The sequence below is a fragment of the Arachis hypogaea genome, chromosome 11 (genome assembly GCF_003086295.3).
Source record: "Arachis hypogaea cultivar Tifrunner chromosome 11, arahy.Tifrunner.gnm2.J5K5, whole genome shotgun sequence".
Lineage (NCBI taxonomy): Eukaryota > Viridiplantae > Streptophyta > Magnoliopsida > Fabales > Fabaceae > Arachis > Arachis hypogaea.
The window spans coordinates 144843600-144906969 of NC_092046.1; the positions used below are offsets into that span (position 1 = coordinate 144843600).

Sequence of the window (63370 nt, forward strand, 5' to 3'; positions counted from 1 at the left end):
TAGCCTGTGTACTAAAGAGTTTAATCGTATCTTTTTTATGTGCCCTTAATGTTATGAAATTGGATGTAGATCCTCGATTGCGGTTTAATAGAAGAAGGCAGAGATAATAGGAGATGTATTCATCCTAATTTTGTATTATTGCTGAAAGTTTTCAATTGCTCTCTTGCCTTTTGTGTTGTTCTTCGCTCCCCCTCTGATTTGAACTTCTGTGTTTTCAATTTTAAAGATTTTATTATCAGCTTAGATGATATTGCTTGAGTTGTTCACCGTTCAATTTGTCCCATTGATCTTTAGAGGTGATGTAGTTATTGTGCTACTAATAATTGAAATTTTAATTATTATAATCGACAGAGTATGGAAATGACTATGAGATTAGCAAATATATAATTATTTGTTGCACATTAAAGATACAAATTTGTTGTCTTAACATAGATGTCGACATAGATAAAAGAACTTCTTAATCTAAGGTTTACTCACTGCATTATTATTCAACTTTGTTGGCCAATTATAAATAATTTTACTTCATTAAAACTGTCATTGCAGTGTTGTTTCGCGAGTACAGAAACCAAGTTCATGGTATATAATTATATCACTGGCTTTGTTGCATGTTTGGTTCTTCTTCTTAAACTATGTTTTGTTAGTATTATTGTTATTGTTTGTGTTGAAGCTTGATATGATTTGTTTTATGTTCCTGGTGGGTTAAGTAGGAGATTACAAAGAGACATATTATATTTGTCATGTAGTTAGATGCAAATTATAGCCTTTTTTACAAAGGATTTATGTATAATGTTAGTGTTTATCAGTATAAAAAGAAAAAGTCTTCACATGTTGGGAGAATGTAGAGAAATGGGGAAAGAATTTATCAGTTTAATTACTCATGTTGCAAATAAAGCAAATTTTTTTTTTAATTGAAATGATTGGGTGTGTTCTTAGTCCAATATAAATTATCTATCACCAACAACCATAGTTTCACCAATTTCGTTCATAGATTCTAATTTTTAGTATTCTTAAATCTTTGAACTAAATTTGAAATTAAGATATTTCAAGGAATTAAAATATGAGGGAACCAAAAGCATGAGAGAAATGAGTATTATTAATTTACATGTGATGACTGAAGATAAAGTATGATCATCTATCTATATATATCTTTTTTTTCTTTTTATTATCAATTACTATCTTTAAAGATCAAGAAAGTGCTTTATTTCGAATTTCACTATTTAAATGTCCTCATGCCAACTTAACATTCCTTATTATATATGGTTTATAATGATTTGAATTAGTCCATAATCTAACTATTTACCTTTTTTTTTGTGATGTGATGTAATTGTCTTTCCTTAAATACTTATATTGGGATTCGCTAAAAATGGTGATGAAAGAAATTAAAGAAATGGCTGCTAAACTTTAATTTTAGTGTGACTATTGAATTTTGATTTTTTAGATACGAAGTGCCATGTTTAGAGGCTTATATATGATGCCGCCTTTAGGTTCTGATTGCTTTTGCTTGACCCTGTTGACTTAGAAATGATACTTGAAGCCCATCAAATATAATAGTTAAATTCAACACTGCCCTTTAACTATACCATATATCTTTTCGTTCTATCTTTGTTTTAGTAGTTTGAAAAGGTTTCTTTTAAATCTTACTATTTTTTATGAGATTATCAACCAATGCTCTGAAGGTAAGTTAAAATGATGTGACAATGACCTTGGAATTTGATAATATGGCTGATTGATTCATGACTCATTTTATATAGGGACAAGATTTAGAACATATTTGTTTGAATTTCAAAAAGTGATATTGGATAGTTTTTAACTCAAGTTATTATGCATTTATGTTCACTTTCAAGCTGTACGATTTACAATGTGAATATCAGAAGTAAATCCTTCTCTTACTGAGGAGGCACTACAGGAACTCACGAACAAGATAACTAATCTAGGAATTAAACAAGAAGATTTGAAGTTGAAAGTAAAGTGCAGTATAAAATAGTAGAAAATGATGTTTTTCAAGCAAATTATTCGTTCTAGGAGACGGATTATGCAAACATGAATGTTATTGTTGGAAACAAGAGAACTTAAGTGATAAATTGGGGATTATGCAAAAGTCTAAACGTGGTCAAGTTAGTATTACACAAAATATTTTAACATTTAAAAATATTTTGCTTTTACTATATGTTTCTTTTTTTTTATAGTACTTGCTTGAGCTTGTGAGAAATGTAATATCACCATTTTTAGCATAAATTCAGTATTTTAGTTGATGAAAATTTCAAAAAATAATTAGTATTGCAAAAAGCTGTGAAAGGAGTTGCAATAACTTTAAGTTTATTGCATACTAAATTTAATTTAGAAATGGAGTTGAAGCAACTAAATAAAATATTTTAATATGATTAGTTTAGTATAACTTAAACATAATTTAATATTTTTAATGCATATGTATTTATTATTTTGTGTAGTCATGCCATAGTAGAAAATTGTTATAGAGAAACACAAAAGTTGTGTGCATGTGGGAACATAATAACTTTTAAATTTATCGCATACTAAATTTAATTTAGAAATGGAGTTGAAGCAACTAAATAAAATATTTTAATATGATTAATTTAGTATAGCTTAAACATAATTCAATATTTCTAAAGCATATGTATTTAGTATTTTGTGTAGTCATGCCATAGTAAAAAGTTGTGTGCATGTGGAAACATAATAACAACTTTATTAGCATATATATATATATAAACAAATTTGTAGGTCTATATGGGATGAAGAAACAAATTTTACAATAGAAAAAAAAAAGGTTTGGTTTAAAACATAAATTGATAAACATAATTTTTCTGCGTTTTATCTGATTCAAAGTGTAGTTAGAATTAAAAAAAAATAACTATTACATCAGTATGGTAATTATGCATCACTGGATATAATTCTATTTGAAGGTCTCTTGATGTTTTCAATGATTAGTTTTCAATTTTGCAGAATCGTCACGCATTCGAGAAGCCGGTAAAAATCTATAACTGAGGATTTGTATCATCTCAGCCCGTCAATATAATAATATATTCAGCCAGTGGCACTCTGCAGCTTTCAGGAGGTGGCAAAAGAAGTATGTAGAGGATAGATATACTCTATCAATCTTATGTTGGAAATCATAACATTATTATAGCTTAGGAGATAAGTGTATAGCCTTAAACAGTTGCTTACTGGTTATTGAATCTCATTCCCTTAGGTTCTCATCTCGTTGGTGATTCCTTTGTATTTTAGTATATAAGATTTTGGGTTTGGGTTTGGCTTTGTATATAAGTTATAGGGATTACTCAAATGTCTTCCATGTCTGTTTTTATTCTGGCTCTCTCTTATTTGCTTTCCTTGGAGAGACTAGAAGGATTTTGTATATGCTTTTGCAGGGTCTTCCATGTAATTTTATTTCATGACTGGTTTTAATTTTCAATAGAAGCATATTATTGATTTCACTTTAATAGTAATATTAGTTTGCTCCCACTTGTACTTGGGTTCTCATCTATACGTTGCTGTTTTAGTATTTTTAATGGTGGTAATTATTATTGAGAAAATTGTTATAAAAGACTTATAAGAATATTTAATTATTAAAAAGAACATTTGATAAAAATAAAATTCAAAAATCTTTAATATTAACAAGGAGTCAAGGACTGACGGCCTACAATTAAAAACCAACAAAACCAAATTCCAAGGAGTGGCTACAACAAATATAGGATCACACTGATGCTCTAAGAACATGAACATCAGAAGTAGACATGAAGAATATCTATCTGTAAGTCAATCAGTCAGTATGATACAAATGTTCAAGAGGACTAGTGTTTTCAATGGATTGATCCCTTTAGAAGGCAATGCTGCAGTCGTCTACTCAGAGCCTCCAACTTCTCAAACCTGTCACCCTTTCCCTTTTGTCAGCTGTCTCGCCTTTCTTCTTTTTCTTCTTAATCTTGTTCTTGTTCTTCTTGAGCTTCTTTTCATCTTCTTTTGGCTCTGAACACTTTTCTTTCATGCTTCTATACTGTATTCTTAAATTGTTAACATCAATTATATCATTACGTACTCAAACTTTACAAATAAGCATGAGAAGCAACGACAATAGTCAACAGACCACATTGATATAAACTAACATTCAAATTAGAATCTCACTTCACTTACACATCATTTTCAATATTACCCTTAGTTTAATCAATAAAACCAAGAATAAGAAGAGAAACATATAAACATTGTGAGTGCATGCACGTGTGCACATTTCTGTATGCAATATACGTATACCTGAGGGAGGTTATCGACCCTTAAATCTGCACAAGATTCTTCATCATTGCCTCTAAGAACATTTGCCCCAACTTTCTCTGTTTGAGCTTGTACATGAGAAACAATCTTCAATTTGATTATTTACCTTATCCTGAGACTCCATTATTACTCTGAAAGTGGAGGATAAAGGGGGAGATGGAGAACCACATCGCTGACGACCACTCGACGAGAGAAAAGAGAAAAGAGAAGAAAGAAGAGAGAAGAGGAGACAGGGAAGGAAAGCCAACGAATGACGCTGGGAGATGGATTGGACGGCAACGGCGACGGCTCATCTAGACGGTAACGGTGAAGGCTGAGACCAGCAGAGAGTAGAGTATGTGGTGGTGAGTTAACAGGAAAAGAGATTAGGAATTAGGGTGACTTCGGAGTTTGTTCACCGTGTGGTTGGGGATGGGGCGGAATTTAGAGTGTGATGAGTTTAGGATTTTTGATAAACCCATATTTTATGAGTTATTTTGTGCTTAGTTTGAGTGATTTATTCAATCCTTCACCCACTTATTCATATTAATTGCATGGTTTTATTTTCCTTTCCTTATTATGTGATGTATGTGAAAAACAAGTTTCCCAAGCTTTTAAATTAATTATTTTAATTACCTTTATTTCCATTCGATGCCATGATTAGTGTGTTGAGTAGTTTCAGATTTTCTAAGGCAGAATGACTTAAAGGATGGAAAAGGAAACGTACAAAAATGGAAGGAAAGTGCGAAACGGAGTTTTGAAGAAAACAGCAAGGTTTAGAACCAACAATAAATCAATGCTTCAACAATTATTATTACAAAAAACAAAATTTACACCTAGGGTTAGTGGAAGACAGGGAAGAGTGCAGAGTTGGCGGCGACAGGGACAATGGCTGGGGTGGAAGGGTCGAACAGAGCTGGCACCGGCGAGAAGACTGCGCGACGGCAACTGGCACTGGCGGTGGCTGCGATTTCGACGGCTGAAAGGAAAGCTATTTGCACGAACGGAAAGCTGGCTAAAAGGAACTTTCGACGATGAGTGACTTCCAAGGATCTTGCGACGGAGGCGGTGGTTGGACGGAGGTTGCGCTGGAAGCTCGCGGTGGAGACTGGACGTGGTGAAAGCGAGAGGTGAGAGTGGAGGACTGGAGGGGAGGCTCGAGAGTGGCTCTCTGCAGTGTGGGTGTGTGCGTGAAAAAGTGCTAGGGTTCACCTTTTGGCAAAATCAAAACGCGTGCGTTTTTTTGGCAAAATTAAAAAACCGGCCGGGTCACGGTTCGCCGATCGGTTCGATGGTCCAACTACGATTTTTGAATTTGACGGTTTTATTTTCTATTCAAACCGTATTTGCTAACGATTCTCGGTTCGACCGGCCAGTTCGAACCGGTTTTTAGAACATTGTTGTATACTATTAAACGAACAAACATATTACGGTTTGTTTTTGTTAAATGTTGGAAGGTGTTTGAACATAAGTAACATGTGTTGGCATGATGATTTCTTTTTAATTTTGTAACAAGAATTATTCTATTATGCTCACCGTCACAGAGTAAGTGTATGTCAGGTGAATGTTGAGCCTCCTAACATAAATCTTTTTGGTAAATTTTAAGATCTGCAAATCAATTGTTACTTGTCCAATGTCCATACCATTTAGAATTTCTACTTAGATCAATCCAACATATGAAGTAAATATAAACAAAAAAGAAAAAATAAATAAATTAAGAACAATGTTATCTTGACATATAGTAGTATTGTTGTTTATTTAATGAAATCTTAAATTATTTTTTACTTCAGCAATTTCGATTATATCTTTTGGGGAACTACTGGAGAAAAATACCAGTACAAGAATATTTTTAAGTTCATATAATTTTAATATTTTAAATTTTTTATTAATTCAATTGAATCGATCGATGAAATCCGATTTTTAGAATCTTAAAAAATACACACAAAATAACTTGATTTATAATTTAATTTCATTTAAAATTGATGTAAAAATTACATACAATACATCGCTCAATAACATACTAAAATGTACAAATAATTTAAAGTTTTAAAAGACACAAAAAAAATCTTTTATTAAAATTTCAATAACTCATAAAAGTTAACTGAATAAAAGGTCATAAATCCAAGTGATAGAAAATAATAAAAATTACTATAAAGATAATAATAATTATGATCGGATGAAAAAAAATAAAAGAAGAAAACAAAAAAGAAAAAAAAAGACAATATAAATTAATAATTTTAAAAATAAAAATAAAATTAAAGATAATTTAAAAAATTAAATATAAAATTAAAAAAATAAATATTTTTTATCTATTAAAATTATACATGAAGATAACTTATATTTTGTTTTAAATTAAATATTATAAAAAAATAAATAAACTTAATAATGCTTATAAATAATTAATTTGTAATTAACGTTTATAAATATTTATTTCTATTTTGTTACACATAATTTTTTTAATATATTATTTGATTCAAATTTATAAATTTTTATACGTTCTAAAGTTAAATAAATATTAAAATTTTTATATGTTTTTAAATATTTTTTATTTTTATTTTTTAAATTATTCCATCAAATTTATAATTTTAAAAATAAAAATATAAAAATTAAGTTAGTATATATATAGAGAGAATAAGTAGATATTCGAAACCCTAGTCGCTCGTCAACAGCCCCATTTTTCATCTTTTAACTTTCTAGTGCTTTACCCTAATCCTAGCTTTTTGCTGCCGCAGCACCACCGATCTCGTTCTATCGGAGAGAGTGATGGCGGAATTGGATGCTGCTGAGTCAAAAAGACGAAAAACTGAGCAGGTTGAAATGGCGAAGGAAGCGTGCCTTTGCCTTGTGACATATAAAAAGTTGATCGTGATCAAACTGAGCAATTTAAAGGAAGAAGTTGATGTCATAGATTGGACTTGTTTGCCTCCACCACGGTTCGAGTTGTGTTTGGATCTTCCAGAGCCTGATATGTGTCCCTTCGAGTTCGACTCCAAGATCTATATGGCGCCGTCCAGCCTGCCGCCTGAAATTCACAGAAGCAAATCCATTTCCATGGCGAATCTGGTCCCCTGGCCAATCTTCGAAATCAAATTTGAGGAGGGAAGATTTGCGCGTACGGGATCACTGGATGATGCACCCTTTCCTTTTGACGAATCATACATCGCAAACACGCCAGGCTCAGGCGATGTTTACTTCTATATAAATCTGAAACCACGGGTCAAAGATTCATCTGGATTTTATGTTCTTTGTTCTGGTTCTAGAGTTTGGAAACCGTTAATGGCTCCTCCGGCCATTAGCTTCGAGCCACTTGTCGACAATACCATCTTCGTCCTCGACAACAACCTCTTTTTTTTATCGTCCACTGAGAGTGACTCTTGTTTGGCCCGCTTCGACCCCATAAAAGAGACTTGGATGGATAAGTCTGCCGCTGATAACAATCTTTCGAACTTCCTACAGGGTAGGCTCATTAGCGGTGATGACCACTGTCGTGTTACTTATTCCCCACACATTTCTGTGTCCCTTCCGGGTCTTGGCAGCAGCAACTACACCGTTTGCCTTACACATGAGTATGTGATGGAATCTCCTCATACACATTTGGACAAGGTCCTTGCCATTCTCGTTAACCACCAGAATGGCCTAGTCGCATTATACCAATACCTTGATGTGGGTTTTGAGGGTATTCAACCTCCAATGGAAGAATCGGAAGAACCGGGCAGATTCAATTTTGTTGACCTTGGCAACGGGAAGCTGTGTGCAATACGCTCTGCAGAGCTGTTGCATTTCGAACCGGATTCATCCAAGCAATGCATCTCAGTTTTCACACTGTCCATGTTGAAGGACGTTGCAGCATTGCAACTTGACAGTGGGGCTCCTTCCATGGAGCAAGATTTCTTACAAGTGACTGTCCATAGGAAGAGTGTCTTCACCATGGAGAACTGTGGGCTTACTAATTATATGCGCCATGCGTTTGTTTGGCCACCTACTAAGGGAGGAAGATTTCAGCACAGGACAACTCCGTTTTAGTAACATTTCTTGTGGCTTATTATCATCCTTAGTCGTTTTCAATAGGATTATGAATGAACAATGAATTAAATATTAATGTCTATATGAATATGATATTGCTTGAGTTGTGTCTATATTCTCTTTAGCTCATACAAAAATTTTTGAGATATTTGCATTATTGCTGATCATATTAAATGATCAACTCACTGCTTTTTACAACTAATAGCCCGCACATATTATGTCAAAAGAAACATTTTGAAGTTTCACATAAAGTTAGAATGGTTCTTGTTTGAAAAATTTAGTTTAAATTTTTTATTTGAGTCATATTTATAATATTATCGATTGATTACTTTATTGATTGAGTCCTGCTAGGGAGCCAATGGACTATTTGTACATGTGTATAATGGACTATTGAGTTAAAAATGAACATCACCCATATGATTTCCATCCGAATACTAGGGATAATAAACATCTCAGTCACTTATCCCAAAAGTTTAACCTGATTTTGGGATTCACCAAAGATCAAACTCTTGACCTTTCGGATCTCAAGCTCTAATATCATGTCATGATACCATTCATCCCAAAAGTTTCAGCTGATAGAAAAAGGTAACACTAATGATCTCTAATACTCTCTAAACCTCTATTGTACACATTGTACGCTTAGGTCATTGGCTCCCTATACTTTCTCTTATTGATTAGATTAAGAAAATAAGAAAATAATAAGAATGATGATGAAGGGAAAATAATCTTCAGTCTGGGTTACAAAAATTCAAATCAAGTTTCTAAATGATTAAAGAATGATGTTATTTTTATAATGTCATTCTGTATGAATTTAGGGAGAAAAGTAACATTATCAGAATAGGTCATGTTCCTAAACAAAATAAGCCAATGTGTGGTGGTCAGTTTTAACTGAAGTGCTATAAAGGGGTTCTATGAGTCTATTCTTTCAAGAGATGATTATTTCTACAAAATATAATGATACATGCATATGGAGTAAAGAAATTTACAACTCTCATTCATATATGATAATGTCATACTCTGTACAGAGCCCCAAACTAAAACAAAACATAGGGGAGCAAAAAGTTAAGAACAAGAAGTGGAAACCTAAAATCTAATGGGTGACTTTATCAACATTTTCTTCCAATACATATTTCACATATTCAAACCATTATCTCCAGTACAAGTAACATAGTTTAGTGTAGCCAGTTCTACTCAATCTATTATTTGTTGTACAATGGATTTCAGCTTCAAAACGGCATTTGTGTCATCACAGGTGAATTCCCCATGTAAGCACATCTGGTTAATACTACAGGGAAACTTCTGCATGTAGTCAACATTTAAGTTCCTATTCACTTGCCACTGGCCATGTATCTGTGAAAATGGAAATCCATTTTGCATATCTCACAAGTCATGACCGAGAGGGCCGTTTCCGGTCAGGATGATGTTCCGACTTCCGACCTATCCACGTTATCACATCTTCTGACAAACTGGTCAAGAGTTCTCTGCTTTGAAGGCCTATGCCCAATAGTAGTATGCTTTGCAGGGATACTCAATGGCTGATTATTTGACACAGCTAAGGTGTTCTCATGGGCATCTCATCTGATTTTTCAATAACTAAAATTCAGAATGGTTCCTCAAAAACATCAAAAAGTAACTTTCAAATACTGCTTGAGTATAGATCTTGACAAAATATAAATATAAACCAGAATTAAAACCTTGAAACTAAGCATTATGTACATTTTGCATTACATATGATAGTTCAAGAAGATGTAGAAATGTACCTGCCCCAAATTATCCAGTTTGAATTGCACCATCCCTAAGGCGTAAAAATTTAATCATCAATACATAATAAATGTTAAGTCAATGCTATACCAAGCAGCGAAGGACTGCTTGCCAACTAGTATATATTTACTGATGAGACCTGTAAACAAGAACTAACTAGTCAAAAAAACGGAAGAGCACATGTTGTCTTTACTACTCAAAAATTTAGATATGAGAGTTCTTTTCATTTAAGATATCTGTTTTCTTAATGTTGTCATGCAACTAGTAACAACTCTCTCCTTTCTACTTAATGAGTGTAAGAATACCTGACCAATTCTATGAGCACGATCTTTGGCCTGAATTAGGTCACCTGGAGTCCAGGATTGTTCTGTAAAGATAACTGAGCTTGCAGCAGTTAAAGTTAATTCAACTCCTCCCGCTTTATAATGGATAGCTGCATGATAACGTGTCACATGAAATCATTATCTCAAGCACAAATACTAACCAAGACAACAGAAAAAATGCTTATAACGGAAACACATGGAAGAAATACACAACCAAAAATACCACCATAGTGCAGCTGCCTTGATATAATCCTTTTCCTGGAAATCTGTAACCAATTGTTGCCTTGATGCAGCGGGTGTACCTCCATCAATCCGGATGCAACCCACTTTTTTCTTCTGGAAATTTTCAACAGTTTTGGTAAGTGCTATAATTTCCAATATAAAAAAAATGAGTAAAATTGAACTGGTCTTCGCATCTATCATTGGCTGATGGTGCGCAAATATAAGAAACTTGCAACCTGCCGGAAGTGATCACAACATATTACACGTGATAATCACCGATAGCCCAAATGAAATAGAAAGATGGAAGCAAGAGGGAAAAAAAATTGAAGCAATCAAACTTTCAAATTAAGCATACACAATGATTTGGGGGGCTGGAAGATGGATGAAATATAAGAATTAACACATAATCTAGTTTACAATTTGTGTTTATTTCGGTCACCACTCAGACAAGCCAACGTGGACACCAATAATAGTTGTGGCATACGTATTAAAATGTCATATGCTGACATTTTCACTACACTGGTCAGCCAATTTAATTCATTCAACTTATGGTCCTATACTAAGGGGCACCAATTGCAATAAAAGCAATTAGAAAAGACCAATTTAATCATGCATCATGCAAGCACACCAATCAAAGGAGATGGGTGAGAAACTAGAGAAGTTGAGAACCTAACTTGACTTTCTTATAGTACATACAGCTGCAGTCACCAAATTCTTTATTGACATTTTATTGCTTTGAAGCAGTGGAGGGGAGCAATACCTCAATGACAGTTCTGAGATATTCAAGAGCAGCAGGAATCTTGGCATCAGCAGAATTAGTATATATCTGGAATCGAATATATCATGATTCAGTTTTGATCATATACCAGTCAAAATGATTTAAACTACTCCAATATTGGCCAAGGCCTGAGAAAATGTTGCAGTAAAAACTATAGACCTATCATAGTTCTAGGTAATAAGAAAAACTTCCAAACAACTTGTACAAGTCAAGATAATGTTCAGGGCTTCTTCCATGCAAACCTTGTTAATCAAATTCTTTTGAGTAAATTTAACAGATTCAGACTCATCTTTTGATTTAGCAGACTTGAGTTTGGCTTTTACCACCTCCAACTGCAGTATAAAAAAAAAGCAACTAATAGTAATTAGATTTTACCACCTCAAACGCAAACCAAAGATGGAGAGCACATATTACCATCTCCAAGTCAAATAACCTAATTTTAGAAAGAAAACTTACCACAATCTTATTCTTACCAATAAAAATTGGTGAGCAAATTTTTGAACCATTTTCAAAGTGGAAGTTTTAGTAAAATACTTATAATCTAAACAACAATCACATAGTTCAAATAAATGAAATCCACAGTCCACTTTTTTGAATATCAATAACCCTATAAAATGTAAATAGAAAATAATTTTTTATGCCCAAAATAAGCATATTGTCAAGACATACAAGAATTCTGTTCCATAACTAGCTCAAACATAAATAATCAGAACTGCATGATGCTATACTAGTCTCGAGATATAGATGCAAAACAAAAATATGGATGGAATAATGCCAAAGTGACAAAGGCACAACGACCATCAACATGGAAAAATATGTATTGCGAAACAATTATTTACTTTGCTATAACAGCTACTATATGGATGGAATCCCAAACACTTGACCAGCTTCCCCCCAAAGAAATTATATAAGCCAAGCTCGACTCTTATTAAGATAGAAAATAACAACATCAGTTTCCCAATTATAGAGAAAATGAAAATAGAAGAATTACTACCTGAACTTTATAATTAGATATTTCTCCTAGAACCTTCTCTGCTTCTGACAAGGAAGAAAGCGGGAACATCCATAACCTGCAGACTCAAATTTTCAAATAACTAAGCCCTCAAAACAGCCAATCCCGAAAAGCAGAAATTATTACCTGCCATGAAACATAGCCTATAAAGCATGAGTATGCAGGAACTTGTTCAAGGTCAAAGACATAGCCCCTAATTATGGAAAATTCAAAATTTTCAATAGAAATATAAAGTTCAATACTCTTGATGAAGTTAGCATGTGAAACCTGGTCATATTGGAATTTCGCTGCAACATGCCCACTGGAATGAAGAAAAAGTTTGACAGAAAACTTCGGCAGTTCTTTAGAAGGCTCATCTGGTTACATATAAAGCCAAAATCCAAAGGAAATGCCAATAGATCAACAAATGATATTTCAAAACCCGAAGAAATTACATCTAAGTTTATAACTATTATTTTTTCTTATGGTAGATAATTAGAATTAGAGACAAGTAACACAGCCCTCAACAATGACACTGAAACAAATGTTAAGGTTTTGAAGGAAAGAAGCATACTTTTTCCCTTGAGGCAAAGCGTCCACCTGGATTGGAATACAAACACACTATGAGAAGTTCTCCTTCCAGAAACTGAACCACAGGGTCTTTTGATTCTTCTGCATTATTTTGTTTTCTAACATTAAAATGAGGGATACACACTCATGAACAACACTTCAACAAAATTACCCACACACCAAAAGACAAATTTAACCCAACAAGAGCAGAAAGAAAAGCAAAGCTAGATAATACAAAATGGGAAACAACATGAAATGAAGAAAAGATGAAAACTTTAACTTTTGAGGACGGGAATCGGAAATGGGGTTTGGTGGGAAGGGTTGGGAATGGTTGGACGGCGAGGGGGGAGGGGTCGCGGCCGTAGAGGAGCTAGAGGTGGTGGTGAGGTAGAGGCCGACGTGGAGGCAGAGGCGGAGAGGATGAGGGTAGCGGTGAGGACGAAGGTGGTGATGACGGAGACGATGGAGGTGACGACGGGGTCAGGGAAGTGGTGGTGGTGGAGGAGGGTACAACGGTGGTGACGGGAGGTCAGGGAGGTGGTGGAGGTGGTTACGAGGGCCACTAAGGTAGAGGTGATGGTGGTCAGGGTGGGAGTACCGGAGGTGGTGATCGTGGTCATCCTGGAGGAGGATAGAGGTGAGGCAGGTGGCCAGAGCCATGTATATGGTTGCGGTGGTGTGTGTGGAAGAGCCATCTGTACATGTATATCCTTACGGTAGAATTCACCAACTTTTAATTATTATGTTTTTGTTTGAAAAGCTTATTAGCGTAAGGGTTTTTTTTTTTTTCAAATAAGCCCTATAAATTAACAAAAGGATGACACTGTTGTGTTGTAATGTAAATGGTAGAGTGAAAGAAAGACACACATAATCATCGTTTCTGATCCCATGGGCTAATTTTTTTTTGTTATGGAAGTAAAAGTGGTGATATACTTTAACATGGTAATTTTTGATGTTTTTTAAAATTGTAGAAGTACACAAATTTCTCAGACTAAAATTTTTTAATTTTTTTTAACACAAATCTCTGGGATCGATTTGTGTACCTCTCAGAAATCCCTGGGATGGATTTGTGTACCTCTCACAAATCATTCGGTCCAATTTCTGTATCTCTAATAAATCGGTCGGTCCGATTTCTGCTTCTCTAGTTAAACGATCCCACGTTCAAGTATAACACCCCCAACAATCCACATTTAAAAAAAACACCAATACCACTCCAATATTAAAAATAAAAAATTCCCCCTCAGGGCCTCACCCTTCAATCTCTATACTCAAATTAACGCACCCTTTTATAACTCCATCATCCACGTTACATTCCTCACTTCTCAGATCACCATTCACTCGGACAAGGAACAAACAAAAACAAACACTAGAGTTTCTCTCTTTTTCTTTTATTTGTTTGATTTTATTTCCGATCTTGTCCCTTCACTGGAGCTGTTGAAACGCGGTCGTTTCGGGGCCATCGCTGCTGAGTTTGAGATTGGAAATGGTGGGAGGAGGGAGCAGGAGGGAGGAGGCGCCGGTCATAAACAGCTCCAACGTGTTCGCAGCGCTCGGAAGCCTCAAGAAGAAGAAGAAGAAGCCTGAGATTCTGAGAAGGAACAGGCTTCATCCAAGGGGAGAGCCTCCTCGTCCTCTTCCACCGCCGCTTCCTCCGCCGCACAACAGCAGGAGAAAAAGGAGGTTTTCTGGGCCCCGGCGCCACTCACGTCGAAGTCATGGGCTGACGTTGACGACGAGGATGATGACGAGTTGACGACTACTACGCCATCACCGCTCCACCTCAATCCATTTGGGGCGCTCCTGTTGCTGCTGCAGCTGAATCCGAGGCCCATGCTGAGGTGAACATAAAACTTTGAGCATTATTTCTTTTTTTAATTGGATTATTCTATTTATGTGTGTTGGATCACTACTGCTGAAATATATGCAATGGCTTGAATCGTTTATTTTTTAACTATGGATGGTGATGATCGTTGGCTTGATGCAGAGTGTGTGTAATTTTTTTCTTTTATTATTGTGTTTTTTATTTTTGAATCCGTTAGTCCTGTGGCATGGATAGCGACTAGACTTGGAAAAGGTGGATTAGTTGAGCTGTTCATGTTCTCACATTTATTTGCCACGAGGTGAACCGAACTGGAATGGATGTTATTCAGTAGGTGTTTTGATTGTGTTGTCTGTGTTCAATGCTGTTTTGAAGGTTGGATTGGATGGGTTGATAATGGTGTCCTTGAGGAGAAAGAGTTGTGTTGAATGTTATTGCATGCATGATTGGAAAGAAAGCTGAGTGTTTCTTTTTATATCTTAAAGATATAATGTTGGATATTCTGTTTGATAATGAGGATCCTGGATTCTGGTCTTGTTCTGGATATCTAGCTCTGGGAAGGTATTTATGATCCTTGTTGAATTGTCATTTATGTGATTTGTGTTAATGGTCTAACGATCTGTAATCTGTATGCTTGGATTTGATGACGTTGTAGCTTGTCGGTTTAATGATTTGGAATCTGATTAGATTAATATGCATTTGATGACTATTTGTCGGTTTGCCGATTTGTTATTCTCATTTCCGGATTTGCAATTTGGTTCTGCAAGCTCAAGTTTCCACGTGTTCAATCTTGCATAGTTAAAATGATTGTGTCTTCACCCATAACTATAATGTTTAACGTAGATGATATCATGTAGCATGGACTTGCCCTTCACGTCCCATTTGGAGTAGTGAAAGCTGAAAGCTGCATAACTGGGCACTTAATTGTTAATTTGTTTTGGCCTTAATGGCAAATTAATAACATAGAAGATGGTTATTATTGTTTCATTGAGACATTGAGCTTCACATTGGACTAACTGCAAGACGTGTGAATGATTTAATAGCAGGAAAGCTATAGTGAGATAGAAGGCCTTGATGATGCTGAGGATGAACATGAAAATGATTTAGAAGCGCCAATAGAACCTGAAACTGTTGTTAAGAAGCCTCGTGAGCCTTCGTTGTCTACCAAGGAAACTGAAGAGCAACTTTCAAAGAAGGAATTGAAGAAAAAGGAGCTTGAAGCTGTTTTAGCAGAGCTAGGATTGCAAAAAGAACCCGGAAGCCAGGCTGACTCCCATGGTAATATGATGTTTTTGATATTGTGAAAGAAAAAAAGAAAAAAGATATTATAATTATCTTAGTTCTTTCAAGGAGGTATCTATCTTTTCGGAATTTGTTATTGATTTAACCATGCTGGCTACAAGAATGCTATTTAAATATCTAAAGTATTAAGTTGAGGCTTGAACTTGCTCATGCAAACGTTCGCCAATACATTTGCAAGCCCTGCTAAGATGACTGATTATATAGAAATTTCTTACTTGGAATCTTTTACCTATCCTGGAAAATTCAGGTGCTGAGAAGAAGGTCGAGGATCGCAATGGTGAGTTAGAAAAGGAGAATGCCACCGGTGAAAGCAAAAATGCAAAGAAGAAGAAGGACAAATCTTCAAAGGAGCAGAAAGAATCGCAAGACCTGCCTGATTCTGTGGCTGATGGAAAGACAACTACGGAAACTGCTGGAACGGGGAGGGCAGAGGATGCACCTGTAACTGACGTGAAAGAGCGGCATAAGAAAGTTGCATCTGTGAAGAAGAAAAAATCAAGGAGATGGATGCTGCTGCTAGGAGTGCAAGGCTTGCCGTGGCAAAGAGAAAAGATAAGGCGACTCACTACAATCAGCAGCCTGTGCGGTAAACAGGCTGACAAGTGGCAAAGTACTTGTATCTTCTCTTTGTTTATCCTTTTGTTTTGCCCTTTATATTTTCAGTCTTTCCATTATCATATATGGGCATATGCTCTTTGTTCATTTGCAAATGCAAAATAAACATCGATAGCGGCTTTAGATAAATTGACTATGAGCAAATTTATAATTTTACGTGAGGGAAAATAGGAGTATATGAATCTTTCACTCTGCTACTCTATGTGTACTTATCAAAGTTTTGAAACAAGAAGGTATAATCCATTTTTCTGTCCCATTTGTTTCATTGTATGCGCATCTCCGAGAAAATTCTTGATGAGTTCATCTGATGTATCAGATGCCGTTAGAATACATCAGCGCATTTTTTGAATTTGGGTTGCCTATAATTCCCTTCAGTCTCTCGGAATTTAAGAGAATTAGTAGCATGGTGCAATGTGAGCGTATCATTCTTGTCAAATCAAAGTTCTTTTAAGATCTGATGACGTTGATATGGAGAATGGAGTTGAAATGAATGGGCAAGATGTAATGCTTATAATAAGTAGAGTAACAAATGCTACAACCTATTAATTGGTTGAAGACAGTATAAACGAGAAACAGGAAAATTATAGGAGAAAAGTTTAATTAATTATTTAAAGAAAAAAATATAAAATATAAAAATTTCTCTTAAATTTTGGTCAAAATTTTAAAATTACTCTTAAATATTTTTTTGTTTCAATTTTATCCTTAAAACTTTTAATTTGCATCAAGTATATCTCTAGTAATTTTTTGGAAAGTTTAGAAGTAATCATTAACAATGCATAACAACTATGTCCGATTCTTTTTGTGATTCAACATGTTTGATTTGCTTATGTTAAAGGTTGTTCTTTGCTTATGTTAAAAGTTGTTCTTGTGAAATTATTGTTAAATAAGTTTAAAAGTTTTTGAAAAATTAATCACCACTCACCTCGAGTATATATGATGCAAATTGAAAACTTTAAGAATAAAATTAAAACTAAATAAAATTTAGAGATATTTTCTAATTTTTTAAAAAATTTTAAAGACAAAAAATATACTTTATTCTTGTTTAAAATACATCGTGTATTTTAAAATAGAAAGCACTAAGTTATTCATTTATAAATTAGCATGAATAAAAGTATCAAAATATAAACTTTTATTTTCTTAGTCAATTAATTTTGAGTTCAAATATTGAATTAAAAAAATAAAAACTATGATGTGAAGTGAATAAAACAGATAGTACCAAAATACAATGATACAGTGTGTAGAAAATAAATTGAATACTAAAGATTCTATTGATAGCACCAAAATTATTTAAAATTGACATAAGAAGTTCAGTAATACGACACAAAAAAATATTGAATCTTTCTAAAAAATATCACAAATTCAATGAATTGAATAATTATCTCACATATAAAACAAAACATAAAAGCTACAAAATAACACCGAAATGTCTTCACTCTAGCCTCAAAATTTTTAATTAAATGATGTGGTAAAACTAAACTTATTTCATAAAGACTTGAGTTCATATTCACAAATTTTAATAGAAAAGAGAATAAGTGAAAAAATATGTAGATAATGTAGCGAAATTAAGTAGAACAAGTGCAAAAATTTGAAAGAGAATGAACAGTGGCATTTATGTATAAAAAGACGACGACATAAAACAACACATAAATTTTTAAAGAATAACAACGAAATGTCTTCACTTTAACACCAAAATTTTCAACTAAATGATGTGATGGCACTAAGAATTTATTTCATGAAGAAATGAGTTGCATATTTACACATTTTAATAGAAAAAATAAGTGGAAAAAATAAGTAGATAACATAGCGACATTAAGCTGAACAAGTACAAAAAATCGAAAGAGAATGAACAGTGTTATTTACGTATAAGAAAAAGTCAACGATGACAATGATAATGATGACGATGATGGAGGAGGAGGAGGAGAAATCAAATGAAAAAAGAAGAAGGCGGAAGAGGAAGTGGTAACCACAACCACAATAACAAAAGAGAAAAATTAGAAAAATGGAGGACGAGGACGAGAAGAAGAAGCAGCAGCAAGAGTGTGTAAGTGAGATGATGAAGAAGAACCATGATAAAAAAAAAAGTGCAAGCAGGGCAAGTGGCGCGTGATGTGAAAACTATTATAACAACTTAGTTGAACTTGGACATGTAACTTATCTGGAGTTGGTTGTAGAGCATTATTATTCAGTATATATACTCTTAATAATTTAATTTTGATGCACTGTCACTATAAAACAGTTTTACATGTGCATCTAATTACGTAATGCCACATCATGAAAAACTACTATTTTCATTGATAGTAAGAATGGCCATCCAAAAAGACAAATGTGATTGTACAACTGTATAAAATATTTTATGTAGTTAGTGCATCAAAATTAAACTCTTACTCTTATATTTCTATGTCAAAAGTAAAAATATGGTATAATATTGAGCATTATACTGAGCTAAATTAAATTATTGTATGTGTTAAATTGAACAAAATTACCTTATTTAACTCAATATTTATAATATCTAAATAAAAAAATATATATAATTTTATGTATATAATCTTTATAATTATATATTTATTACATCTAATATTATATATTTATATAAACAATAATTAATAAATATAAACAAAAGCCAAAATAGTCAAATTATGACTTCTTTTAATCCCTAATTTTAGTACTAAATGTTTTGGTATATAATTAAGAATGCATAGGATGAACTAGTACAAAGGAAGAAAAATGTAAGATAAGTGAATGATCTGGTAAAGACATAGAATTAACAAAATTTATTTTACATCTTACTCAATTTTTGAATAAGACTTTTTAATTAAGAGCTCTTGCTTATATGTATTTTGTATAAAAAAAGTACAAACTTTTTAAATTACGAATAAATATTTTTTAAAGACAAATAATATAATGAACATAAATAAGTTACACACATTTTAAAGAATGCATAGTCAACAAAGATATTTTTTATTAGCATTAACTTAAAATTGTAAAATAGCATGGAGCATTACTTTCTCTCTTTCTTTCTTTTTTCCTTTTTAATTTAGTTTGAAGGAATTAGTAATTGTATTAGTTCCGATGTTTAATATAAAATTTTGATTTGAAATCTGTAAATGATGGCACTCATCAACATAAACAACTGTCCTAGTAATAGGATACTATAAACATTAAAAAACTTATACTTATGGCTAATTTTTTTTTGTTATGGATTGAAGAATTGTATAATCTATTGTTATAGATTGATTGCGTATTTTTTATGGACATGGACCTTTTTTTTTTTTATTTGAAAGTGCAAATTAGAGAGTCCATTTTTGGGGTTGGGAAAAAACGGAGGTCCCAATATTAAATTTAAAGAATTCAAATTTTGAGTTATGACAAACGGGAGTCTCTAATTTGTGTCGGGTGAATTTTTTTTTCATTTTGTACAAATTGATTGATTAGTTTTGTATTAAAAAAAATTTTGAAGATCCAAATTAGTAGGTAGGTTTTGTGAATTAAAAAAAAATAAATTAGAAAAACTTAAATTTGAATCTCCAATTTCTTCTCTAACTCTTCTTCTACACTCGGGATTACACACGGAGCTCCAATAATGATGGAAAACACCACCATTATGTGAAAATGAAAAAGCGCATACTTATAATAAATAAATAAATAAGTTGAAAACAAATTGTAAGGATAAAGAATGACAAATTATTTTTATTATTTGAATTATTAGATGTACAACGAAATCAAATTATGCACATTATTCTGGTGCGATAAGACGTTGGAGGAGCTCCTCGCTGTTAATCTTTTGATTCTATCAAACACAATTATAACTCAACCCAACCAATTCTACAAAAAAACTCAATCATCCGGTCACCTGGCCGGTTGAGCCACCCTCCTAACCAATTTAACCTATCCACTTTTTCTCAAAACCATTGACCTAATTGGTTTAACCTATCCACTTTTTCTCAAAACCATTGACCTAATTGGTTTAACCTATCCGTTTACATTGACCTAGCCACCCTCCGTTTGCTCATAGTTGCTGGCGACAGAAGCAGTAGGTTCCGGGGCTGGTCGTCTTTGTCGTCTCCTTGATTCGAGTCTCACCACCAGCTTCCTTCACGCAACCAAAGGTTGGTCCCCGATTTGGTGAGTTCCAACAAATTCCCCTATTCTTTCTTTCCCAGTTTTGTTGCTGTAATACATGACTACATTTTGATTTTGTTGTTGAAAATATCACTGAATTAGTATTTTTGCTGCTGAAAATAATCACTGGTATGAGTTTGTTACTAACGTTGCGCTTGCTTCAACTGGGATTATTAGTATCAATGGAGAACCATCAATAGTATACTAACAAGGCTGAAGTCAAAAGAGTAGAAGAGGGTAGCGTTATTATTTCATGCAATATTGGGCAGTACCGGAAGAAAAGTTAAAATTTTAGAAGTATCAAATAATCACAAAGAAGAAGTTTAGAGACAGATACGTTGTTTTGATAATTCTTGAGACTCTCATCCCAACATTTTTTATGAGGGCTTGTTTATTTTCGCGAGGGGGAGACATGAGTTTTTATTTACCAGCATTATGACAAGGACTTAGCTGATGTCTGGGTCGAGGATTGGAACACATTCAAGCTTTATCTAAAGCAATTTTTACAAGCTCTCGCAATATTATATGAAGGGAAGAATCTGTATCATGGAAACATAAAACATTATAATTTGGTAATAAGTGGGGATAGAGCACTTGTTAGTGGAGTTGAGGGAAATCATCTTCCTGATAGTTTCCAAGATCAATTTTTTATTGATGAGATGGTGGATCTACGTGGAGTTTTATTACCTTCACAGAATCTCGGTCAATCTCCAATAAAAATCGATCTGTTTTTAGATTTTATACCATCGTAAGTTAATTTATTCTTTTAGTTAGTATATGATTTTTATTTGAATTTTGTTTATATCTTATAACTAACATTTATTATTATTATTATTATTATTATTATTTCAGGTGTGAATCATAGAATATGATTTTTTGTCATCCGATTATCTTGAATTTTCAACATAAATTATATTATTTTTTTATTGCCAACCAATATTTAAATGAGCATTTAAGAGATTTTGTCGCTCAATACCGTCATCAAAAATTGAAACGCTGCTTCAAACCTGGGGGATAGATCAGTTAAATTGGCTCGATGGAGTGAACCTCGTGAACGATCCGGTGATGATGCAAAGTTTGAACAGTGAAAACTATGGAAATTATGGTACTGTTACTCTTGTGTTTCTTCGATTTGTAAGGAACTGTATAGCTCACCTTAACATGGGATAAATTAAGTTTTTTATATTTATACTTTAAATTTAATTTAATTATAATATTTTGATATTTTCACCAAAATAAATATTATCTAAATATTGTTATATTTTTTTAAATTATATACTAAGTATTATTTTTTTTTTTTTATATAATTTTTTTTTCAAACAGGCAAATGTTGAGGTGTGTCAACAAGCTGAAATTTTGGCGAGAAATATTGAAGAATCCTATCCTGGTTTTCTATTTGCATTACATGGTGCATTTGTGCAAAACAAAATTTATATATTTGATATGCCCTAATGGCTTATCTAAAGCTTTCCAAGCAGCCTTCAGCTATTATCTCGAACTTGGTATGATGATGTTCTTTAAGCATAAACAACTGTTCTCCTAGATATTGGCATCTTAATTCATGTTACCATTTGATATTGAAATAATGCGATGGTTTATGTATTGTCTTGTCTAACAAATTAACATCAGCAGTAATAACAGAGTAATTTTTGTTGCAGACAAAAACTGCAAAATCCACTGTCTTTCGAATAATGGAAAATTAAAGGTTTAAGACTTTATTATATTGCGAGTCTCCAACAATCTATAAGAAGAAGAAAAAGAAGAGAAAAAGCAGAAGCAGCAACAAAACAATTACCGCCACTGTCTCTTTCCTTCTTAATTTATTCCGCCACTGTCTCTTTCCTTCTTAATTTATTATTAAGGTCACTAATCGCTTATTACTGTTCACCGCCACATTTGATATTGACTTTCGTGGTTCAATTTTAAAGATGGATTAATTAACCAACCTTTTTTTTTTCCTTTTTTGATAAGTGCTTTTCTACAATCCTCAAGAGTTAGCGCTTTCTCCATTTCTCTTTCGGTTTAACATATAAATTCTTTAAACTTTTATAGAGCAATTAAGCAGATATGGTTTTCAAAATGGAAGAGTTTAAAACGACTAAATTCCCATTTTGGTCCCTGAGATTCACGTAATTACTCATTTTAGTCCTCAAAATTTAAAATTACCTATATTGGTCCTCTAGATTCAAGTTTGGGCATCAATGTGGTCCCTCGACTCTTTCTGACGATGACTAAACAAACAGAATGCTGAGATGACACCCTCCTTGCCACACTGGATGATGAGTAAACGACTTCGTTTACCCTTGGCATCTAAACAAGTCAGAAATGTCGTCGCTTTGTATATAAAGGGAGAAGAAACGATGGAGACCTAAAATAAAATATTCTTTTTCTTCTCTACCTCCACTATTTTTCATTTTTGACTTATTTGGGCGCCAAGAGTAAACAACGCGTTTACTTATCATCCAGCGTAGCAGTGAGAGTGTTATCTTAGCACTCCTTTTGCCTAATCATCGTCAGAAAGAGTTGAGGGACCATATTAGTGTCCGAACTTGAATCCGGAGGACTAGTATAGGTAATTTTGATTTTCAGGGACCAAATTGAGTAATCGCGTGAATCTCAGGGACCAAAATGAGGATTTAGTCAGTTTAAAACACTAAATTTTAAAATACATAAAATAATTTTTAATATTTATTTTTATTAGACAATATAATTTTTTTTATTAATTATTAACGATAACTATTAAAGTAAAAACTGTTAACCGCAGGTATGGTCATTAAATGTCCACATATGTTATATGGACAAATAGATTCCTAAGATAAAATATAAAAATATAAAACAGTTATCGAATAATTTAAAAAATCTCAACACAGTTCTTACAAAATTTTAAAATAATTTTTTCGAATTATTTATATATAATTATTTCTAGTATTTATACCTCGTCCAAAAATATGAGTTAGGCCCAAAAACATACAAAAAGTCCAAAATATATCCACCATATAACCGACCTCTTAAGAGGTCGGACAAGAACATTACAGGGTGATAACTTTCTCCTGAGAGAGTTATAACCTCCCCTAATACACTGACACTCTCAGGTATAATTAAGTTTCAATATATTTAAACTTGTTAAGACCCTTGCTGACTTAAGTATCGGAGTGTTTTGCAGGTATCACTCCCATCTTCTCACAAACAACTTGGACGACGGCCATAGAACGTGATCCAAGTCAGAATCTGCTCCATTAAAGATTTGGACCTCACATACAAGCCTAAAGACAACATAGTTTCAGGAAACTCTCGAAACATCTAGATTAATAAATTTTAATTTGTAAAATTTTTTATTTATTTATCTCATATTTAATTATATATATATATACAAAAAAGTTTTATATATGTTCAAAATAAATTATAAAATAATTTTGAAAAAAGCACTATTTTTCAAAAAAAAATATATAATTTAAAATAAATGAATTCATATTTATTTTTGACTATGTAGGATATTAATTTAATTTGTAAGTACCATATTTTATAATTATTTTTTTAATGATAAAAAAAGAATGAACTAGTATTGTTTGAAGAGATAAAAGAACTCCCATTTAACATGAAATTTTTCACATAAATAATTAAAAAATATTTATATAAATGTTTATGAAGGTAATATTTTAAAACTTGCGTGCAATACAAATCAAGTCATCTATGAAGTTATTTGTAAGTTTTTGTTAATAATAAGGTCACTGTGAATGATTTATAAAATTTCAATGTGAAGTTCCTAATACTTTGCAACACTTGAAAAAGAAATGTCTTGATAAATCTAAAAAAATTATATTCATATTTCTTATAAAGTTTTGAGATTCAATAGTTGTAATGTTGTACAAAATAGGTTTGCAGTTAAAGTTATTTGTGCTACTATAGTTAGCAATTATGCAAAAAAAAAAAGGATATTTTTTCACTTAGGAATATTTTGTTAAGTTTATTTGGTGTCAATATCTTAAAAGATTAAGTATATAAATATAGCTGTCATAATGCAACTACCTCTCAAATTTAATTGTTATTATTATAGTTTCTACATCGTCTCGATGTAGGTATCATAGGTTAATGATCAAATAATGTTATTTCTTATGATATTTCAATGTTAGTAAATAAATTTATTTTTTATTATATTTTGTATTATTTATTGTATTTTTAAAAAGATATTTTATTATTCTAATTAATAACAATATTATAAGACGTTGACTTTTGAAAAAACATTAAAAACATTCAAAGAGATTATGTTGGAATTTTTAAAAATTTCAATGACTATTTTAAGATTTTTTAAATTTTTTGGAGATTATTTTATACTTCATTCTAGGGATTAATTTGTTAGACTTGCACATATAGACACTTAACGACCACATGTGTAAGTTAACATTCCACTTCAACCGTTACTGTTGGTAACTAACGAAAGAGGATTCCGCAATTGTTGAAAATTATTTTGTGTATTTAAATGTGGCAACAAAAAAAAACATTTAGAAAGCGTTGTCCGTTTTAATAAAGTGTACTTTTTAAGTGTGGCCTTATGTATAAGAAAATCTCCTTACTTTATAAACATAGTCGAAAGTCTACATTATATGCTACGCTTTTGACTTTTAGAAGCAACTTCAACAATATAGCACCACAATAAATTTAAAAAAGAATGGCCATAGAGAATTTGATGGTCACATCAGAATAAGTGACCGCTATAAAAAGCATGGCTTAAAACCCAAAACAGTAGCCAATGAATATGGATTTTACTACTTTAGACCATGTTTTTTAATAGCCACAAACATTAATAGATATCTCAAAGGTTGATTGTCTTGCTATAAGTGGAAGTACAGGGTGAAGTCTTAGTGTTTCTTTAACTATGACTTGTAAATAAGGAAGATTAGGGAGATTTGACTCTTGTATTAATCTATTATTTGCAATTACTAAATCGATTTCGTTTCTTGTTTTTTCCATCATATGTCAGTTGTTGATTAATTCTGCTAGAATCCATTCGATGTTTGTAGCTGATATGTTAGTTTCTGCCACGAATATGTCATGTATGTGTAACATACGATGATATGATATTAAAATGTTTGTAATTGTGTACTCGAAGCATTAAGAGCTCCTAGCTAGGTGGATCATTTATATTCTACATTATATATCAAATGATTGGTGTAATACAAGATAAGAAATTGTTGGGAATAAGTAGTATGACCACAGTCCAATCAATCACGTTTCAAATAATTTGTTATTGTTATTATATTAAAATGTTAATATAATAAAGTCCTTGATTAAATTTATAGATTTATCATTGTGATAGTGATCATAATATTGAGAGATAAATCTTTTATAATTTAATCTAAATTGTTCTTGGTCAAAGGATTATTAAAAAAGACATTAATAATCCGGAAAGATCAATATATATATAATGGTCTTCATTGGATGAAGATTAATAGATCTCATTTATTAAATTATATATATAGATGGTGCATATAGAGATATGACCATTGAACTGACTCACTTTGAGAATTCCTAATGGTTATAATTACCGTATATTTGTCAATAGGATATTCTCAAGATGAACATAGTAATAGAGTTTCCTTTGACCTGCGACTGTCATAGTAATTAACAATGTATTTATTATACTTTGATTCCGGACACCTAATACCCTAGGGTGCTAGTTGAATGGATATTGGGTATGATTTAAATACTTATAGAATTAATGATTAGTCAATAAGGAATCCGTCAACTCTCGGTAAAGAGTTTGAGCTCTATGATTATAATGACTGAGATGAATAAAACCTTGGCCAAGGAGATTGAATGAATGAAGAAATGAGTTTCTTAGGTCATTCACAGTTCATTATAATAATGGTAACAAGTTAAGAGTTTGACAATTAAACCATACTCTAAAGGTTAACCAAGAGCTGGAAAGATGAAAGGAATTATACTTTGTTCTTCTGAGGTTCTTAGTAAAAATAGATTACTTCAAACTATCGGGTCGTTGAGGAGCGTTGCTAGACGCCAACCTTGATTAGTAAATTTAGTATGACTAATTTACTACTCGCTTAGTATTGAACCTATGGGGTCACACACTAACGAGTGTTCTAATCTTTGTTGTAGAATTATTTAATTATTATTTTGATTTGATCAAATAAATAATTATATTAATTCAAATGGAATATTATTATATTCTTTGCTAGCACTAAGAATATAATAATAGTATGATAATTGAGAATATTATACGAGATTTGAGAATAATTAGTTATTCTATTTCTAAACTTGAATTCTAAATTTGGATGAGATTCTAACTGATTCTATTTCAAATTGAGTTATGATATGATTCATAAATTTGAAAGATTCAAGTTTAAAATAAAAAGGTATGTTTTAAATTTGAATTGAGATTCAAATTTAAAATCAGTAACAAATTTCATACTATATATATGTATGCCAAGAGTAGAGGAAGGCGACGGAGATGAGAATAAAACACTTACCTCTACACACATAAATGTATGTGAGCCTAATTCTTGGAGAAGAAATTTATGGTGTGCAAAGAGTTGCAAGAGGTTTCTCAATTTGGATCAGATATCCATTGGTCAAGGAGTTGACAGCAAAGGTTGGTCTCGGTGTGGATACGCATAGCGCCTTCGTACCATCGAAGGAGAAAGTGATTTTTACTAAAGTGTTTAAAGTGTATTTAGATCTGATCTATATATATTATTGGAATAAAGTTTAAGTACAAAATAAATTTAAAGGATTACTTTATTTTCTTCCGCTGCGTGTGTTATGAACACATATAGTAATCCTACAGAAATAAATATTTTGAGGAGTTATACGTCCCAATACTTATCAAGACCAATAAGTCAATGAGATATTACTCAATGTGTTCCTTTCCATTCTAATTTTAACATAACATAGTATATATTACATGTTTAATAACAATAACATATCTATGAATCAAACTACTAGGATTGAACATTAGGGTAGTGTTGGGAATAAGTAGTATAACCACAATTCAATTAATTATGTGTTAAATAATTTGGTATTGTTATTATATTAAAATGTTAATATAATAAGGTCCTTGATTAAATTTAGTGTTTTATCATTGTGATAGTGATTATAATATTGAGAAATAAATCTTTTATTATTTAATCTAAATTATTCTTGGTCACAGAATTATTAAAAGGATATTAATAATCTGAAAAGATATATATATATATATATATATATATATATATATATATATATATATATATATATATATATATATATATATATATATATATAAAATAGTCTTCATGGGATGAAGATTAATAGATCTCATTTATTAAATTATATATATATATGGTGCATATAGAGATATGACCATTGAACTGACTCACTTTGAGAATTCCTAATAGTTATAATGCATATTTGTCAATAGGATATTCTCAAAATGAACATGATAATAGAGTTTTCTTTGACCTGCTGATTATCATAGTAATTAACAATATATTTATTATAGTTTGATTCCGGACACCTAATAGTTGAATGGATATTGGATATGATTTAAATACTTGTAGAATCAATGATTAGTCAATAAGGAATCCGTCAACTCTCGGTAAAGAGTTTGAGCTCTATGATTATAATGACTGAGATGAATAAAACCTTGGTCAAGGGGATTGAATGAATGAAGAAATGAGTTTTTTAGGTCATTCATTCACAGTTCATTATAATAACAGTAACAAGTTAGAGTTTGACAATTAAACCATACTCTAAGAGTTAACCAAGAGCTAGAAAGATGGACGGAATTATACTTTGTTCTTCTCGAGTTCTTAGTAAAAATATATTATTTCATACTATCGGGTCGTTAAAGAGTGTTGTTAGACGCCAACCTTGATTAGTAAATTTAGTATGACTAATTTACTACCCGCTTAGTATTGAATCTATGGGGTCACACACTAACGAATGTTCTAATCTTTGCTGTAGAATTATTTAATTATTATTTTGATTTGAAAAAAAAATAATTATATTAATTCAAATGAAATATTATTATATTATTTGTTAGCACTAAGAATATAATAATATAGTATAATAACTGAGAATATTAAATAAATGAGATTTGAGAATAATTAGTTATTCTATTTCTAAATTTGAATTATATATTGAATGAGATTCTAACTGATTCTGCTTCAAATTAAATTATGATACGATTCATAAATTTAAAAGATTCAAGTTTAAAATAATAAAGATATGATTCAAATTTGAATTAAGATTCAAATTTAAAATCAGTAACAAATCTGATACTATATATATGTATACCAAGAGTAGAGGAAATAGATGAGAATAAAACTTTTTCATTTACCTCTACACACAAACGTATGTGAGTTTAATTCTTGGAGAAGAATTTTATGGCGTGCATAAAGAGTTGCAAGAGGTTTCTAAATTTAGATTAGATGTCCATTGGTCAACGAGTTGACAGCAACGGTTGGTCTCGGTGTAGATACGCATAGCGTCTTCATACAATCGAAGAATAAAATTTTTACTAAAGTGTCCAAATGTATATATATATATATATATATATATATATATATATATATATATATATATATATCTCTCTCTCTATATATATATATATATTATTTGAATAAAATTTAAGCACAAAATAAAATTTTAGGATTATTTTCTTTTTTTCCGCTGCGTTATAAACACATAGTAATCCTTCAGATAGTGTATCCCATCGTACTTTAATAAAAGATATATCAAATTCAAATTTTTAAAATAGAAAATTTTCTTAGAGAAACTTTTCTTTTTCTTCTTGGGATCTCTTTCAACAAATTGGACTATCTTAATTAATTCACTTTAAATAAAATTGATCTTGGTGATTTTTTTTAGTTTAGACAAAGACAAACACGCAACAACGTAACATTTCAGAGCGACCTATGCTACAACAATGAAGGGAATATACATATATGTGTCCAATCTGACTTAAATTATCAGTCAATTGTTCATAGTTGATGAACTTCTAATAATATGACTCAAAACGTTAGTGATTCTATCATATAAATGTGTGTGTGTGTGTGATGAGACAGATTCTTACCAAGATGAAAGCCTTGATATTCTCTTTAATTAATCGTATCTCGTCAATTTTCTTATTATCTTCAAATATGTCCAACAAAATATCAAATAGATTCTTCACTCTCCCACCTGCATCTCCTTCTTCCTTCATTTTCTTCCTGGCCAATTCATGCTCCCTAATGACTCTCTCCATCATTGAATCAAATCTCTCCCTAATCTCCTTGACCATCTTATTTTTCCCATGCAAGTCCCAATTCTTAAATAACCAAATAAAATCTGAAACATTATTTTTTTAGCATTCTCCATAATATCTTTCACCATCTTTCTTATCTCTTCACTGTCAACTAAAGAGAAAGATTAGGAAGAAGCAGTAAGAGTGTGTAAGTGAGACGAAGAAGGATCATGATGAAAAAAGTGCGCTCACGGCAAGTGGCGCGTAATGTGAAAAAGATTATAACAACTTAGTTGAATTTGGGTATGTAATTCATTTGGAGTTGGTTGTAGAGCATTATTATTTAATATATACTCTTATAAATTTAATTTTGATGCATTGTCACTATAAAATAGTTTACACATGTATCTAATTACGTAATATTACATCATGAAAAATAGCTATTATTTTCATTGATTGCATGAATGGTCATCCAAAAAGACTGAATGCGATTGCACAAATGTATAAAATATTTTACATTATCAATGCATCAAATTAAACTCATATTATATATCAAAAGTAAAAATATGGTATAACATTGAGCATTATACCAAGCTAAATTAAATTATTGTATGTGTTAAGTTGAGCAAAATTATCTTATTTAACTTAATATTTATAATATCTAAATAAAAAATATATATAATTTTATGTATATAATATTTATAATTATATATTTATTAATCTAATATTATATATTTATTTAAACGATAATTAATAAATATCAACAAAAGCTAAAAAAGACAAGTTATGACTACTTTTAATTCTCAATTTTAGCACTAAATATTTTTGTATATAATTAAAAATACATAGGATGAACTAGTACAAAGGAAAAAATGTAAGATAAGTGAATGATCTAGTAAAAGCATAAAATGAACAAATTTTATTTTACATCTTACTAAATTTTTGAATAAAAATTTTTAATTAAGAGCTCTTGCTTATATGCATTTTGTGTAAAAAAAGTACGAACTTTTTAAATTACGAATAAATACTTTTTAAAGACAAATAATATAACGGACATAAACAAGTTATACACATTTTAAAGAATGCATAGTTAACAAAGATATTTTTATTAGAAATAACTTAGAATTGTAAAATATCATGGAGCATTACTCTCCTTCTTTTTTTTTTTTTTTTAATTTAGTTTGAAGGGATTGGTAATTGTGTTAGTTCCAATGTTTAATATGAAATTTTGGTTTCGAATTTGTAATTCCAAAATAAATACCCATAGTCGACCCTGAGATTTACGTAAATACTCAATGTAATCCTCAAGATTCTGACTTTCTTATTGTAGCCCTCCAGATAGAGCTCCGAACACTCAAAGTGGTCCTTGGGCATATTTCTGGTGATGAATTATCACCGCAGCACTGACGTGGCCTCTGTTTGCCACGCTGGAGGGGTCCAAAACGTCGTCGTTTTGGTTTGGCGCCGTTGATAGCCAAAGACGACGCGGTTTAGATGTTATTCGTTGGGTTGAAAAAGTTGAGAGAAGAAGTAATCCGACCGAAAGTTGTTTTCGTTCTTCCCCTCCTTCAGCAGAAGCACGAGGTTCCGACTTTGTGATCGGACTCAAGGTAACCTTCCTTTTTTTTTACTTTGCATTTTCAATACAGTGTTGATTGATGATATGCAAGTTGTTAGTGTGGTTGAGGTTTCGGGAGTTTTGGTATCATTGTAGTGTCTACGGTTTGAAGGTTGGCTGGGGTTTGGGGGGTTGCTCCATTTAACCCGAATGAAACAAGGATGAAACAGGAATATGATAAAGGATGTATGCAGGATTGGAAAAAAATGTGTTCTTGTGGTGCTGATGTTTTTTTTATATAATGCATTAGTAGGCTTTCAAATTCTGTCTGTATTAAGTGAAATTTTTAAATTTCTTGCAGGTGGAAGAGAGGTTGGACATCATGTTTCATCATGGGGGTGACTTCAAAAAGAATGCAGAAGGGATTATGGTATATTATCCGGACAACAAAGCCTGTTTAGGTGATCTAGACACTGATACTCTAGATGTCTTCTTCATACGGAACTACCATAAGGAGCTTGGGTACAATGACATAAAGCATTACTGGTGGCATGTTCCTAGAAAAGGCTTGGATAATAGGTTGAGAAATGTAAACGGTGACAAAGAGATAAGAGAGATAGTAAATTGTGCTAGGACAAATGAGGGAGTGATTGATGTATATTTCGAGCATGGAGTGTTAGTGCCGGAGGTGTTAGAGGGAGATAACACAGTTGTGTACTTGGATGACGATGGTGGAGAGGGGTGTAATGCTCCTATAGATGCTGATGTGAGTCCCCCACTCAATGAAACTCATGCACTCATAGTTGCGCCCACCCCGAAGGTTGTACCCAATAGTTCTTGCAAATCCAGTCCCAACAAAAACAAGACATCTCCATGGCAAACACAACCATCTCACTCCCAAACCAAAGTTCACATCACATTTAAGGTCACACAGCCACCACCAGTGTCAAGGACTCCAACCCAACCCAAGATGCCTACAAAAAACACTAATCCTCCCTTTGATGTGTCTTCTGACTCCTCTGACAGTGAAGAGGATAGCCTGTTTAAGCCAGGTCCGGACTAGGGTAGTTCCTCTGATTATGAGGCTGCAATGAATGATCCTAAAACTGGGAGTAGGATTAGGATAAATAAGGTACAAGCAGAGGTGGGATCCAGAAATATGAATCCACTATGTAAAGGGAAGGAGAAGATATTGCATGAAGACAATGGTTTGGTGCAGGAGGTGAGCGACGATGAAGTTGATCTTGGGTCCATGGGTTGTGTTGATGAAAGTGCAGAGGATGGACTAGACTCAGGTGTTGACTTAGATGACACCAATTCTTGGCACTTAGAGAAGATGAAGACACCTCCAAACTCAGAAGATGAGCTGGAGGAAGGAAATTATTCTGAGAAGGCATGTTTGCTCTTTAGGGAGGGTGCAAGGTTTGGAGAGCTGCATCTTGAGGTTGGCATGAAGTTCGAAACGAAATGGGAATTCAGAGAAGCTATGAGGGAATACGCAATCCAAGAGGGTAGAAGTATAAATCTAGTGAAAAATGATAACATAAGGTGCAAGGCGGTGTGTAAGGTCATGGAGTGTCCATGGGTGGCTTATGCATCAAGAGACCATGAGGACACGTGTTGGCAAATTAAAACCTTCAACGATGACCACACTTGTTCAAGAGAGGACAAGAATAGGGCTGCCAACAGAAACTGGGTATGCAGCAAGCTTGTAAAGAAGGTGATAGAGTATCCAAATTTTAGACACTGCGAGGCTACAACTTACTTCAAGACACGGTTTGATTTGACACTGAATAAGAATTCAATCTTGAGGGCATTAATAGTTGCTAGAAGTGTGGTGTATGGTGATGAGAAAGAGCAATATAGGATGGTTCGGGATTATGGTATTACGCTGTTGAAGACCAATCCCAGTTCCACTGTGCAAATATGTACCACCCCACAACCAGACGGTGAAGTGACCTTTGATAGGATGTATATGTGCTTAAGCAGCTGTAAAAATAGGTTCAAGGCTGGCTGCCATCCTTTGATAGGGCTGGATGGTGCATTCTTGAAGACAAGGTTTGGTGGCCAGATTTTGTCAGCCATGGGGTTAAATGCAAATCACCATATCTATGTAATAGCTTGGGCTATGGAGATGGTTTCTTGAGCTACTTCATCAGGACTTGGGTTACTATAAAGATCACGACTGGTGCTTCATATCAAATATGCAAAAGGTATGGAGCACTTGTACTTGTTGTCCTTCTTTGATTCTATTGGATAATAATGGTTATATGCTTATATGGAGAACTTGTAATTATGCTGTTATACAAAGATTGCTGCTAGATGTGACAAATAGAAATTGGTTATCTGATTAATTAGGGTGTCCAATAAACTTATTATATACTTATGAAGTTTAGGGGACCATTATAGGGATATTTATTAAATGTCAAGGACTTTTATGGGTCACGACTATAAAGCTAGGGACGTATATGTGCACATTACTTTTGTAGTTATATATGTATAATGTTTCATGAAACTAGCAGGGACTGATATCAGCAGTGAAAGAGGTGATGCCTGACGTGCATCACCGTTTCTGCGTCTAGCATTTATGAAAAAATTTCAACAAGAATTGGAAGGACTTACAGCTACGTGGGCTTTTGTGGGAATGTGTAAGGGCAACAACTTACCAAGTGTTCAAGGATGGAATGGACAAGATCAAAAGATTATATGCGGATGCTTGGGCATATTTAGAGAAGTGGCCGATGGATGCTTGGACCATAAGCTTATTCAGCCATAAGCCGAAGTTGGATAGCATATGTAACAACAAATGCGAGGTGTTCAATGCTAAGATCAAGGATGCAAGAGCCAAACCCATCATAACATTGCTGGAGGAGGTAAGAATGTTTGTTATGCACACCATAGCGAAGAACAAGGTAAAACTGAAGCATCACACCGGGAAGCTCACACCGGTTATAAAGAGCAGGCTGGAAAAAGTTAGGAAAGAGTCTAAGAATTGAAAGCCTATTTGGACCGGGGATAACGGATATAAAAAATTTGAGGTGCACGGACATCCAGCTAACCATGTTGTGGACATAGGAAAAAGATTGTGTACCTGCCAATTTTGGATGCTTACGGGTAAGTTGCTTGTGTATAACACTTGTCTTTATGAATAACAATTACTTCCGTGTGTGCACGCTTGTGCTTCCCTCTCTCGTGTGAATAAGCAGCCAGAGGACTTCTGTCATAGATGGTTAACCATGGCATTATACAGGAAAACTTATAATCACCACATTAATCCAATTCCCGGACAACCACTATGGGAGCAAGCAGAGGATTGGAACAAGCCACACGCCCCTAAAATCAAGACAAAACATGGAAAACTAAAGACAAAGAGGAGGATGGATGCGAATGAGAAGAGTTGTTTTGGAACTAAGAAGCCTAAAGTTGATCCAAAACTGTTGAGTAACACTGAAGACGGTGTACATCTAAAAAGGCAATTGGGGACCTTTACCTGCAGTTTCTGTGGTGAAAAGGGACATACAAAGAGAGGCTACAAAAAGAAGAGGAATGCTGATGTTGCCGCTATTGCCGAGGCGGCTGAGAAGAAGAAGAAAGATGAAGGACATCTGCGCCTGAGCAGCAAGTTGAGCAGCCCCAAGACGATGGTGACCAAGCTGATGTGGAAAGCAATCCCGTAGAGATCGAGATATCTCAACCTATTGCTTCTGACAAAGAGGATTCTCAAAAGATAACTGAAAACTTATATATTCATGCCTTTATTATTTAATTGGATCAATTATCCTTAATGCCAACTTTTTCTCTTATAGGATCCTGGTACGAAAAGGCCTTCGAAGCTGTCACCAAGAAGAAGATCTTCTCTGCTGGCAACCTCACCAACAGTGAACCCCTTGTAGGGTGCATCTTCAGCACAGCAACAAAGTATGCCAACTTGATGAAGTTCATCCCAACGCCAGGATTTAAGCGACCAAGAAATAAGAACTGAAGACTTCAGATAAATCTATTTAGGGGTTTCTATTTTGTGTAATTAGTCTTTTCCAACGGACAATGACTAGATGGTGAATTGTGATCCTTTAGGGTTTTTTTGAGATGTCTTGCTTTTGAGGAAACTATTGATAGCAGCTTCATGTTCCTTGGCTGCCTTTTATCTTTGTCTTTTGTTGTTTTTTTTTTATAAATAATGGAATTTATCTTAATACACTATGCTTTGTGGTTTACCAATCACTTTTGTTGCCTTATTTAGCCTTTACTGATTATGGTTCATTTCATGCACAAACATAAATAATAATATTTTCATAGTTAACAACATTTTCATTCCATCAACAAGCAGATTTTTACATTTGTTGCTAACAGGGAACCCTAAACCACCAATTCATTCATCATTTACAATACAGGATAACTATCAACACTATCAATACAGACACAACTATCACTAACAATTGGGTAATCACTTTTTGCATATGGACATAATTCATCAAATTCCTCCTCATGTGTGGGAGCATTTCCAAGACCAGATTTGTTGGAAATGGATTTAGTTTTTGATGAAGATGCCACAAATTTTATAGAGGAATCATTGAAAACTGCACTTTCCTTGGTTACATAACCTAAACTAGATTTTTCAAACAATGGTGTTTGACTTGCAAGTAATTTGTCCAATTTACTAGAACTTTGAGCAAATTTTGCTAAGTCACCATTCAACCTCTTAATCATTTCATTTAGTCTTGCATTTTCAGCAATAAGTTCATGAGAAGGATCCACAATGTGTTTTCCTTTTAGTTTTTCAAGTTCAGATTTTAGAAATCTGTTTTCTTCAATAATATCCAAAGCACATTCAGTTTCCTTCACCTTTTCTGTCAAAAAATCATTTTTAGCTTTCAATATTTCTTTTTCAGATTTACACTTAGTGTATTTATCCAACAGTTTTGAAGAATTTAGTGTAAGATCATCAATAATAGCATGTAAATCATCTATAGACAAGTCATAATAATTTACCTCATCAAGATGATCATTACCATTTATGAAGCAGATTTTGTCTTCACCTTCAGAATCTTCTTTCTCATTGGAGTCATTCTCAAGCTCCTCCCAAGATGCCATGAGCACTCTTTTCTTTTTTTTCTTCCCTTTGTCCTCCTTCTTGAGTTTTGGATAGTTGAACTTAAAATGTCTAGCCTCCTTGCAATGATGACAAGTCACCTTGCTCAAGTCCTTCTTGTAATCCTTTGAGCTTGAACCCCTATCTTTGCCTTTGTTCTTCATTATCCTTCTAAGTCTCCTAACAAAAAACATAAGTTTATCATCTGAAATATCATCACTAGACTCACTCTCTTTTACTTCTATTTTTTACTTGAGGGCTATTCCCTTTTTCTTTGAGTCCGGATTTGTGTGTGTGGCTTCATAGGCAAGGGGTTTTCCTCTCAGCTCATGATAGGTTATAGGGCTTACGTTATTGCTCTCGACTAGGACAGTGGCAGTAGTTTCCCATTCCTTTGTGAGGCTTCTAAGGAGTTTTCTCACTAGGGTTTGTTCTGAATAGGTTGTTCCCATAGCATCAAGGTTGTTAATTATGATTGAGAATTTCTCAAACACTTCATCAATGCTTTCTCCATCCTTCATATTAAACATCTCGTACTCTTTTCGCAGCATATCAATCCTCGTTTCTTTAACTTGCTTAGTGCCTTCGTGTGTAACCTGGAGTTTCTCCCAGATTTCTTTGGCTGTCTTGCATCTAGACACCTTTTGGTACTCTTCAAAGCTGATAGCACAGTGAAGAAGGTTGATGGCTTTAGCATTCAGTTCCATTTTCTTCTTGTCATCATCATTCCATTCAGCTTCTTCTTTTGGAGTCACCATTCCATCAACACTTATTTTTGTTGGAACTTTAGGACCGTTTACAACAATCCTCCATATGTTGTAGTCAATGAATTGAATGAAAATCCTCATCCTCTCTTTCCAGTAGGCATAGTTCTTCCCGTTGAAGAAGGGTGGCCTGTTGTTTGACTGGCCTTCAGTTAGAGTATAGGCAACTGTGGTTGTGATACCAATTGAAGGTTGTAGAAGGCTCAGAGAAGAGGGGGTTGAATTTATGACCTTCTTTTACTTTAATTAAATAACCTTTTAAAACAAACTTTCAATCTGAATCTGTTTGAACTCGGCAGTGGAAAATTTATGAGACAATTTTATTTTGTCTCATGAATATCAGAAAAGAGAACAGAGCAGGGAAGAGAGAAGCTGACACCATCATGTATTCTGGTTCGGTTGCCTTGTGCAATACAACCTACATCTAGTCTCCACCACAACAGTGGTGGAATTTCCACTATAGTTAAAGTATTACATACACTAATTCCATAAGATTGACACAATCCTTTCACACTCAAGTTCTAACCTAACTTGACTTGGTTATGATAATACCTAACTATACACTCTTAGTGCTCACCCAACTAAGAAAGGGGTACCTCACAGGTACAAGATACAAGACACAAAATCAACCTAAAAAAATCTGAAATCACTCTAGGCTTTTCATATTGTGTATCTCTCTGCCTTTTTCTTTCACTCTTAGGCTCTTTCAATGACTCTCTCATTCAGTCTTTTATCTCAAGAAATTACAGAAAGATAAACATTAAAAAGAGAATTACAATCTGTTAAACATGAAGAAGATTGATGCTTCAACAGCCTCTTTGCTATGTGATGAACCTGATTTGCTTGCCTCTGATTTAGTTCCTCATTCTGGCGGAATGCCCCTTTGACTAGGAAGCACTGTCCAAGTTGATGAACTTCTTCAGAAAACACTCCTCAGAACAAAATCTCAAAACACTGGTTATCTCTCCTTAGCTTCTGAATGATAAAAAATCTTCTTTTGTATCTCATTGCATGTTACTGAGTTGCTCTTTCCTATGTCAATCCTAGAGCAGTGTGCTTCACCAACTCACCATATCACCTTTTCCAGTTAATCCTCAAATTAGGAACTTTAGTTCTGACCTTCTCTTGTTGATCGAAAGCCACAGGACATCAAAACAAAATATTTTCAATGGTAAACCCAGATCTTGGCAATTGAAACACAACTTGGTCCCCAAGACACACTTATGACCGTAGATGCACAACATTGTAGACCAGAGATCATCTTTTCCATGTAACCCAAAAATGGATTGGCAGAATGTTGAAGATGAAGAGAAGAAGATATGATGCATGTATAAGGAAATGAAATCACCTTTCAGCTTCTGACTTCTTGATACAGTTTGATGTGGGTGATTAGATTTTAACCTTTTTGCTTAACCTTCTCTTTCTTGCTTTTTTTGTGAAGAACTTAGGGACTAAGCTTTCTCTTTCTCTCTCTGAGTTCTGACTGAAGAGGAAAAAGTGAATGTTGCTTTACTAAAAGCAAAATGGAGGGATCAGCCTTGAGTGTTATCAAATTGGGCTTGGTTTGGCTCTTTCCTGGTTCAGCCCATTTGAATTCCTTGCTCAATCAATTTGGGCTTTAAGTGAGTTATAGCCCGTTTGTGTTTCTGGTTTGATCTCCATCTTATTGGGCTGCTTCTTTCTTTCTTTTTGGCTTGCAACACTTAACCAAGTTCAATTAAAACTAATTGGGTGTTTAGCCCACTAACAATAATGTTTGTCATCATCAAATTAATTTAATTAATTTCTTAATTCAACAATTGATTTATGGGAGTGACCGAAAGATATTTAGCTTTACAGCTTCAATTTCTCTCTTTCAAGTTCATATAATTTTAGTATTTTAAGTTTTCAATTAATCCAATCGAAAACGGTCAATCAAGTCCGATTTTTAGAACCTTTAAAAATACACACAAAATAACTTGATTTATAATTTAATCCCATTAAAAACTTATGTAAAAATCACATATAATACATCGCTCAACAACATACTAAAAGGTACAAATACTTTAAAGTCTTAAAAGACACAAAAAAAAAAAATACTTCTTTTAACAAAATTTCAATAACTCATAACAGTTGATAGAATGAAAGGTTATATATCAAAGTGATAGATAATATTAAAAATTGCTAATAATATTAATTAATTACGATCGAGTGAAACAAAAAGTGGAAGTAATAAAAAAAATACCATTAAAGATAATTTAAGAAATTGAATATAAAATTAAAAATAATTATTTTTTATCTATTAGAATTATATATGAAAATAACAGTGTTTTGAATATAAATTTTTATCTCCATTTTAAATTAAATACTATTAAAAAATAATAAATAAATTTAATAATGCTTATAAATAGTTAATTTGTAATTAACGTTTAGAAATATTTATCTTTATTTTGTTATACATAATTTTTAAATATATTATTTAATTCAAATTTATAAATTTTATACGTTCTAAAGTTAAATAAATATTAAAATTTTTATATTTGTTTTTAAATATTTTTTATTTTTAATTTTTAAATTATTTTATCAAATTTATAATTTTAAAAATAAAAATATATAAATTAAGCTAGTATATATACAGAAAGAAGAGTAAAGCATAGTTGTAAAAATTGAACCGGACCGGTCGATTCGACCGAAAAACCGATGAACCAGACTCTATACCGGTCTGGTCAAGTATTTGAACCGCACAAGAAATTGAACCGGTCAAACTCGGTGTGAACCGGTGCGAATCGGTCAAAATCGGTGAGGTGGTCTGATCGAACCGTTTGGAAGAAAATATTTCCAAAATGCTTGAGGTAGGGTTCGAACCCCTGCCCTCAAGGAAACCAAAAAGCTCCACAACCACCAAAACACTATGTTTTCTAATAAAATATAAGTAAATTATAATACATATAGATATCTTTTATCAAATTGTTTACTTTTATTTAATTTATTTTAATTTTAATTATAAACTCACTCATTTTTAAATTAATTATATTTTTATTTAACAATAATGATAAACTCACTTATTTTTTATAATTATATAATATCTATTAATATTATTTTTTAATAAATACTTGTAGTATATAATAGTATAAAAGATATAAATTAATTAATAAATTATTAAAATTTAAAAATAATAGTTATTTTAATATAAAAATAAAATAAAAATATTTATGATAGAGTAAAAATAATAAAATATTTATTGTTCATGTTCCATAATATTTTAAAATAACTTGATATTTCAGAAACCCTTACTCAATTGAAACCCTTACTCATTACCCTAACTACGCCGTGAGGCTGTTGTCCTGGTTGGCCTCTGCGACGATCTCCGATCCTCTGGCATTTACTGACGACCTTCTCTGTGACATCTCCTCCGGCATCGATCTCCATCGACGACATCTCCTACAGCGGCGATTTCATCCGGTGTCGTCTCCTGCAGCTTCCTCTCCTTGTCGTCCTCTGTGTCTTCTCTGCCAAAATCGTCAACGCCTTCCTCTTCGACGATCCAGGTTAGCTTCCTTTCCTTCCTTTCCTTCCTTTCCTCTCCTTTCCTTCCTTTTTGATGAGTCTCCCCTTTCCTTCCTTACCATTAAGATCCGCAGCTAGGGATTGCATTCCGCAGGAGAGGAATTCCTTTGTCAACTTCCAAGCCAAAACCGGTGTAGAGGTTCGTTCCTCCTCTTACTGTATCGCAATACATAATTTGGACGTTTTGTCTGATTTTAACTTTTAGGGTTCGGAAGAAACTTTTGAAAGTGACGAGCAATAATTTGATCGAGAAAATAGTTAAATGAAAATAATGCTCCTAAATTGTAGATGGTTATTGAATATCAAATGCTTTGAAGTGGTAAACATTGTGTTTCACTGGTTGATGAATTAGCAAATCACCATTTCTTTTTTGTGCTTGTCATTGTGGGGGAAGAAAAGTATTTTCGAATGGTTATTGGGTTGATGAGTTTATCACATTGGCAAGAATAAGATTGTTTTTGATATTGCAGAATGCAGAACTGTGTCTGGTGTTGCTGGACCGTTGGATACTCTTGATAAAGTTAAGGTAATGACTAGTTTTGATGCTATGCTTATTGCATATTCTAGAATTTTGAACTTTTCTCAATGAAACAAGTGTATTAAAGATTAAAATTATAATTTTAAATTATTTTGTTAAAATTAATTTAAATTATAATAATTTGATTAATAAAAATATAATATGTTATGTATTATTTGTTTTTCTTAATCTAGTGTTAAATATATTAACTCTAAAATAGTTATTAATTGGTTTTAGTAATCTACTTTCTTCAATAAATCAAACATATATACTCAATGTGACCATAAATAACTTAATAATACTTAGACCCACCAACAAATTTTTATATGTTGTTTTACTGTCAAGTAAGGACATATCAAAATTAGCTCAAAACAAATAATAAATTATTAGAAAATTCTAATGCACAAAATTCTCTAATAAACAATAAATAATTTAAATTTACTAAAAAATAACTCAACACTTTTCTTTGATGCCTGCAAAACATATACCTGAAATAATATTATATCAATGTTAGTATACAGTTTTACAATCATCGAGCGTATTTACTATACATGACTCCTTCTTAAAAGTTATTCTACACACGTGTGCAGTCGGAAGATAAATGACTGGACTTTATTTTATTTTTGTAAATTATTATAATTATGCATTATTCATTAAAGAGGAGTGCTAGGGGCCAGCAACTTTTGGTATTTGTAGCCATCAAATAGCCATCAATGATGGTTTTAATGGTGTGAGATTTCATCCAATGGCTCACTTTTTCTTGTTGGTTACAGGCTGGCAAGAATTTGAAAAAGTTGCTGGCCCCTAGACTTTTTCTTCATTAAATGCTAATTGTAATATTGTAATATAATTATTAATAAAGATATTTTTCTAAAATAAATTTAGAAGAGAGAATAGTACTTTTATTTTGGAAGAAAAATGAATTCATGAGGAATAGACACCTCACTTTTGTTAGTTGATAATGTATTAAATATTGATTTTATATAATTATAATAAAAATATTTCTCTAAATTAGTATAATCATGCATTATTCGTTAAATGTTAATTGTAATATAATTATAATAAATATATTTTTCTAAAATAAATTTAGAAAAAAAATAGTGATTTCATTTTAGAGAAAAAATGAATTCATGAACACCTCACTTTTATTAGTTGGAGAAAAAATTCAATTTTAGTATATTTTGTCATTATTATACATTTTTCTCTAATCATATATCCACTGTTTTCTTTTCTTTATTTCAGCATTTTGAACTTGGGTTTAACTTCTCGTAGTTCTCACTTCTCAGTCATTCTATTAGATGTAGTTGATAGCTATTGAAATTCTTCGATTAATATATTATTATATGATAGAATTAATATGAGTATATTTTATTATTAAATAAACAAAGTTAATATAAAATAAAATTATACATAAAAAAAGCAAAAAAATAAAATTAAAATAGCAAAAGTGATAAAAAGATTATTTTTGTAATTTTATTTTGTCATTTTTATGTATAGAAGATTAGAAAATAGTAAAATTTTAACTAAATTAATTTATATTTGTTGTATTCAATTTAAATAAGTAATAAATTATCTTATTTTAATGTATTCCTTAAATTTATATATCATAAAAATTAAATCAAATAATTAATATACATAATTTTAAATTGTGTGATACTTAAATATCTATTCAAATCAATTAGTTGATATAATTAATTCATCATAATGAATTGTCTTTAATGAGTTAAACAAAATAAAGCAGAAGCATACTACGTTTATTCTTTCATTAAAGGTAAAAATTCGATTTTTATATAATAGAATAGATAGAATAGATAATATAATAGATGACGAGAAAGAGAAAGATAAACATTTTAGATCCTAAGTTGTTTCATTTGGATGTTGCAATGTGGGTATGATATTATTTTACTTATTCTACCCTATGGACCCTTTTGTAATTTTATTTCAATATCAATGGAATTTCACTACCTTTGAGTACTAAATTAAAATTCAAAATGAAACCGAAAAAAAAGTAAGGAGTATAAAATTATTGATTGAAAAACACTCTAAATAATAAAAAGCCAAATTAACTTTAATATTAAATTCATTAATACGATTTTAATTTTATATAATAGTTAGATAATAGATTAGTAAAAGCAAAGGGAAGAATGGCTTTAATTAGTATTTGATAAAATATTCATTTAGAATAATTAAAAAATATAAAATTATGATATTATTAAAAATACTACATTTTTATGTTAAAAAATTATATTTAAATAAAATATTTATAAAATATAAAATTTAGAGTCACATAGCTTCATGAACATTAATCATTAATCAATTATGAACTAACATAAAATTATAATATAATTTATTTATGAAAAAATAATCAATAATTAATATTAATAAATATAAAAATCATCCAAATACTTTGATTAAAAGTATGAGTGGTTAATTATTATTCATTATTAATATTATTTTATTCATAACAAAAGCTGAAATATAATTATTCAAATTTAGATTTTAGAAAAATAAACGTATAAGTAACAAATGATCTATTTTATCATGTATATTATAAATTAATGAACTAAACTAACTGATATAATCAATTATAATTAATTAATTGGTATAAATTGTAATAAATTATATGATATTTAAAAAGAAAATAAAATAAATAAAAAAATAAAAAGAAATAGAAGAATAGAAGACTATAATAAAATAAATCAAATGTGAGTTTTTTTATTTTTTTACAAATTTTATATCACATCCGCTTCAATAATAATAAATAAAAATACATCAACTTAATATCTAAGAGAAAATGATGAGATAAAATCATAATACAATTATAAAATAAAAGCTTAAATTAAACCATAATATCATTGCACAACACAAATTGAAAGTAATTTCACATTATAATATACCACACAAATTGGTAAATGACTTAAGCTTAATTATGGATATTTTTTATTTATGCATACATGATAACATATCATATATTGCTCTGAATGATGAGCACAGGAGTTGAAGAGTGTGTGCTGATTTGTGTCATTGATAGTTGCCTTCTTGTGACGACGCCTCATAGGAAGAAAAAGAATTGTTGTAAAAGCTACTCAATGAAAGAGTAATTAGTAAATGAATGATATTTTCTTCTAGCATATATGGTCTTTTATAGTGGTAAAATAAAAATTGAAGGAATAAAATTTTGTATTTTTATATTAGAAATAGAATTTGATATTTATCCTAATAAAATTAAATAACTAATTAGTTATATTTAAATAAATAAAATAAATTAAATAAAAATATTTTTAAGAATTAATCAAATCAATTAGTCAATACAAATAATTAGTATAATTAATTTTATTTGATTTATTGAATTCAAAAAATAAATTAGAAAATAATTGATTGAATTAATTAGTTGATATAATTAATTTATTATAATTGATTGGATTTAATGAATTAAAAAAAAATAAATAGGAAAACATAGGAGACAATGATTTTTTTAACTAAATTAATATGTATTTATTGTATTTAATTAGTATAAATAACAAATCATCTACGCTATTATGTACCTTATAAATTAATGAATTAAAATAATTGATATAATAAATTACAATTATTTGATTGGTATAAATTATAATAAATCGTGTGATATTTAAATACCTAATCAAATCAATTAGTTGATATAATTAATTTACTGTAATAAATTGTATTCAATGAGTTATAAAAAATAAATTAAGAAACATGTTAAGAAGTATGCCACGTCCATCATGAAGTGCAGAAATTCAATTTTTATATAATAAAAATATACATTCTTATTCTTATATATGTTATAGAAATATATTTTCATTCCATTAACTTGCTTATTTTTTTTTAACTTGCCACATATATTCAGCATGGAATTTTAATTTTTCTAAATAAATTTAGAAGAGAGAATAATACTTTCATTTTGGAGAGAAAATAAATTCATGAAGAATTGACACCTCGCTTTTATTAGTTGATAATGTATTAAATATTAATTTTATATAATTATAATAAATATATTTTTCTAGATTAGTATAATCATACATTATTCATTAAATGTTAACTGTAATATAAAAAATACAATTTATGAAAAATTGACACCTCACTTCAATTGGTTAGGAAAAAATACAACTTTAGTATATTAGGTAGAAGTATATTATTATTATTATTATTATTATTATTAAAATGATTAAAAATATTTCCGATTGATAATTGATAAGTAGTTTAATAATGTATTAAATATGAATTTTATATAATTATAATAAAGATATTTTTCTAAATTAGTATAATTATGCATTATTCATTAAATGCATTTATTTTTGAGGGAAAATGAATTCATGAGGAATTCACACCTCACTCTCATTAGTTGAGAAAAAATCCAATTTTAATATATTAAGTAGATTATATAAATAGAAATACTTGCTAAGTGTAACACCCTAACTTTTAGCACGTCATGATCGTACCAAAAGTAAGGAGTTACTAACCTGTTCTCCTTATTTACTATTTAATATTGAGCCTTTAGGTCGATATCGCATTTCAGTTTATAAGAAAATACCAGAAAAATTATTTGTAGTAATTAAAATCACACAATTATTAATAATAATAAATGCTATACAATTAGATTCAATGTAAAACTCAAATGCAATACCTATCCCTCCGGATAAAATAAAAACCCTAAAACAACAAGGACGAGGGAACTCTATAAAAATAACAGGAATCACAAGTAAATCTACTAATCGTCTGCAGCTTCTTACTGAATCTCCGAACCTGTGTCACTGAAAGGGTGGAAGATTTGGGGTGAGAACAAAACCACTAGTTCTCAGTAGGGAATGGAAATGCCGTAAAAGTAATGAATTTAATGCAAATAATTAACTTACTTAGTAAAACTATTTTGTTAAACTTTTGAAAATACTTTTATTTCTACTTTAAATAAATAATTACTTTTCTTTAAATTTCTAAACTCAAAACAAATTTTAAATATAAAACTAGTCACATTTTCTGTCTCTCAGCACATAGTTAATCCTCAGTCAAATGTCAACTCGTAATCACTTTAATACACTCACAAACAAGTAGTGCAAGCAAGAGATTCAATTCAATGTACAAGCAAGTCACAACAAGACAAACAGTACAATCACAAAGTAATAAGACAAGCAAGCGCAATCAAATGCAAATGTGCAAACAACATGATGCATGTCTATCTCTAACGCAGGCCATGAGCTCATGTGTCGGTTGCCTACCCGCTCCCGACATTACCCGGGCACGAGTCCCAGATATGATTTTCCAAATGCATCAGTGTGCTTATAAGTCGTACGGCCAGGCCGCATCAGTGTGACTTTTCAAATCAATAAGCGTACATCTGGAAAACAGTTCTCAGTGTGTGGGCGTTCCCACTTTACATTTGGCACTAAGGCCCAAACAATGTCACATCTGCTCTCCTGTGGCAGACACTGCATTAATTAATATATTCTTTAAATCCTTGTTCTCTGCTCTCCTGTGGCAGAGATTCCTTTTCTTAATAAACCGAGCTCAAATCTTTACTTAAAACAAAATCTCTCCTTAAAAGATTTGGTTTAAAACATTATATTTTTCTTAATAAATCAAACTTTAAAATAAAGTACCCTGAGCATTTTAAATTGGGACATGTCGCACCTTTATCATCCAGAAACCTCAACCAGGTCCTCAACCATCAACATTAGTGGACGTATCGACCCCTGTGACCGGTTGCCAACAGGTTGCCTGGATGACGTGTCAGGTGGAGGCTGAGTTGTCAAATGCAGGTGCCACGTGTCACTAGAAGTTGTTGCAGGGACTAAAAACCCCCTCCCTGCCCAAACTGTTCTCAGCCCCACCGGCAACACCCTCCACTCACCATCCCTCCCCAGCACTCCTCCACCGCCGCCACCACTACAACCGCCTCACAACCTTCGCAACTCATGCGAGTCCTTCACCTCTTCTTCTTCCTCCACAACCTCCCAAAGCTTCACCCAATGGAGGTTCTCTCTCCCGACAACACCTTCCACCACCACTACCACTACTCTTTCGCCACAACAACCACCACCAACGCCACCACCGCTTCTACTTCCCAACAATTTTGAAGAACTCTTTCACCTCTCCGAGCTTCAACTCACAACCGGCTCCGAATCCGGAGCCGGTTGTCTGTGGTGTAGACAAAATGGAAGCATCTTCTTTATTAAGCCTTGAATGCAAAAGCACAAAATAGACTTTCTAGAAGTAACTTTCACTCATATGGCAAGGACAGAGTTCAATTATGAGTGCATTCAATCTAGGAATAAGTCTCTCAATTGCCACCGCATGCTCTTGTTGTGCATCGGACATGTCAAAATCTACAGGTACAATGAGGCAAGAGATGCAATCAGAAATCCCAAAATTCACCATTATAAAACACTGAAGCTTGTATGATGACCAGCAGAATTGAATTTAATTAAAATGATCACCTAAGATTAAGATTCACAACAAAAATGACTATAAGCAAGAACAAAATTGGAAAACGAAATGATGAACCAGCGATCTAATGCATTTCTTCGTTTTTTTTTATTTAATTTCAAAAAGGAGGTTACCTTGAGGATCGTCTTCCTCGTCAATAGGAAAATCGAGCCAGGTCTCGGGATGCATAGCGATATTGAAGGCGAAGGACAAAACCTCGTCGGTGATCCCAACGGCTCGTTCAGGAGCGTATTCCTCCAATTCAGGTCGGTGGTTCCCTCCGAAATCGGATCCGATGGGTTTAGGATCAGGTTGGTCGACGTCGGAATAATCGGGCCGAGAATGATCGGGAATAGAGTCTTGGTAGAGGTCGTGAGAATGGGGAGATGAAGGGTTGGAATTGGAAGGTGCAGGAGGAGCGAGGAAACTAGCCATTCCCCATAATTGACGAGTTAAGGTTTGTTTGATTTCATCAAGATCCTCTTTGACTCCACGGCCTTGGCCTTGATCCTCTTCGTCTTCGTCGTCTTCTGGTTCCGATCCATGCACATTATCATGATGTTCATGTGGTTGGCTTGTGGGAGAAACAGCTGGAGGGAGTAGAAGCGGTGGTGGCATTGGTGGTGGTTGTTGTGGCGGAGGAGTAGTGGTAGTGGTGGTGGAAGGTGTTGTCGGGAGAGAGAACCTTCATTGGGTGAAACTTTGGGAGGTTGTGGAGTAAGAAAAAGAGGTGGAGGACTCGCATGAATTGCGAAGGTTGTGCGGCGGTTGTAGTGGTTGCGGCGGTGGCGGTGGTGGAGGAGTGCTGGGGAGGAATGGTGAGTGGAGGGTGTTGCCGGTGGGGCTGAGAACAGTTTGGGCAGGGAGGGGGTTTTTAGTCCCTGCAACAACTTCTAGTGACACGTGGCACCTGCATTTGACAACTCAGCCTCCACCTGACACGTCATCCAGGCAACCTGTTGGCAACCGGTCACAGGGGTCGATACGTCCACTAATGTTGATGGTTGAGGACCTGGTTGAGGTTTCTGGATGATAAAGGTGCGACATGTCCCAATTTAAAATGCTCAGGGGCCGGAAAGGGTATTTACCCTATTTTAAATAATTTAATTTTCTAAAATCAAACCTTTTAAAATAACTTTTCAAATAAAACCTCAGATTTTATAAAATTTTGGCAGCACTTCCCCTAAAACTCGGGGTTAGCCACCCTTTTTCGGGTCCCAACTGAACCATTTTCAACCTCTTTTCAATCAAGAAATCAAATACATATTCAGATATGCATCAAATTCAGTCACAAACACAATTCAAGCTCATCATTCAGTCATTTCAAACAATCATAAATTATTTACAAATATCCACTATACTTCCATGACATTCATAGTTTAAAAACAGTTAATTTCAAAACAAAAATTTCCTACTTTCGTATGAAATCAAAATTATCGAAGGCTCCGGAGAAGCTTTCTGACCGAGCTGCTGAAGGAGAAAGCGTCAGAAATCGTCTGTGCTTCCTAGAACTCCAGTTAACCGAACTCAAGGGATAGAGGAGCTACGTTACCGTCGACTTCCACCGGACAAAAGTAACGCCAACACGTAGAGAAGAAGGATACGAACACTTTTATCGGATTAGATTTTTTATTGGAGTTATAGATCGCAAGAAATCGAAACTAGAAGATTAGAGATTTTTCACGGTTCTCTCTTGCAAAGCTTCGGTCTCTCTCTTATTTCCTTTGATTATGGTTCGGTGACAAGAAGAAATAATGAAGCAAAAATTGATAATGATGTTTAATGACTAACATAATATGTGTCAAATTTATAAATTATATGTATGCATACTAAGCCACGTTGGTGGCTTTCTTCCTTTCCCAGATGGCATTCGGCCAAGGGATATAATGGAAGCTAGGATAATGATAACGATAATGATAATAATAATGATAATAATTAAATTAAATTTTATTTTATTAAATAAATTTTCGAAAATTTGGGGTCTTACATCCTACCCCACTTATAAAAATTTTCGTCTTCGAAAATTGATATAAGATAGAAAAGGTCTGCATCAACTTCACTTTCAAACGTCAAAAAAGGAAAGAAAAAGATTTGGCATGTCCAGTTCATGTGAAGGAAATCATATCTTATAAATGACAAGATATGGTCGGGAGTTATTCAAAACATATCTCAAGAAAGAAGTTCGAAACAAAAATTTCTCTGCAAGCAAGGAAGGAAGAGATTCACATTAGCACGAATAAGGATTATGCGTTGAAACGGAGCTAACCCCTAAACTTAACTTCTAACGTTCCCAAAACCCACGATTTACGTTACCTATTACTTCTATCTCGTCTATGATAATCCATTAGTGTTTCCATATACATGAATCATTAGTATTAATTTGGCCAAACCTAATACCATGAGAGATGCAACGGTCGACTAACAGCATTAATCAATAGACAATCATGCATTTGAAATTCAAACTCTTGTCAGTGGGACAAGTCCTACTGCATGACAAACACTCAAAGTATGCAGTAAAGCATAGTCAGTCCATTCCCAAGACTCTAACAGGAACGAACAGCTCTGATACCATAATGTAACACCCTAACTTTTAGCACGTCATGATCGTACCAAAAGTAAGGAGTTACTAACCTGTTCTCCTTATTTACTATTTAATATTGAGCCTTTAGGTCGATATCGCATTTCAGTTTATAAGAAAATACCAGAAAAATTATTTGTAGTAATTAAAATCACACAATTATTAATAATAATAAATGCTATACAATTAGATTCAATGTAAAACTCAAATACAATACCTATCCCTCCGGATAAAATAAAAACCCTAAAACAACAAGGACGAGGGAACTCTATAAAAATAACAGGAATCACAAGTAAATCTACTAATCGTCTGCAGCTTCTTACTGAATCTCCGAACCTGTGTCACTGAAAGGGTGGAAGATTTGGGGTGAGAACAAAACCACTAGTTCTCAGTAGGGAATGGGAATGCCATAAAAATAATGAATTTAATGCAAATAATTAACTTACTTAGTAAAACTATTTTGTTAAACTTTTGAAAATACTTTTATTTCTACTTTAAATAAATAATTACTTTTCTTTAAATTTCTAAACTCAACAAATTTTAAATATAAAACTAGTCACATTTTCTGTCTCTCAGCACATAGTTAATCCTCAGTCAAATGTCAACTCGTAATCACTTTAATACACTCACAAACAAGTAGTGCAAGCAAGAGATTCAATTCAAAGTACAAGCAAGTCACAACAAGACAAACAGTACAATCACAACGTAATAAGACAAGCAAGCGCAATCAAATGCAAATGTGCAAACAACATGATGCATGTCTATCCCTAACGCAGGCCATGAGCTCATGTGTCGGTTGCCTACCCGCTCCCGACATTACCCGGGCACGAGTCCCAGATATGGTTTTCCAGATGCATCAGTGTGCTTATAAGTCGTACGGCCAGGCCGCATCAGTGTGACTTTCCAAATCAATAAGCGTACATCTAGAAAACAGTTCTCAGTGTGTGGGCGTCTCCACTTTACATTTGGCACTAAGGCCCAAACAATGTCACATCTGCTCTCCTGTGGCAGACACTGCATTAATTAATATATTCTTTAAATCCTTGTTCTCTGCTCTCCTGTGGCAGAGATTCCTTTTCTTAATAAACCGAGCTCAAATCTTTACTTAAAACAAAATCTCTCCTTAAAAGATTGGGTTTAAAACATTATATTTTTCTTAATAAATCAAACTTTAAAATAAAGTAAATCTTTTCTTAACTAAATATATTTTAAATAATTTAATTTTCTAAAATCAAACCTTTTAAAATAACTTTTCAAATAAAACCTCAGATTTTATAAAATTTTGGCAGCACTTCCCCTAAAACTCGGGGTTAGCCACCCTTTTTCGGGTCCCAACTGAACCATTTTCAACCTCTTTTCAATCAAGAAATCAAATACATATTCAGATATGCATCAAATTCAGTCACAAACACAATTCAAGCTCATCATTCAGTCATTTCAAACAAGCATAAATTATTTATAAATACCCACTAGACTTCCTTGACATTCATAGTTTAAAAACAGTTAATTTCAAAACAAAAATCCCCTACCTTCGTATGAAATCAAAATTATCGAAAGCTCCGGAGAAGCTTTTTGACCGAGCTGCTGAAGGAGAAAGCGTCAAAAATCGTCTGTGCTTCCTAGAACTCTAGTTAACCGAACTCAAGGGATAGAGGAGCTACGTCACCGTCGACTTCCACCGGACAAAAGTAACGCCAACACGTAGAGGAAAATGATACGAACACTTTTATCGAATTATATTTTTTATTGGAGTTATAGATGGCAAGAAATCGAAACTAGAAGATTAGAGAACGGTTCTCTCTTAGTTCTCTATCTCTTGCAAAGCTTCGGTCTCTCTCTTATTTCCTTTGATTATGGTTCGGCGACAAGAAGAAATAATGAAGCAAAAATTGATAATGACGTTTAATGACTAACATAATGTGTCAAATTTATAAATTATATGTATGCATACTAAGCCACGTTGGTGGCTTTCTTCCTTTCCGAGATGGCATTCGGCCAAGGGATATAATGGAAGCTAGGATAATAATAATAATAATAATAATAATAATAATAATAATAATAATAATAATAACTAAATTAAATTTTATTTTATTAAATAAATTTTCGAAAATTTGGGGTCTTACACTAAGTATATATAAAAGAGGAGATATATAATTATATATAACCTAATTGCTATATATGTAACAGATATAAATTGTTATAATTATAGAAACTTACTATAATTATATTAAATTAAATTATGAATATAAATAAATAAAAGTGATAATAATTAATATTTTTTTTTTACATTTAATATTTACCGTAAATATAAAAAATATTGAGAAAAAAAGTAGATATTGACTTTATTTTATTTTATTTTATGTCATGGATTTCTTTACTAAAATTAATGGAGAAAAAAATCTTTATAATTATATATCAATTTTAATCACAATAAATAAGATGAATCGGTTGAGCAACTAATAAATTTAACGGGTAAATGTTATTTTCCATTTATGAAAAAATGAAGTAACATGCATGCGTATATTAATATAGGAATAATATATATTCACAGTTTTAAAATCTTCAAAAATATTTGATTGTATTATCCTTCAAACCAAAAAATCTATCCTTTATTTTTATTAAATATTTATATTAATTCAATTAGATGATTATTTTAATAAAAGAAAAGATTATTATTATTATTATTATTATTGAATAATAACGATAATTATCGTTATTAATATATATATATATATATATATATATATATATATATATATATATATATATTGTTGCTTCTACAATCGTGTAATAATATTTTCTTTCATTTGTTAACTAATTAAATTTGGTTATTTATATTAAATATATTTAATAATTACTAAAAATTAATCATATAATTATCATTATTAATAATCAATTTATATTTCTCTAAAATATAATTTTCTATCTTATTATTATTATTATTATTATTATTATTATTATTATTATTATTATTATTATTATTATTATTATTATTATTATTATTATTATTATTATTATTATTATTATTATATAGGTCACCATTAAGATAATAACTTGTCACTAATAAAATTTTAGGATAATGAATAAAAAATAGAATTATATCAATATAATTAAAATAGTTAAAATATTTTTGATTGATAATTAGGTTAATAATGCATTAATTATTGATTTTATATAATTATAATAGAAATATTTTTCTAAATTAGTATAATTATAAATTATCCATTAAATGCTAAGTATAATATTGTTATATAATTATAATTAAGATAATTTTCTGAAATAAATTTAAAAGAGATTAGTATAATTATAATAAAGAGATTATCTTAAATTAGTATAATTATGTATCATTCATTAAATATTAATTATAATATAATTATATCAATTAAAGATAATTTTTAAAAATAAATTTAAAGAGAGAAATAGTGCAATCATTTTGGAGGAAAAATGAATTCATGAGAAAATGACACATCACCATCATAAGTTGGGAGAAAACCCAATTTTAGTATACTAAGGAGATTGGTATAAATTATAATAAATTATATAACATTTAAATAGAAAATAAAAATAAATAGAATAGATAGAAGACTACAATAAAATATATTGAATATGAGAGTTTTTTTTTTGTACATTTCATATCACATCCGTTTCAATAATAATAATAAATAAAAATACGTCAACTTGATATCTAAGAAAAAAGGGATAAGTATGATTTTGGTCCCTAAAGTAGAGGCTGAAAATTTATTTCGTCCCCCAACTTTTTTTCGCTCTAAAATGGTCCCCAAGGTTTCAGTTTGTTTTAAAATCGTCCTTTTTACCAATTTCATTTTTTTTATTACCAAACTACTCTTTATTAAAAAAATTATAAAATAAAATAAATATAAAATAAATTAAAAAAAAAAGAAAGGGATAGATACGGGGTGGGGAAAGAAAGAAAAGGGATGGGGGGGAGAAAAAGGGGGCAGGGGGAAGGGGAAGGGAAGGGGACCGCCGCCCGCCGCCCGCCGCCTTGCCGCCCTGCACCGCACCACCTTCTTCTTCTTCTTTTTCTTCTCTCCTCGCCGCCGCCACCGGTCTTTCTTACCGCCGCCGCCACCGCTCTGCTCCTCGGGGAAAGGGGGAAGGAAACGCGAAGGGAGAAGAGGGGGAGGGGGGTTTCGGGACGGGAAGAAGAGGGGGAAGGGGAAGGGTCCTCGCCGCCGCCACCGGTTTTCACGGACGCCGCCGCTCTTCGCTGCCGCCGCCACCGCTGCTCCTCGCCGGTTTCTAGTTTCTTGTGGTTTCTTCTAGTTCTGCTGCTTCTGCACATGATTATCAATCTGGTTTCTGTGTTGTTGTTCTTTTGATTCCATTATGATTATCGTTTTTCTGATTTTGGGTTCTGAGTTTTGACGATGACCATGATTTTGAGTTCTGAGTTTTGATCCCATTATTATTGTTCTTCTATTGTTGTTTGTTTGAGTTCAGATGATTCTGAGTTTTATTGTTGTTTGTTTGAGTTCAGATTATGATTTTCTGAGTTTTGATGATGATGATTTTTCTGAGTTCTGAGTTCATTGGTGTTGCTTCTGCTTCTGTTTTGCTTCAGCTTCTGGGTTCAGCTTTGGCTTCTGGGTTCAGCTTTGCTTGCTGCTGTTCTTCCGCTTCTACTTGTTGTTCTTCTGATTTTCAATTTTGTTTATGGTTCTGATGATAATGATAATGACCATGATGATAATGGTGGTGGTGGTGGGTTCTTCTGATTTCAATTTTGTCATTGTTGTTGTTGTTATCTATTGTTGGCTGTTTTTTTTTTTTTCTGGGTTTGTGCATCTGGTTCTGCTTCCGTTAATGTTGAAGAAGAAGAAGAAGAGGAGGAAGAAGATGGGAGGGGAGGGGAGGGGAGGGTATTTTCGTCCGAAGGACGATTTTAAAGCAAACTGAAACCTTGGGGACCATTTTAGAGCGAAAAAAAGTTGGGGGACGAAATAAATTTTCAACCTCTACTTTGGGGACCAAAATCATACTTATCCCAAGAAAAAATGATGAGATAAAATCATAATACAGTTCTAAAGTAAAAGCTTAAATTAGAACATAATATCATTACACAATACATATTGAAAGTAATTTCACACTACAATATACCACAAACAGGTAAATGACTTAAATTTAAATACGAAACATTTTTTATTTATGCATACACGATAACACCATGGTCTATAAATACCTCATAGATAACATATCTTATATAGCTCCGAATGATGAGCACGAAAGTTGGAGAGTGTGGTAGTTTGTGTCCACGATAGTTGCCTTCTTGCAATGACGTCTCATAGGAAGAAAAAGAATTGTTGTAAAAGCTATCAAATGAAAGAGTAATTAGTAAACGAATGATATTTTCTTCTAGCATACATGGTCTTTTATAGTGGTAAAATAAAAATGGAAGGAATTAAATTTTATATTTCTATATTAGGAATAGAATTTGATATTTATCCTAATAAAATTATTATCTACTTAATATACTAAAACTGGGTTTTCCCCCAACTAATGAAAGTGAGGTGTCACTTTCTCGTGAACCCATTTTTCCTCCAAAATGAATGCATTTAATGAATAATGCATAATTATACTAATTTAGGAAAATATCTTTATTATAATTATATAAAATTAATATTTAATGCATTATTAAACTACTTACCAATTATTAATAAAAAATATTTTTAATTATTTTAAAGAATAGTGCATAATTATACTAATTTAGGAAAATATCTTTTATAATTATATAAAATTAATATTTAATGCATTATTAATCTAATTATCAATCGAAAATATTTTTAAACATTTTAATTATATTCATTTTAATTATATTGATATCCTTCTAATTCTTATTCATTATCCAATGATTTTATTAGTGGCAAGTTGTTAACCCATTTATATTGATAATAATAATTTTATTAGGATAAATATCAAATTCTATTCCTAATATAGAAATATAAAATTTAATTCCTTCCATTTTTATTTTACCACTATAAAAGACCATGTATGCTAGAAGAAATTATCATTCGTTTACTAATTACTCTTTCATTTGATAGCTTTTACAACAATTCTTTTTCTTCCTATGAGACGTCATTGCAAGAAGGCAACTATCGTGGACACAAACTACCACACTCTCCAACTTTCGTGCTCATCATTCGGAGCTATATAAGATATGTTATCTATGAAGTATTTATAGACCATGGTGTTATCGTGTATGCATAAATAAAAAATGTTTCGTATTTAAATTTAAGTCATTTACCTGTTTGTGGTATATTGTAGTGTGAAATTAATTTCAATATGTATTGTGTAATGATATTATGTTCTAATTTAAGCTTTTACTTTAGAACTGTATTATGATTTTATCTCATCATTTTTTCTTAGATATCAAGTTGACGTATTTTTATTTATTATTATTATTGAAACGGATGTGATATGAAATGTACAAAAAAAAAACTCTCACATTCAATTTATTTTATTGTAGTCTTCTATCTATTCTATTTATTTTTATTTTCTTTTTAAATGTTATATAATTTATTATAATTTATACCAATCTCCTTAGTATACTAAAATTGGGTTTTCTCCCAACTTATGATGGTAATGTGTCATTTTCTCATGAATTCATTTTCCCTTCAAAATGATTGCACTATTTCTCTCTTTAAATTTATTTTTAAAAATTATCTTTAATTGATATAATTATATTATAATTAGTATTTAATGAATGATACATAATTACACTAATTTAAGATAATCTCTTTATTATAATTATACTAATCTCTTTTAAATTTATTTCAGAAAATTATCTTAATTATAATTATATAACAATATTATACTTAGCATTTAATGGATAATTTATAATTATACTAATTTAGAAAAATATTTCTATTATAATTATATAAAATCAATAATTAATGTATTATTAACCTAATTATCAATAAAAAATATTTTAACTATTTTAATTATATTGATATAATTCAATTTTTTATTCATTATCCTAAAATTTTATTAGTGACAAGTTATTATCTTTATGGTGACCTATATAATAATAATAATAATAATAATAATAATAATAATAATAATAATAATAATAATAATAATAATAATAATAATAATAAGATAGAAAATTATATTTTAGAGAAATATAAATTGATTATTAATAATTGGTTATTAATAATGATAATTATATGATTAATTTTTAGTAATTATTAAATATATTTAATATAAATAACCAAATTTAATTAGTTAACAAATGAAAGAAAATATTATTACACGATTGTAGAAGCAACAAAATATATATATATATATATATATATATATATATATATATTAATAACGATAATTATCGTTATTATTCAATAATAATAATAATAATAATAATCTTTTCTTTTATTAAAACAATCATCTAATTGAATTAATATAAATATTTAATAAAATAAAGGATGGATTTTTTGGTCTGAAGGATAATACAATCAAATATTCTTGAAGATTTTAAAGCTGTGAGTATATATTATTCCTATATTAATATACGCATGCATGTTACCTCACTTTTTCATAAATGAAAAATAACATTTACCCGTTAAATTTATTAGTTGCTCAACCGATTCATCTTATTTATTGTGATTAAAATTGATATATAATTATAAAGATTTTTTTCCTCTATTAATTTTAGTAAAGAAATCCATGACGTAAAATAAAATAAAATAAAGTCAATATCTACTTTTTTTCTCAATATTTTTTATATTTACGGTAAATATTAAATGTAAAAAAGAAAAAATAATATTAATTATTATCACTTTTATTTATTTATATTCATAATTAAATTTAATATAATTATAGTAAGTTTCTATAATTATAACAATTTATATCTGTTACATATATAGCAATTAGGTTATATATAATTATATATCTCCTCTTTTATATATACTTAGCAAGTATTTCTATTTATATAATCTACTTAATATATTAAAATTAGATTTTTTCTCAACTAATGAGAGTGAGGTGTGAATTCCTCATGAATTCATTTTCCCTCAAAAATAAATGCATTTAATGAATAATGCATAATTATACTAATTTAGAAAAATATCTTTATTATAATTATATAAAATTCATATTTAATACATTATTAAACTACTTATCAATTATCAATCGGAAATATTTTTAATCATTTTAAAAATAATAATAATAATAATAATAATAATAATAATAATAATAATAATAATAATAATATACTTCTACTTAATATACTAACGTATTTTTTCCTAACCAATTGAAGTGAGGTGTCAATTTTTCATAAATTGTATTTTTTATATTACAGTTAACATTTAATGAATAATGTATGATTATACTAATCTAGAAAAATATATTTATTATAATTATATAAAATTAATATTTAATACATTATCAACTAATAAAAGCGAGGTGTCAATTCTTCATTAATTTATTTTCTCTCCAAAATGAAAGTATTATTCTCTCTTCTAAATTTATTTAGAAAAATTAAAATTTCATGCTGAATATATGTGGCAAGTTAAAAAAAATAAGCAAGTTAATGGAATGAAAATATATTTCTATAACATATATAAGAATAAGAATGTATATTTTTATTATATAAAAATTGAATTTCTGCACTTCATGATGGACGTGGCATACTTCTTAACATGTTTCTTAATTTATTTTTTATAACTCATTGAATACAATTTATTACAGTAAATTAATTATATCAACTAATTGATTTGATTAGGTATTTAAATATCACACGATTTATTATAATTTATACCAATCAAATAATTGTAATTTATTATATCAATTATTTTAATTCAATAATTTATAAGGTACATAATAACGTAGATGATTTGTTATTTATACTAATTAAATACAATAAATACATATTAATTTAGTTAAAAAAATTATTGTCTCCTATGTTTTCCTATTTATTTTTTTTAATTCATTAAATCCAATCAATTATAATAAATTAATTATATCAACTAATTAATTCAATCAATTATTTTCTAATTTATTTTTTGAATTCAATAAATCAAATAAAATTAATTATACTAATTATTTGTATTGACTAATTGATTTGATTAATTCTTAAAAATATTTTTATTTAATTTATTTTATTTATTTAAATATAACTAATTAGTTATTTAATTTTATTAGGATAAATATCAAATTCTATTTTTAATATAAAAATACAAAATTTTATTCCTTCAATTTTTATTTTACCACTATAAAAGACCATATATGCTAGAAGAAAATATCATTCATTTACTAATTACTCTTTCATTGAGTAGCTTTTACAACAATTCTTTTTCTTCCTATGAGGCGTCGTCACAAGAAGGCAACTATCAATGACACAAATCAGCACACACTCTTCAACTCCTGTGCTCATCATTCAGAGCAATATATGATATGTTATCATGTATGCATAAATAAAAAATATCCATAATTAAGCTTAAGTCATTTACCAATTTGTGTGGTATATTATAATGTGAAATTACTTTCAATTTGTGTTGTGCAATGATATTATGTTTTAATTTAAGCTTTTATTTTAGAATTGTGTTATGATTTTATCTCATCATTTTCTCTTAGATATTAAGTTGATGAATTTTTATTTATTATTATTGAAGCGGATGTGATATAAAATTTGTAAAAAAATAAAAAACTCACATTCGATTTATTTTATTGTAGTCCTCTATTCTTCTATTTCTTTTTATTTTTTATTTATTTTATTTTCTTTTTAAATATCATATAATTTATTACAATTTATACCAATTAATTAATTATAATTGATTATATCAGTTAGTTTAGTTCATTAATTTATAATATACATGATAAAATAGATCATTTGTTACTTATACGTTTATTTTTCTAAAATCTAAATTTGAATAATTATATTTCAGTTTTTGTTATGAACAAAATATTATTAATAATGAATAATAATTAATCACTCATACTTTTAATCAAAGTATTTGGATGATTTTTATATTTATTAATATTAATTATTGATTATTTTTTCATAAATAAATTATATTATAATTTTATGTTAGTTCATAATTGATTAATGAGTAATGTTCATGAAGCTATGTTACTCTAAATTTTATATTTTATAAATATTTTATTTAAATATAATTTTTTAACATAAAAATGTAGTATTTTTAATAATATCATAATTTTATATTTTTTAATTATTCTAAATGAATATTTTATCAAATACTAATTAAAGCCATTCTTCCCTTTGCTTTTACTAATCTATTATCTAACTATTATATAAAATTAAAATCGTATTAATGAATTTAATATTAAAGTTAATTTGGCTTTTTATTATTTAGAGTATTTTTCAATCAATAATTTTATACTGCTTACTTTTTTTTCGGTTTCATTTTGAATTTTAATTTATTACTCAAAGGTAGTGAAATTCCATTGATACTGAAATAAAATTACAAAAGGGTCCATAGGGTAGAATAAGTAAAATAATATGATACCCACATTGCAACATCCAAATGAAACAACTTAGGATCTAAAATGTTTATCTTTCTCTTTCTCGCCATCTATTATATTATCTATTCTATCTATTCTATTATATAAAAATCGAATTTTTACCTTTAATGATAGAGTAAACATAGTATGCTTCTGCTTTATTTTGTTTAACTCATTAAAGACAATTCATTATGATGAATTAATTATATCAACTAATTGATTTGAATAGATATTTAAGTATCACACAATTTAAAATTATGTATATTAATTATTTGATTTAATTTTTATGATATATAAATTTAAGGAATAAATTAAAATAAGATAATTTATTACTTATTTAAATTGAATACAAAAAATATAAATTAATTTAGTTAAAAATGTACTATTTTCTAATCTTCTATACATAAAAATGACAAAATAAAATTATAAAAATAATCTTTTTATCACTTTTGCTATTTTAATTTTATTTTTTTTGCTTTTTTTATGTATAATTTTATTTTATATTAATTTTGTTTACTTAATAATAAAATATACTCATATTAATTCTATCATATAATAATATATTAATCGAAGAATTTCAATAGCTATCAACTACATCTAATAGAATGACTGAAAAGTGAGAACTACGAGAAGTTAATCCCAAGTTCAAAATGCTGAAATAAAGAAAAGAAAACAGTGGATATATGATTAGAGAAAAATGTATAATAATGACAAAATATACTAAAATTGGATTTTTTCTCCAACTAATAAAAGTGAGGTGTTAATTCCTCATGAATTCATTTTTTCTCTAAAATGAAATCACTATTTTTTTTCTAAATTTATTTTAGAAAAATATATTTATTATAATTATATTACAATTAACATTTAACGAATAATGCATGATTATACTAATTTAGAGAAATATTTTTATTATAATTATATAAAATCAATATTTAATACATTATCAACTAATAAAAGTGAGGTGTCTAATCCTCATGAATTCATTTTTCTTCCAAAATAAAAGTACTATTCTCTCTTCTAAATTTATTTTAGAAAAATATCTTTATTAATAATTATATTACAATATTACAATTAGCATTTAATGAAGAAAAAGTCTAGGGGCCAGCAACTTTTCCAAATTCTTGCCAGCATGTAACCAGCAAGAAAAAGTGAGTCATTGGATGAAATCTCACACTATTAAAACCATCATTGATGGCTATTTGATGGCTACAAATACCAAAAGTTGCTGGCCCTAGCACTCCTCTTTAATGAATAATGCATAATTATAATAATTTACAAAAATAAAATAAAGTCCAGTCATTTATCTTCCGACTGCACACGTGTGTAGAATAACTTTTAAGAATGAGTCATGTATAGTAAATGCGCTCGATGATTGTAAAACTGTATACTAACATTGATATAATATTATTTCAGGTATATGTTTTGCAGGCATCAAAGAAAAGTGTTGAGTTATTTTTTAGTAAATTTAAATTATTTATTGTTTATTAGAGAATTTTGTGCATTAGAATTTTCTAATAATTTATTATTTATTTTGAGCTAATTTTGATATGTCCTTACTTGACAGTAAAACAACATATAAAAATTTGTTGGTGGGTCTAAGTATTATTAAGTTATTTATGGTCACATTGAGTATATATGTTTGATTTATTGAAGAAAGTAGATTACTAAAACCAATTAATAACTATATTAGAGTTAATATACTTAATACTAGATTAAGAAAAACAAATAATACATAACATATTATATTTTTATTAATCAAATTATTATAATTTAAATTAATTTTAACAAAATAATTTAAAATTATAATTTTAATCTTATCACGTGCATGGCACGGGTTAATACACTTGTTATCAATATAAATGGGTTAACAACTTGCCACTCATAAAATCATTGGATAATGAATAAGAATTAGAAGGATATCAATATAATTAAAATGAATATAATTAAAATGTTTAAAAATATTTTCGATTGATAATTAGTTTAATAATGCATTAAATATTGATTTTATATAATTATAATAAAGATATTTTTCTAAATTAGTATAATTATGCACTATTCTTTAAAATAATTAAAAATATTTTTGATTAATAATTGGTAAGTAGTTTAATAATGCATTAAATATTAATTTTATATAATTATAATAGAGATATTTTCCTAAATTAGTATAATTATGCATTATTCATTAAATGCATTCATTTTGGAAGGAAAATGGGTTCACGAGAAAGTGACACCTCACTTTCATTAGTTGGGGGAAAACTCAGTTTTAGTATATTAAGTAGATGTATCACTTTCTGTGCGGTGTGACTGAATTTTATACTGATCAACTGCAATAGGGACCAAAATTTCAAGAGATTGTTAAACTAGAAATTAAATTTTCTGTTTCTTGTGCAGTGAT

The 63370-nt window shown here is 30.7% G+C and overlaps 5 protein-coding genes and 1 pseudogene across 29 annotated transcripts in view; 4 read left to right on the forward strand and 2 right to left on the reverse strand.

Annotated features, from left to right (window-relative positions):
- The window catches only part of LOC112723264 (N6-mAMP deaminase), an 8521-nt gene extending 5072 nt beyond the window's left edge, over positions 1 to 3449 (forward strand). For 7 of the 10 annotated variants that reach the window (XM_072207646.1, XM_072207647.1, XM_072207641.1 and 4 more), the window contains one exon: positions 2959 to 3449. The gene's annotated coding sequence lies outside the window, so the exon portion shown is untranslated. Of the gene's footprint in view, positions 1 to 2943 lie in introns of all 10 variants that reach the window. The other 3 variants (XM_072207648.1, XM_072207640.1, XM_072207642.1) reach the window with 1 other exon arrangement.
- Positions 3450 to 9251: 5802 nt separating this feature from the next.
- LOC140176433 (uncharacterized) lies at positions 9252 to 13702 on the reverse strand. 16 transcript variants are annotated; one of them, XM_072207626.1, is made up of 10 exons: positions 13209 to 13702; positions 12933 to 13030; positions 12647 to 12735; positions 12362 to 12437; positions 11610 to 11699; positions 11350 to 11415; positions 10582 to 10703; positions 10355 to 10477; positions 10044 to 10078; positions 9252 to 9861 (listed from the first exon to the last, which is right to left on the reverse strand). In XM_072207626.1, the coding sequence occupies exons 1-8, from the start codon at positions 13621 to 13623 to the stop codon at positions 10465 to 10467; spliced, it is 969 nt and encodes a 322-aa protein (XP_072063727.1). In that variant the 5' UTR covers positions 13624 to 13702; the 3' UTR covers positions 9252 to 9861; positions 10044 to 10078; positions 10355 to 10464. The 16 variants fall into 16 exon arrangements, with proteins under 16 accessions (XP_072063727.1, XP_072063726.1, XP_072063735.1 ...); XM_072207625.1 differs by having other exon boundaries at positions 10044 to 10183; XM_072207634.1 differs by having other exon boundaries at positions 10594 to 10703; positions 13209 to 13701.
- A 550-nt stretch (positions 13703 to 14252) lies between these two features.
- On the forward strand, positions 14253 to 16785 carry LOC112723277 (uncharacterized; annotated as a pseudogene).
- Positions 16786 to 32720: 15935 nt separating this feature from the next.
- On the forward strand, positions 32721 to 33707 carry LOC140176273 (uncharacterized). Its single transcript, XM_072206215.1, has one exon. It carries the CDS (start codon positions 32721 to 32723, stop codon positions 33705 to 33707), a length of 987 nt encoding a protein of 328 aa, XP_072062316.1.
- A 1638-nt stretch (positions 33708 to 35345) lies between these two features.
- Positions 35346 to 56968, forward strand: LOC112723278 (uncharacterized). The gene is made up of 5 exons (XM_072206216.1): positions 35346 to 35479; positions 40678 to 40941; positions 41027 to 41099; positions 41431 to 41486; positions 56559 to 56968. The coding sequence occupies exons 1-5, from the start codon at positions 35346 to 35348 to the stop codon at positions 56722 to 56724; spliced, it is 693 nt and encodes a 230-aa protein (XP_072062317.1). The 3' UTR covers positions 56725 to 56968.
- LOC112723274 (uncharacterized) lies at positions 47580 to 48536 on the reverse strand. The gene is made up of 2 exons (XM_025774589.3): positions 48053 to 48536; positions 47580 to 47818 (listed from the first exon to the last, which is right to left on the reverse strand). Exons 1-2 carry the CDS (start codon positions 48534 to 48536, stop codon positions 47700 to 47702), a joined length of 603 nt encoding a protein of 200 aa, XP_025630374.1. The 3' UTR covers positions 47580 to 47699.
- Positions 56969 to 63370: the final 6402 nt, after the last annotated feature.

Coding starts and splice junctions, on each gene's coding strand:
- LOC140176433 (XM_072207626.1), bottom strand. CDS start 13,623: ATGGCTCTTCCACACACACCACCGCAACCATATACATGGCTCTGGCCA. Junction 13,031..13,208: donor TCCGATTCCCGTCCTCAAAA/GTTAAAGTTTTC, acceptor AAAATAATGCAG/AAGAATCAAAAGACCCTGTG. Junction 11,700..12,361: donor TATCTAATTATAAAGTTCAG/GTAGTAATTCTT, acceptor TTTATACTGCAG/TTGGAGGTGGTAAAAGCCAA.
- LOC140176273 (XM_072206215.1), top strand. CDS start 32,721: ATGAATCCACTATGTAAAGGGAAGGAGAAGATATTGCATGAAGACAAT.
- LOC112723278 (XM_072206216.1), top strand. CDS start 35,346: ATGCCAACTTTTTCTCTTATAGGATCCTGGTACGAAAAGGCCTTCGAA. Junction 40,942..41,026: donor CTTCCTCTTCGACGATCCAG/GTTAGCTTCCTT, acceptor CTTACCATTAAG/ATCCGCAGCTAGGGATTGCA. Junction 41,487..56,558: donor ATACTCTTGATAAAGTTAAG/GTAATGACTAGT, acceptor TTCATTTGATAG/CTTTTACAACAATTCTTTTT.
- LOC112723274 (XM_025774589.3), bottom strand. CDS start 48,536: ATGCCACCACCGCTTCTACTCCCTCCAGCTGTTTCTCCCACAAGCCAA. Junction 47,819..48,052: donor CGAGGAAGACGATCCTCAAG/GTAACCTCCTTT, acceptor TTGTACCTGTAG/ATTTTGACATGTCCGATGCA.